Below are 70,644 nucleotides of genomic sequence, written 5' to 3' on the forward strand. Positions count from 1 at the left end.
ACCACCACCTAGGCTGTCACCTAGACTACTACCTAAGCTGTCACCTAGACCACCACCTAGGCTGTCACCTAGACTACTACCTAAGCTGTCACCTAGACCACCACCTAGGCTGTCACCTAGACTACTACCTAGGCTGTCACCTAGACTACTACCTAAGCTGTCACCTAGACCACCACCTAGGCTGTCACCTAGACTACTACCTAAGCTGTCACCTAGACTACTACCTAGGCTGTCACCTAGGCTGTCACCTAGACTACTACCTAGGCTGTCACCTAGACCACCACCTAGGCCGTCACCTAGGCTGTCACCTAGACCACCACCTAGGCCGTCACCTAGACCGCCGCGTAGGCCGTCATCTAGGCCTAGACCATCACCCAGGCCACCACCTAGGCTGTCATGTAGACTATCACCTAGGCCATCACGAGAACCATCTCTCTTCCCTGTTGTCTCTTCCCGTGGATGCAGTGTGGGGACTACAAACTTCTACCAGGAAGAAGTCGTCATTAAGGTTAAAGAGATATCTCTGGAACTAAATTTCAGAACGAGTCCTGAGAATTGTGCTCCCTAGCCACAAAATTATTGCAATATGTGTGTCATGAAAACACCGTTTTCTGCTTTACATCTGTGTGTGCGTTCTTGGGAATTGAACCCAGGGGCATTCTACATCTGAGGTACACCCCCAATCCTTTTTCTAAATGTATATTTAAAATGGGGGGGGGTCTCACTAAATTGCCAAGCCTCACTACGTCGTCACTAAGGCTGTCCTCAAACCTGCGATGTCTCAGCCTCCCAAGTGCGGGGATTGCAGGCATGCTCCGCCACTCTTGGCTCTGCTCTACATTTAACCCTTAACACTCCCCAGCCTTCCAGTCAACTCCAGTCTAAAAAAAAAAATCTCATTTCAGACAGAAAGAGGCAATAATAATAACAGACAATAACCCCAGACTTTTAGATTTCATCTGCCAGCACAACATTTTTTAAATTGAGGAGATATAAAAGTTGAATTTTTACTTTGTTACTTATGGATTTTAACTTCCATCTACAGTCACTATAATTACAGAAAATTAAGCTACTCAAGTGGTTCAAGCAAAAACATCCGCACAGGTGCAAATCAGAGCCACAGCCATGTGCACACACCGCGGCCCCACCGCTCAGCTCCCGCAGCTGCCTGACCAATCACTACCCACCTCCCCGGCCCCTGGGTACCCTGCATCCGGCCTCAGGCCTTTCATTTCACCCAGGAAGATCCCAGAATACGGGACACTCTGGACAGCAAAGACACGGGCCCCGGGAAACCTCCCTGCAATGTCGCTGGGGGTTTCTGTTTGGTCAGGACTCACCCCTTACCGTGGACAGGTAAAAATTCTGTCCTGGACGAACACACGCCCACCAGCTTCTGTTCAGGAACCACTTTGCCAGAGGATAAATGAAACTCGGGAGATTTAACCCAATTCCACTGAGATAACGTAAACCAAATACAAAACCAGATTTCTTTCTCTCTCTCTCTCTTTCTCTCTCTCTCTCTCTCTCTCTCTCTCTCTCTCTCATCATGCCAGTGCATTATAAGCAAAACATAATTTTTCAGGTCATGGCAGGAAAACCAGTCTTCTCCAATTCCACCTGAAATGTGTGATAACCGAAAAACGCACGCTCCCTGGTGCAGAAACCGAGACGACGCTCTTGGAATCACCAAGAGGCCGCTGATGGACACACTTATCAGCTCGCTCACGGCCTCGGGAAGGGCACTCTCCCCAGGGAGCCGATCGACACGCGCTTCTACCTCGGCGAGGATTTCTGCGCAACTTCCTTGGGATAGACGCCATTTAAAGACATCCCCTCGGCTGCTCCTGCCTCTGAGTCCACTTCTCCAGGAAAAACTGCGCCAGAGACTCACAGGGTCAACCACGTGTGCGGGGTGGGGGTGGGGACTGGACCCTGCGGCCGGGGCTCCCGCCGGGCATCCCCGCCCCGGAGCCCGCTCCTCGGCGTCCCGGCGCCGCGCGCCGCGCATGCGCAGGGCTACCTGCCCTCCCGTCCGCCCTGGACGCTGCGCCCCCGGCCAGGCCCGGGGCAGGGGCTCGGCCGCAGTGACCGCCGGGAAGGCCCCTTCCGCGCGCCTCGGGGCGGGGACCCCTCTGCCGCAGCCCGCTGCAGGGGAGGTCTGCAGCCTCCCGAGCAGGCTCTATGGGCGCAGGCTGCCCGGCGCGGCCAGGCTCCTCCATCCTCGCCGGCGCCGCGCCGCGGGGACCCCGCGACCCCGGGCCCTTCGCGGACCCCCAGGCGCTGCCGGGGTCGCCCCAGACCCTCGCGGGCCCTGCCCGCGGACGTCACGACCCGCTCGCTGCCCGGCCGTCCACGGGGGTGCCCCGGCCCCGCCGCACCTACCCGGCCCCTCGCAGGTCCGCGCGGCGCTGGCGTCTCCTCTACCGGGCCGCACGCGCACCATCCGGGCCTCCGGCGCCTCACACACGTGTCACCGCGGCCCTTAAAGGCGCCGCCTCCCGCGGCCGCGCCGCGCAGGCACCGAGAGGTGCGGGTGGCCTTAAGAGGCGGGGCTACCTGCGGTCCGCTCTCTGGACCCGCCCACCTCCGCTTTCCGCGCCGGCCGCAAACGTCACCTCCCGGTGCCGCGGCCTCGCCAGCCTACGCGATGACGCAAGCGCGCAGCCGGCGACGCCCCGCCCCCTGGGCTGCCCCGCGCGAGTCCCGCAGAGCACGTGAGGCGCCGCCACTTCCGGGTGCGGCCCAGAGGCGCCGCGGAGGGCTCGCCGCACCTCTCCAGTGCCGGCCCAGCCTCCGACCGCGCCGTCCCCGCTCGCGCCCAGGGCGGCCTTTGGCCTACAGTCGCCTGTCCGGCGTGCCCTTCGATCCTTGGCCCAGCGCCACATTCTCCAAGAATTCTTCCTGGATTCTCTCCTTCCCTGCTGTTTTTTGGAAGGTCTTTTGGACTTCCTCTCTCCACATAATTATTTTTCTATATACTGGGGTTAGGACCCAAGGACGTTCTACCTCTGAGCTATTACCCCCCTCCCCGACCTTTTTTTATTTCGTAGTAGGGTTTTGCCAAGTGGCTGAGGCTGGCCCTGCACCTGCTATCCGCCTATCTCAGCCTCCCGCATAACTGAGATTACCAGAGAGAGCCCCCACCCCGCCAGGTGCCCCAGCATTACTCTTAAGAACCAGGACGGTGTCTCACTCTTCGTCCTGGATCTGGCATCCGAACCAGACCTGGTGGTCTCCTTGTACAAGTAAAATGAATTCGCCCCCTCCCCTGCTTTTAAAAGCCCATGGGTAGCAGATGTGTGATTTCTGGGGATACCCATGTCACAATTGTGGTTGTAAATCAGCAATTTCTCTTCTGCCGTCTACACCCGTCGTTGGGAGCTCTGCCCCCTCTGACAGAGTTCAGTTTCTCAGAGCTGTCTTGGGGATCCTCTGTCCTCTATGGGGATTTATTTGGCAGTTTGGCCATAAAGTTGCCAACAGGCCTTAACCCCATGCAAACCAAGATTCTCGCCCACTTTCTCCTTTCCCTTCCACAAAGCTCGCTCCCTCTAAAAAGACTAACCCCTTCCCAGTACTTGAGAGGCTGAGACAGGTGGATCGCAGGTTTGAGACAACCCTTGGCACCTTAATGAGACCCAGTTTAAAAAAAAAAAAAAAGCCAGGCGTTGCTTGTAATCCCAGTACTTGGGAAGCTGAGACGGGAGGATCACAGATTCTTGGTCAGCTTTAGCTACTTAGTGAGGCCTTCAGCAACTTAGCGAGACCCTGTTTCCAAATAAAGAATAAAAAATAGGGCTGGGGATGTAGCTCAAAGATAGAATGCCCCTGGGTTCAATTCCCAGTACTGGGGGAAAAAAAAAAAAAAAAAAAGGACTGGGGATGTAGTTCAGAGGTAGAATGCCCCTGGGCTCAGTCCCAAGTACCAGAAAAAGTAAAAATAAAAAACTATCCCCCTCCCCGTGTATGCTGTTGCATACATACTCCTTGGGCACTTAGGGACACTCTCCATTGCATTAACCCTGCCCGCGTCTCTAGGGGCCAGTCCTCAGCAAGCCTCCCTCATTCGGCCTTGGGTCCCCGGTTATACTTTTTAGCACAGTGTTACTTTGAGTGCAGCTCAGTTACTCTGCCTTTTCAAGCAGCTCTCTAACCTGCATTTGGCACTAGGACTAGATTATATCAACTTTTTGAGAGTCTTCAAGGTCCTGAATTTTAAGCTCCAGTAGAACCTTGGACTCGCCTCCGTCCTCCTCCACCGGGATGGCCCAGGTCGTAGACCAATTAAGCTTTTTCTCCTTGCTCTGCCTGGGGCTCCTGGGAGTCAGTAGAGACAGAGAGGGCTGTGGCCTGAAGCTACCCGTAGAGGCTGGAATGTAGGGAATTTGCCACCTCCAAAATACGTCCAGGTCCTAACGCCAAGTGTCCATCTCTTTTGAGTATGCCTTGTGTGTGCTGGGAGAGGGGAATACTAGATTGCACCCAGGGACATTCAACTTCTGAGTTACACCGAGCCCCCCGCCCTTTTTAAAATTAATTAATTAATTAATTAATTTGTGGTACTGGGGTTCCTGGAAGCCCTTCTACCTCCGGGCTACACTCCCAGACCTATTTTTACATTTTTATTTGGAAACAGGGTCTCCTAAGCCAGCGCGCGCGGCTGGCTTCGAACCTGCGCGATCCTCCTGTCTCTGCCTCCCAAGCGCGGGGATTACAAGCGTGCGCCACCACGCCGGGCCCGCCCTTTTTTTTTTTTTTTTTGGCAGTACTGAGGACTGAACCCAGGGGCATTCTACCTCTGAGCTACTGAACAACACCCCCAGCCCTATTTTTTATTCTTTATTTTGAAACAGGGTCTCACTAAATTGTAGAAGGCCTCACTAAGTAGCTGAGGCTGGCCGTGAACCTGCGACCCTCCTGTCACAGCCTCCCGAATGCTGGGATTCAAGCATGCACCACCACTCCGGCTTTTTTTTTTTTTTTTTTTTTCATTTTAAACAGGATCTCGGCTAGGTTGTTGAGACTCGGCTACTTGCTAAGTCTGACTTGGAGCATAAGATCCTCCTGTCTTGGCCTCCCAAGTACTGGGATTACAGAGTGTACAGACTGATTTAAAATTGTTTGCAAGCTGGTTATGGTGGCATGTGCCTGGACTCCCAGTACTTGGGAGGCTGAGTCAGGAGGATCGCGGGTTTGAGGCCAGCTTCAGGAACTTAGCAAGACCTTCAACAATTGAGAAAGACTCTGTTTCAAAATAAAAAATGAAAAAGGATTGGAGGTGTAGCTTGCAGGTAGAATGCCCCTGGGCTCCATCCCTAGTACCAAAAATAAAGTAAAATAAGCCGGGCGTGGTGGGCACGCTCGTCATCCCAGCATTCGGGAGGCTGAGACCAGAAGATCGTGGTTCGCGGACAGCCTCAGCTACTTAGTGAGGCCCTCTGCAACTCAGTGAGACCCTGTTTCAAAATAAAGAATAAAAAACAGGGCAGGGGGTGTAGCTCGGAGGTCGAATGCCCCTGGGTTCCATCCCCAGACCCACACACACAAAAAAAAGTAAAATAAAATTGTTTGCAAAGGTCAATAAAACTTGGATACTTGAAACCCAGACATGTGGAACTGGTTATACCATCCTCTGCATTTTTATATATGTTTGCAAATTTCCATCATGTGACGTTTTATGTTTTGTTTTTTTTTTTTTAAAAATCACGTTTGACCTAAATACATAAATACATGAAATGGGAAGCGATCATCTGGTGTGTTTTTTGCTAAGACCCCAAATGTGGCTTGCAGGCTGAAACAGGCCCCACAGGCAAAGTGAATCCACTTGGATAACACTGAGGGTTACGCCCCTGAACCAATCCCCCCAAATATTCCACCGCATGGGAAACGCCATCGGAATATTTCAGCACTGGGTGATGATCAGGGCTCACGTTTAGTATTTTGTGGCACCGACAAGGCGCACACTTGGCTCCACGGGCCCCTGACTGTTTCAGAAAGGTTCCAGCAACCTTGTTTTTGCTTTCTAAGCAGGAGACACGATTCTTCTAGGTGCCCCCAGAATAACAAATTCTGCATGTGGCCTGGAGGGTGGGCGATGGTTCCAATTCTGACAGAAAGTCAATTTTTTTCATTGGTGACCTGGAGTAAAATGAGACAGTTGGTTAAAATTAGGATGGGGTCCCGTGTTTTCTAGCATGAGATAGGATGAGTGGAGAGAGGGGGGAATTTGTGGAGTAAAAGGGATTTGAGAGACACGGCAACTGTATTGCCCCTATTTTTATTTCTTTATTTAAAAAAATTTTTTTTGCGGGTCTGAGGATGGAACCCAGGGGCATTTGCCTCCGAACTACACCCCCTGCCCTATTTTTTATCCTTTATTTTGAAACAGGGTCTCACTAAGTTGCAGAGGACCTCACTAAGTAGCTGAGGCTGTCCGCGAACCGCCATCTTCCGGTCTCAGCCTCCCAAACGCTGGGATTATAAGGGTGCACCACCACGGCCACTTCATATTTTTATTACTGTGACACAACACTGGAGGCTGGATCATTTGTGAAGACAAAAGGTTTTTTAAGGTCACAGTTTGGAAGACTGAAGGTCTGAGATCAGGTGACTCCCTTGACTTGGCCTCAGGGAGGGCGCCCTGGGCTGTGAACCTGTCATGCTGGAGGGCATTGCGGAGGGAGGCCCCTGAGAGGAAGAGGTCACACATGTTGACCTTGCTCCATGAGAACCACATCCCCAACACAGTCTGCAGAACAGACCTGAACGGCATCCTTGCCATAGCACCAAGCACTTGCGATGCATGGATCCTGATTCAAGGCCACAAACCTTAGAAAACCCTCTGTGAGCCGGGCGCGGTGGCGCACACTTGTCATCCCTGCGCTTGGGAGGCAGAGACAGGAGGATCACAGGTTGGAAGTCAGCCTCAGCAACTTAGTGAGGCTCTCAGCAATTCAGCAAGACCGTTTCAAAATAAAGAGTTAAGGCCAGGCATGGTGGCGCACACTTGTAATCCCCGCGCTTGGGAGGCGGAGACAGGAGGATCGCGCAGGTTCGAAGCCAGCCGCGCGCAGGCTTAGGAGACCCTGTTTCCAAATAAAAATAAAAAATAGGTCTGGGAGTGTAGCCCGGAGGTAGAAGGGCTTCCAGGAACCCCAGTTACCCCCCCACACACACACACACACAAAACAAAACCTAAAAAGGACTAAGGATGTAGCTCGGTGGTAGAGCACCCCTAGGTTTACTCCCCAGTACCATGCACGCACACACACACACACTCACAAGTTAGAGGCCTGTGCCGCGTGAATGAAGGGGAACCCATCACATCCCGCCTCATCCGCGCCAACTTAACCAAACCATGGTCACTTCTGTCTGGCCCAGCCTTTGCTGCCCCAGCCCACCCGGTCTGTTTCCCTCGGACCCAGAAGCCCCTCCTCCCCAAATGGGAGCAGCCCTCTTGAGGGTGCTCAGCCCCAGTCTTGGAGCAAGACAGTGGCAGTTCTCGACACACAGAGAGCCAGGCTTCTTTTGATAATACTGTTTATTGTCCACTGACAGAGCAATTGCTCAAAAATGGTACAAAGCGTCAGAGACATGCGCAGTCTGCTCGCTGACTCCACTCGCCTGCGTTCCCAGCACAAGGGGGGGGGGGTCCTCAGACTTCATAGTCCAGCATGAACGCGTCGTTCCCCCCAACAATAACACAAAGAATCCAAACAGAAACAAAATCAACAAAGCTTTAAATTATGGCAGCAAGTCCGGTATTCCTTAATACTTATCAAGCAAAGATTTGAAAACAACTACAATGTAAACTTCATTTTAAATATTTTGAGTTGCTTGCATGGTGAAAAGAAGAGGGAAGACAGAGTAGAGGTTCAAATATAACATATAAATTAAACAATGTCGCAGTTATTTACTAGGAAGGTAGTTGAGTCCCTCTGCCCCTTGGCCGCCGCCGAGAGACACTTCATCCCCATCTGCTGGTTTTTTGATTTTTATCCCCTCGGCACGGTCTGAAAAACCAATGTACGTGGATCAAACCTGAAGGTCATCTTTTCGAACCAACCTACTCAACGATCCTGTCCTTTGTAAGATCTGAACCAGAGAACAGAAGACGGAGGCGGGCAAAGCAAAGATACTCAAAGAACCAACGAGAAGGTCCGAAGGGATCCGTCCACCCAGGCAGTCCCGCGCCATGCTCTCCACTCCGGGGCAATGCTTCCTCGATGCAGAAACCTTGTTTGGTTTTTTTTGTTTTGTTTTGTTTGTTTTCAAAAGTACAATTCTAACACCTACCAGGGAGGGTAATAAAAAACACAGCACGGGATTAATTACAGCGGATGTCGAGAACAAACCCAAGCTGAAGTCAGCAGAAACAGCAGGAGCAAATGTTACCTATGATATCACCGCGCAGGGCACGGGCGGGGCGGGGCGTCATATGGTCGGAGGGCTCGTGGCGGTGTATATACTGAGATCACATGGACTGGTCCATCATGACATCTTACCCACTTTACAGCACTATACAGCATGAAAACACCCTTAGGGCAGGGGCTGGTTCCTAGGTATTCTCCCGGTCTGTTCTAGAAGGGGAGGTCATCGAGCTCTGCGCTGACCAGGTCCCGGGTGGGCAGGGGGCTGCGGCCCCTCGGGGGTCAGGCGTCTGCGGTTGTTTTGGGGGCCGCTGCAGGATAGAACAGGCTGCTGAGCGGATGGTGGCCGGGATGCGTGGCGCAGAACCCCTTATGGGCGGCCGCGTGGTTTCACGGCGGGCACGCCCGTGTTACCTGTGTGTTGACGTGACACGCACGCATGTCCTTGCAACAGCTCATCTTTACCGCGCGGGTAGGAGGGAGAAAGAGATTATCTATTATTACCGAGAAAACGCTGCCTACTTCACCTCCATTTTATTGGCCTCAGAAGAGTGTTTTTAGGGGAAAAGGGGTTTCCCAGTGATGTGTCTTAAACGGGTGATCTTTGTGACGTAAGACACGGAAGCAGACCGCGGCATACCTGCAACTCAGGCTCACGTGGTATCTGGGAGTTTAGCTTTAGAAAGATGAGATGTCTCTCAGAATGGGCCACAGGGTCCTGGGGGCCCAGAAAAGTAAGAGTGCCACACAGCTGCCTGCTCCCCGAGCCTTCCCTTTAGCGTGGGCGTCTTACGCTACGCTTAGCTAACGTCACTTAGAGAATTCCATGTGCAGACGGCGCCTGTGTTGGAGGGAGATGTCACTCTACCTGCCAGGGCACCCAAGACCAGCTTTTGATGTCCTTACTGAGCACAAATAGTGGACTTTGTCACCCAGGCTGCTGGCTGACATCACCCCCAGGAAAGCAAAGCTGGGTGGCTCCCTCCTGCCAACTGATGCCAGGCGGGAAGGAGGCAAAGGCACCGTGAGAAAGAGTGTGCACTAGGCAGCCGTGCCCCCAGACCCGGGCGCCCGGCCCAGCACAGGGCCTCGCAGACGTCCCCTCGGGGCGGCAGACTGTGCTGCGGACGAGACCAGAAACACTCGGCCAAAGCTGAAATGCGGCTCAGCGAGGGCATCTCCCTCCCCAGCTCTCTGGGACCGTGAGGGAGGCACCTGCTGGAATTCTGCAGATTCACAGAACCGAGTCAGGGGTCCTCCAAAAACGAGCTGCTGCTTCCAGGGCGGCTCCGGGTCTCGGGGAGTCACAGGTGCTGGGAGTCCATGATGGGGCCAGGGAAGATGAGCGGCCCTTGCAAGGGGCACGGACTGCCTCCCTAGGCCAGGGGGGTGGCCGCTGCAGAGAACGAGGGGCGTGCCCCTCGCAAGATGACAAGGACCTGGTAGGCCTGCTACACGGTCTTGCGACGACCCTCAAAAGTTTCTGCAAAATGCACATTTCCAGGCTCCGCCCTAACCAGGGTGGGGAGACCCCTAAATGCTGCCTGCCTGGCATCTGTGAGGATGACGAGGAAGCCCAGGTAGGACTTCCGTGTCCCGCACCTGCCTGAACCCCAAAATCGGAGACTGAGACACCCTATGCCCAGGCTGGTGGACAGAGGGAGTGTGGGAGAGACGATGGCCCACCTCTCCCTCCAGACCCAAAGCATGTTTAGGAGAAAAATGGGGGGAGGGGTAGAATCACACTGATGTGTACCCACTGGGGTGACTGTTTTATTCATGCTGTTTCCAGGAAGGAATGTCAGAGCTGGACCAGTCTCAACCCTCGGAGGCTTTTCAGTTGGCCACAGGGTGCCGTCCACCTGCTTACGGGTCCTCGATGTCGAGGAACTCCTGCTTGGGCGGTGCCGCCCCGCGGTACCACGCACAGGAGCCGTCGCTCCTCTTGATGCAGGCGAAAAACTTGGCCTGGTGTCCGTTGATGTTCTTCTCCGTGACCCAGTCCATCCAGAGGCACTCATCCGGGGAGGAGATGTAGCACGGGATCATGGGGCAGCGCGTGATCTGTGGGGAGGCACCCACAGGTGGATTCAGCTGGGGACTGAGGAAGGGGAGAGGCCAGGGCGGCTCGGGGGGCATCTCCAGAACCCAGTGGGTGCTGGCCAAAGACACTGGCTGATCCTGAGCTCCCCATGCGGCAGCAGGCAGCCTGCCCAAGGAACCTCAGGGCCTGTGGGGAGCTTGTATGCCCACCCACCCGCACAGCCCTCAATGCTGCGGCTGCGCCTCTGCCTCGGGACAGCTGGTCTACCTTCTCTACCATCCAACGGCTTCAGCTTAGCCCTCCCTCCTGGAGGTGCGAGAACAACAGCGATCACAGTAACCTGTGGTCTTCTATTTCCTGGTAGCAGATTGCAGCCCAGGAAGAAGACCCATACCTTGCTCTCAAGCACATGCTCCGAGGTCACGAACAACTGGCCGTTTTGGTAAAGGAACTTACTGGTACAAGAGGAACACTGTCATCTCTGTGGCCACGCAGAGACAATGAAGCCCTTGCTTTGGGTGTCATGCTGGGCACAGAGGAGCGTGCTTGGTGTGTGTGTGGCTAGACACCATGGGGTGGAGTGTACACCTTACACGAGCTAAGGAATGAGTGAGCACTGGCCAGAAGGGGAGGAGGCCCCTCTACCCCCTGCCAGCAGCTCCTAGGAGCAGCACCGGCTGCCCCAGCGGCCTCAACACAAGGCGGGGTGTGGTGCTGCAACTCCTGGTCCAGGCTCACTGCTGGCCGGATGCAGGTACCCAGCAACCCTCCCTGCACTGGGGCCGGGGGAATCACAGGGTGTTGCAGGCAGTGGAATCCCAGCCTGGGAGCCTCGGGGGAGATCTCCCCGCCCTTGCCTGCATCTGAGTGTCTCTTTGCTCCACACAACTGCTGGCCGACTGTAAGAAGGGAGGCTAGTGTTTTTGATGTTCTCAACACACAGGACCCATATTGTCTACACAGGGGCATATTGAAGGCCCTATATGTGGGACTTTCTTTTTTTTTTTTTTATGGTACCAGGGATGGAACCCAGGGCCATTCTACCTCCAAGCTATACCCCCAGCCTGATTTTATATTCTTTATTTTGAAACAGGGTCTCACTGAGTTGCAGAGGGCCTCACTAAGTAGCTGAGGCTGGCTTTGAACCTGCGCAATCCTCCTGTCTCAGCCTCCCAAGTGCTGGGATTACAAGCATGCGCCACCACGCCCGGCTTATATGTGGGACTTTCTGAAATGCTGGGGTAGCCACCGTGGCTGAGGCACACAAGTATTTGCACTTGTACATCCGTAGAGAAATAACCAGAGAACAGTGTTTTCCCCTGTGGAATTCCTTTTCCTGGAAAGCTTTTCTTCCTACAAGGTACAGGCCACGATGTTAGATTCGTGTCTTAGATTCGTGCCTCTGCCTTCAAATCCCATCCTGTTACTTTCGAAATGTCCCTGGCCAGAGATGCCACTCAGGGCCAAAGGCTCAGTCCCCAGGCTCAGTGTGTGTGTGTGTGTGTGTGTGTGTGTGTGTGTGTGTGATTGGGGATGGAACCCAGGGGCATTCTATCTCCAAGCTACACTCCCAGCCCTATTTATTTATTTATTTATTTATTTATTTATTTATCTATCTATTTGTGGTACTGGGGTTCCTGGAAACCCTTCTACCTCCGGGCTACACTCCCAGACCTATTTTTATACTTTTTAAAAAATTGGAAACAGGGTCTTTTAAGTCAGCACAGCTGGCTTTGAACCTGAGTGATCCTCCTGTCTGCCTTCCAAACGCGGGGATTACAAGTGTGCGCCACCACACTGGGATATTCTTTCTTTCTTTCTTTCTTTCTTTCTTTCTTTCTTTCTTCCTTCCTTCCTTCCTTCCTTCCTTCCTTCTTTCTTTCTTTCTTTCTTTCTTTCTTTCTTTCTTTCTTTCTGCGGGTCTGGGGATGGAACCCAAGGGGATTCGACCTCTAAGCTACACCTCCTGCCCTATTTTTTAATTCTTTATTTTGAAACCGGGTCTCACTGAGTTGCACAGGGCCTCACTAAGTAGCTGAGGCTGTCCGCGAACCGCGATCCTCTGGTCTCAGCCTCCCAAATGCTGGGATTACAAGCGTGTGCCACCACGCCCGGCTTTTCTTTCTTTCTTTATTGGTGGTACTAGGGTTCCTGGAAACCCTTCTGCCTTCAGTCTACACTCCCAGACCTATTTTATACTTTTTATTTGGAAACAGAGTCTCTTAAGCCATCAAGGCTAGCTTCGAACCTACGCAATCCTCCTGTCTTCGCCTTCCAAGTGTGGGGATTATAAGCGTGCGCCACCGCGTCTGGTTTTTATTCTTTATTTGGAAACAGGGTCTCACTAAGTTGCAGAGGGCCTCACTGAGAAGCTGAGGCTGGCCGCGAACCTGCAGCCCTCCCGTATGCTGGGATTACAAGTGTGTGCTACCACGCCTGGCTTAACAGCCTCACTTCTGAGGGGTTGCTCCTTCCCAGGGTGTGCCCCTCAATCAGGACCCAGCAGACCGAGAGGGATGGTAAGCCAGGCGCACATGTCAGCTGTCACCTTGAGACCACGTGAGGATGCCCGGCCAGGACCCGGCCGCTTACCTTGCACTCGCAGCCCATCTGGTACCTGTGGTTCAGGCTCTTCTTCTGGGTGGTACTCAGGGTGTCCCAGGGCACAATGAAGTCGCAGAGGGTGATGTGCATTTTGCCGTCCCCTTCGGCCTTTCCTGGGGAGAGATAAGAATCAGGACAAGTTCCCTGCTTCCCACTCATCTACAGGAGTGTTGAGATTTGGTCTAAGAATACCACAGACTGTTTATTCTACATTTGAAAGTAATGTGTGAAAGCCGGGCGCAGTGGGACGCACCTGTAATCAAATGTTTAGGTGGCTGAGACAGAAGGATCACAGGTTTGAGGCCAGCCTCAGCAAATAAGTGAAACCCTCTGCAATTTTGCAAGACTCTGTTTAAAAAAAAATGTGGTGGCACACACTCGTAATCCCAGTACTTGGGAGGCTGTAATGAGAATATCGCAGGTTCGTGGCCAGCCTCAGCAACTTGGTAATGCCATCAGCAACTTAGTGAGACCCTGTTTCAAAATAAAAAATAAAATAGGAAGCCCAGTACGGTGGCACACGCTTGTAATCCCAGCATTTGGGAGACTGAGGAAGGAGGATCACAGTCCGTGGACAGCCTCAGCTACTTAGTGAGGCCCTTTGCAACTCAGTGAGACCCTGTTTCAAAATATAAAGAATAGCCGGGCGTGGTGGCGCACACTTGTAATCCCTGCGCTTGGGAGGCGGAGACAGAAGGATCATGCAGGTTCGAAGCCAGCCGCGCTGGCTTACGAGACCCTGTTTCCAAATTTAAAAAGTATAAAAATAGGTCTGGTAGTATAGCCTGGAAGTAGAAGGGTTTCCAGGAACCCCAGTACCACCTATATACATATAAAGAATAAAAAATAGGGCTGTGGGTGTAGCTCGGAGGTAGAATACCCCTGGGTTTCGTTGCCAGTACCTCAAAAATAAAATAAAATAAAATAAAATAAAGGCTGGGGGTGTAGCTCAAAGGTAGAATGTCTCTGGGTTCAATGCCCAGTACCACAAGAAAAGTAAAAAATAAAATAAATTAAAAGGATAAAACTGGCTGGGGGTATATCTTGGAGGTAGAATGCACCTGGGTTCAATACCCAGCATCAAAATAGATAAAAATAAAGTATGTCTACTGCAGAATCCATAAAAAACCACAAGAAACAATAATGATTAAAAAAAAAATCTCCCGTATTTCCATGTTCTGCAGCTTTTCAGATGCAGCTCCTTCTGACCTCGACTCTTGCAAACCTACACTCAAAGGCAGCTCGTGTGGTACGTAGGTCTCTTGTTTCCTGTTTTCCTGACCACCAAATAATATTTATTTATGAGCATTTCTCTCATTTGAGGTTGAATTTGTAATCCTGCGTTTTTCCTTACGTTTTAGCAAAGGGATCTTTGCACATTGGAGACCCGATCTCAAGTCCCTTCATCAGACACAAGGAGGCACTGTTCCCCCCCAAACCCCGGGCTCCTTCGGCACTCTCTGCCCTCTGCACAAGACATCACATTGGTGACAGCCTTGGCATTACCCACGGAGGAGAAGAGCAAACGAGGGTATTCCAGAGTACGACAGAACCTGTCAGTGCCCATGGAGGACATTTAAACCCTCATCGTTCCTGCTACCATGGCACTGTGTCAAATACCAATGCCCCGGGGCAAGCACCGGAGCCTGGCAGAGCCCACGGGCAAGTCCCTGAGGGGCACTCAGCCTGCAGCAATGTCTGAGCACCTCGCTTGACACAGTGTCAGCACATCAACTTAATAATCGCAGGCGCAGCCCTGGCTGCACACAGAGAGCCCACTAATAGAATCATAGCTCAGAGGGGTAATAATGCAGCTTGTCGGCTACACCCCTGTCATGAATAGACCAGGCTGCTGTCTACAGCTTGAGAAATACAAATGGGCTTGCTGGGCTCTCTGAGCGGGCACCAGCGACATCCAGCGGGCTGGGCATGCTGCCTGGTGGTGCAAAATCGCTGGGTTGGCAATCTCATGCTCTTACGTTTGAGTTAGCTGTTCCTCATCTTCAGGAGTGCAATTTGTCTGTGTGTGTGCAAACATGTGCAGGGATTGAACTCGGGAGCATTCTACCTCCCAGCTACATCCCTGGCCCTATATTTATTTGTTTGTTTGTTTGTTTGTTTGATACTGGGGACTGAGCCCAAAGTCTTTCTACCTCTGAGCTACACCCCAAGCCCTTTTTATTCTTTTGTTTGGAAACAGGGTCTCACTAGTTGTTTGAAAACAGGAAACTCTTGGTTTCTGAGAGTCTCACTATGTGGCTGAGGCTGTCCTTGAACCTGTGATTCTCTGGTCTCAGCCTCCCAAGTACTGGGATGACAGGCATGCGCCACCATTCAACACCCAGAGAGTTGAATCTTTCTAATGACCTTCGTTCCTGGGCCAAGGTGAACACTGGAATGTCACAAATACCATAGCATCTCGGGGTGTTAAAGAAGACCCCTGTTGGTAGAATAAAGATCTGGTTGGGCTTGCATGATACGAACATCTGTTGCAATGTTCTACTTATGTCTAGCTTGGAAAAGCCAGGCATGAGTCTTGGATACAGAAAAACAGGAATTAATTAAAATGTGTAACTAAGGGTTGTATGTTTACTTTGCCTTTCGGAGAAGAGGACTGCAAAAGAAAATTACAGGGCCACTTCTGTCGGAGTTTCTGAGCGTGGTCTCATGGTGCCCGACTCCACATGTGAGGCTGAGTCACCAGCCGAGAGGAGGTGGGCTGCCTCGGGCCATGCGGTCACACTTGGGGCCACGGCCAGCCCTGGAGGAGTGGCTTTCCGTGTCCCGTGATTTCTGGTTAGCCCCTGGCTCGAGGTCCCAGCCTGACCCAGAACTGCGAGTAGGCTTTGTGTCTCGGATTCCATCTGGAGTCCAGACAGAGCCCGGAAGAAAAAGTAGAACTTGAGAGGTTCCTGGGTGATGGGGAGAGCTGACCTCCTCCTGTTCCCTATCCGAGGACAGGAGGATGAAGCCACGCACCCCTATTGGTGGAACAGCTGGCCTATGGGCAGGTGGCCCATCGCTGAGCTGCTCCAGGGAGTGGACCTCAAGGGAGGAGGAGCGCTGGGGTCACCTGGGGCTGCCCTGGATGCGTCTGTCTAGAAGCTTTCAAGGATGGCTTTCCATTGCGGATCCTTTCACCAATGCCAGGGGGCCGTCCCCCTGGTGATGCTTCAGGCCAAGCCAGCCCTTCTCAGACCCCAGGGCCGGCTCCGCACCCGCTCTTCAGTTCTTCTTGCGGTGCTGTGGCACACACACAGGCCCAGCCACCCCCAACTTCAGAAACAAAAGCATCAGCTGACCCCTGGTGAGCGCTGACCGAGGCGCCTGGCCCCTCCGTGGGCCCCGCTTTCATCTTCAGGACAGCTTCAGGGGCCCAACAGTAATGTCACCCTTCCCGGTCCACAGACAGGCAGGGGAGGCACCGACTGGTCCATCACTGGCCAAGAACATGAGCTGGTCAGGGGCCAGGGAATGGGTTCAACTCACACTGGCATGTCCCAGAGTCTGTGCCTGGGCATCTCATGGGATACCTGCTGGTTTCCATTCGTGTGTGTGTGTGTGTGTGTGTGTGTGTGTGTACGCGTGTGTTACTGGGAATTGAACCCAGGCGTGCTCTACCTCAGAGCTACACCCCCGGCCCTATTTTTTATTTTTTTTTTAATTTGGAAACTGAGTCTCACTAAGTCCCTGAGGCTGTCCTCAAACCTTCAATCCTCCTGTCTCAGCCTTCCAAATGCTAGAATCCCAGGTGTACGCCACCCAGGCCCAGCTAATGCCAGGCTACTTTTTCTTTTCGCACAAGAAATCCTTATCACTTGGCATCTTTTATTGTGTACCATCATGGAAACTTCACAGCGCTTCTTTGAGATACTAGGAAGTGTCGAAATTGGAAAGCTAATGATATAAAATTGCACGCAGAATTAGACGGAGAAGGGCGCCCATTCTGTGGAAAACTTAAAAACATATGCATGGAGACAGGAAGGAAATTCTGACATTTGCTACAGCAGAGATAAAACTTGAGGACATTATGCTCTGCGAAATATGCTAGACACAGCGGATGTTTGAATTACTTGTACGAGGTCCTAGAATAGGCAAATTCGCAGAGACAGGAAGTGGGATGGCCAGTGCCAGGAGCCGGGGAGGGAGAGGCGGGAGCGCGTGGTTCATGGGGATGCTTTCAGCTTGGATGGCGAAGTCCTGGACATGGACACTGATGGTTACACAACACTGGGAATGGACCAAGTACCCCTGAATGTGCACTTAGAAATGATGAAAATGGTAACATTTATGGGATATACTGCACGTGTGTGTGTGTGTGTGTGTGTGCATACACATGCATGTGCACTAGGGATTAAACCCAGGGGGGCATTCTACCTCTCAGCTACACTCCAGCCCCTTTTAGTTTAATTCTTTATTATATTATTGGTTTTTGGCACTGGGGGTATTCTACTTCTGAGCTACATCCGCAGCCCTATTTTACTTTTGTTTACTTAATTTTGGTAGTACTTAGGATCGAACCGAGGGGCATTCTCCTGCCAAAATATACCCTCAGCACTGTATTCTTTTTTATTTGGAAACAGGTCTCAATAGATTGCTGAGAGCCTCGCTAAGTTGTTGAGGCTGGCCTTGAACTTTTGATCCTCCTATCTCAGCCTCCCAAGTACTGGGTTTATAGGCATGCACCAGCATGCAGGGCTTTTTTTTTTTTTTTGGCGGGGGCTACTGGGGATGGACCCTAGGAGCATTTTACTACCACCGAGCTACAACCCCAATCATGTGTGTGTGTGTGTGTGTGTGTGTGTGTGTGTGTGTGTGTGTATGTGTGTGTGTGTTACTAGGGATAGAACCCAGGGGCATTCTACCACTGAGCTACACCCTATTTTTTATTCTTTATTTTGGAACAGGGTCTTTATTTTGAGTTGCAAAGGGCCTCACTAAGTAGCTGAGGCTGTCTGTGAACCGCGATCCTCCTGCCTCAGCCTCCCGAATGCTGGGATTCCAAGCAGGATCACGCAGGTTCAAAGCCAGCCTTGCTGGCTTAAGAGACCCCGTTTCCAAATAAAAATATAAAAAAAGTAGGTCTGGGAGTGTAGCCCGGAGGTAGAAGGGTTTCCAGGAACCCCAGCACCACCAATATATAAATAAATATAGGGAAAGAAAAACGTGAACCACCAGGCATGGTGGCGCACGCTTGTAATCCCCGCACTTGGGAGGCAGAGACAGGAGGATGGTGCAGGTTCGAAGCCAGCCTCGATGGCTTAAAAGACCCTGGTTCCAAATAAAAAGAATAAAATAAAAATAGGTCTGGGAGTGTATCCCGGAAGTAGAAGGGTTTCCAGGAGCCCTAGTACCACCAAAAAAAAAAAAAAAAAATTGGGCTGGGGGTGTAGCTCGGAGGTAGAATGGCCCTGGGTTCCATCCCCAGTACTGCAAGAAAAGAGAGAAAGGCTTAGCAAAGAATATTTTGCTACTGGAACCCCAGTACCACCACCAAAATAAATAAATAAATAAATAAATAAATAAATAGAATAAAAAATAGGGCTGGAGGTATAGCTTGGAGGTAGGATGCCTCTGGGTTCCATCCCCAGTACTGCAAAAAAGAAAGAAAGAAAGAAAGGAAGGAAGGAAGGAAGGAAGGAAGACTAGCCATCACTCTACTGGGAGGAAAGTCCCAGTTCTCAGTATCGGCCGAATGCAGGCGTGGAAATGCTCCCACCCTGTCCAGTGTCGAGCTGCTACGTGACGCTGACCAGCTTGCCCAAGGAAAAATCAACCCTCTCTCTCCAGTCGGGCCAGCGGGCCCAGCACTGGCCACTGCGCCTGGGCAAACTGCTCCATCTCGGTTTTCCATTTCTGAGCACCCCAGCAGCTGCAGGGAGGCTGTGAGGATTAAATGCAACCCTCGGGGAAAGCGTTTGGAAGACACCTGCCACGTAGGACCCAGGAAAGGGAGCCCCTGCTTGCGTCAACGGGAAGGTCTAAGGTCTGGAGGGAGGCTTGGGGACAGAAAGCCTCAGCAGAGGCTGGATCGTTTGGAGGCAGGCACCAGGCTGGACCCCCCTTCAGACCGGGAAGCCCTGCAGTTTGGCCAGAGCACCCCTAGGGGGCTGTGTGACTCAGTTCCTCTTTGGGGCCTAGGACCCAGACAGGAGGAAAAGCTTGGCACTTTGTCTCCACCCCCTGGAAGGTTCCCCAGGCCACAGGCTCCACCCTGCACACCTGCAATGAGATACTCCTTCTTTCCTCCAACGTCCAGTGAGACCCCACACACTGCCGAGGAGGGGGCCGTGTAGATGAACTCGATGTCCTTGTCGGGCCCCTTGAACATCTGGGAAGGTAAGGACAGGTAAGCATCAGCAGAGATGGATCGCACAGCCGTCAAATTCCCAACCTGAGCCACCGGGTGCGGGGCACGGGCAGTTATACTGCCGCACAGGTGCGGGCAGAAACGCATGTGGATACGTAGCCTAGAAGGCCGCCGTGCTTTGGCAGAGGGGTTCCTGGCCTGGCTTATCCCTTCCCGTGGCCATCTCAGCGGGGGCACAGCTATCCCCTGGCAGGGACTTTCTCAGACGTGCTTCTGCACAGCCCCTTTGCGGTCCTTTCAGAGTCTCAAGAGGGGCGTGCGTCAATCCTGGACAGTCTGGCCCACCCTGGAGGACCGCGAGCTTCCTATATTCCCAGGATTGGTGGGAGGGGATTTTGTTTGTTTGATTGTTTGGGATGCTGGGGAATTGAACCCAGGGCCTCGGGCCCCTGAGCTCACTCTTAATTCTATTTGATGAAGCCACTCCAAGGGTCATGGAGGGAGTTTGGTTTCTCAACCTCTGACTTACTCTCAGCCCTTCAGGGATGTGCTTGCCGCCCAAGGAAGGGTATCTTCCTAGCCTTGAAGAAGAGTTTTTTTGTTTTTAGAAGTGTTTATTTTGTGTGTGTGTGGGGTTCTGGGGATGGAGCCCAGGGGCATTCTCCCTCCGAGCTATACCCCCAGCCCTATTTTTCTTTCTTTCTTTCTTTCTTTCTTTCTTTCTTTCTTTCTTTCTTTCTTTCTTTCTTCTTTTTTTTTTTTTGTGGTACTGGGGTTCCTGGAAGTCCTTCTACCTCCGGGGTATACTCCCAGACCTACTTTTACATTTGGAAAATGTAAAATTTTTATTTTACATTTTTATTTTATGTACATTTTTATTTGGAAACAGGGTCTCCTAAGCCAGCGTGCGCAGCTGGCTTCGAACCTGCGCGATCCTCCTGTCTCTGCCTCCCAAGTGCAGGGATTACAAGCGTGCGCCATCACGCCCGGCTATTCTTTTTTTTTAAACAGGGTCTCACTAAGTTGTGGAGGGCCTCACTAAATAGCTAAAGCTGCCTGTGAACCTGTAATCCTCCTGTCTCAGCTGTCCAAGTACTGAGATTACAAGTGTGCACCACCAAGCCCGGCCAAAAAGAATTTTTAAAAAAATAAACAGCTGGAAACAGTGGTGCGTGCCTATAATCCCAGCTACTCATGAGGCTGAGGAAGGAAGACTGGAACTTGGAGGCCAGCCTAGGCAACTTAGAAAGACCCTATTTATCTACACCTTGGGGGTGTGGCTCAGTAGTAGAGCCCCCTGGGTTCAGTCCCCAGTACCAGCTCGTGCCAAGGCAGGTCACACGGATGGCAGACTCAGCGTGCAGCAGTAAGTACCATTATCCAACAAAGGGCTAAAGGCACTTTCCTGCCGTCAAAGCCCCATGATAAGTATAAGAGCTTATTCTTTTTGCTGCTCCACAACAGATTTAGGCACTGAGAGACTAGGTCACCTCTTTAAACAGCCATATGTAATGGTTAAGTATTCCATTGGCCGTCGTCGTCGTCTTTTTCTCTTCTTCTTCTTCTTCCTTCTCCTCCTCCTCTTCTTTTTTTGTACTAGGATGGGACCCAGGGGTGTTCTACCTCTGAGCTATACCCCCAGCCCTATTTTATTTCTTATTTTGAAAGAGGGTCTCATTAAATTGTGGAGGGCCTCACTACGTTTCTGCGGCTAACCACAAACCTGCGATCCTCCTGTGTCAGCCTCCCAAGTGCTGGGATCACAAGTGTGGCCACCATGTACTCTGCACTGGTCTGCTGATAACATGGAATTTTTTTAAATCTTTGTAACAAAGTTATATATGGATGGCTAGTGAGGCCTTTGCAACTTACTGAGACCCTGTTTCAAAATAAAAATAAGAAAATAAGACTGCTGGTGTAGCTCAGAGGTAGAATGCCCCTGAGTTCCATCCCCAGTACAGAAAAAAACAACAACAACAACAACAAAAAAAAAAAAAACCCAGCTGCAGCTGTTACCTTGTTGCAAAACAGGCCTCTAACCTGGGACCAGGAAATGTTCTTTTCTCTTGAAGACAGAGACACACCTCTTTCTCTCTCTCTCTCTCTCTCTCTCTCTCTCTCTCTCTCTCTCTCTCTCTCTCTTCATATGCTGCTGGACACCAACAATGTGCTAAAAAAACAAAACGGAGCCAGGCTTGGCGGCACACACTTGTAATCCCAGTACTTGGGAGGCTGAGAATAGAGGATTGCAGTTGGAGGACAGCCTCAGCTACAAGTCAGTAGGACTCTGTTTCAAAATAAAGTATAATCCTGGCGTGGTGGGCACACGTGTAATCCCCGCGCTTGGGAGGCGGAGACAGGAGGATCGCGCAGGTTCGAAGCCAGCCTCAGCTACTTAGTGAGGCTCTCAGCAACTTAGCGAGACCCTGTTTCCAAATAAAGTATAAAATAGGTCTGGGAGTATAGCCCGGAGGTAGAAAGCCTCTGGGTTCCACCCCCAGTACCACCAAAAAAAAAAAAAAGAAAAAGAAAAAAGCATAAGCCGGGCGTGGTGGCGCACGCTTGTAATCCCCGTGCTTGGGAGGCGGAGACAGGAGGATGGCGCAGGTTCGAAGCCAGGTGCGCTGGTTTAAGAGACCCTGTTTCAAAAATATAAAAAATAGGTCTGGGAGTGTAGCCTGGAGGTAGAAGGGTTTCCAGGAACCCCAGTACTACACCCCCCAAAAAAAAAGCATACAAAACAGGGCTGGGGGTGTAGCTCAGAGATAGAATCCCCCTGGGTTTCATCCTCAGTATCACAAAAAAGAAAGAGGGCCGGGGTGTAATTCAGAGGTAAAGCGCCTCTGGGTTCAATCTCCAGTACCACCACCACTAATAATAATAACAATAACAATAATAATAATAATAAATAAAACAAAGGCCGCGGAAGTGGCTAAGAACGTACCATCTCAGCCTCAGTCCTCAGGCATTTGTGAACTAGGAGAATCTATCTGCGGCTGATGGGCAGCCGCTCTCGGCGCCCCAGGCTCCTGCACCGAGCCCCACGCTGCCGCCTTGATCTTCCTACCTTGATCTGTTTCACCTCGTACCGGATCCTCTTGATGGGGTTGCCGTAGATGTCGTTTCCGGAGTCCACCTCCTTCTCACTGACCGCCTTGGCCCTAATCACTGCAAAACACAAAGACGCTATGATGAGGAGTAACCCAGCCGGGCTCTGATCGGGGCCAGGTGTCCTGGGGCGGGGCGAGGCAGGTGAGCCGGTCAGGCGCTTGACTTCCCCAGTTGATCTGACGATGCCCACGCGGTGTTTGAGTGCTGGGGCTCTCTTTCCGCCCTCTGGGGCTCGTGTCCCGGGCACTGGGAAGCAGGTAAACCCAGCGAGCCTGCAGCCCTGCTCATCTGCGTAGGGATGGCGCCTTCCCGCCACCAGCCACCCATCTGTCATTGGTGAACAAGCCTTTTTGGGGCTCAGAGCAGAGGCACAGTTACTTGTTTTAAAGGGACCCCAGAACATCTACGTATGGGGGTGTGAAACGTCTTATATCTACACGGTCTAATTTGGTAATTCAGCCACCCTCCCGTTCTAAAAGTTTCCCTGGGTCGGGGGAGACTGAAGAGGTAGCTCAGTGATACAGGGGTTGCCTAGCATGTGTAAGGCCCTGGGTTCCATCCTCAGCACCGAGGGGGGACCCTGAAAAATATCCTATGGGGGGTGTTTTTAAAGGAAGTGCTGAAGGGTGAACCCAGAGTATCTACTTCTAAGCTACGCCTTCCAGCCCTTTTTATTTTATTTTATTTTTTTACTTTGAAACAGGGTCTCACTACATTCCCCCACATTGACCTTGATCCTGTGGTCCTCCTATCTCAGCCTCCCAAGTTCTGGGATTTACGAGTGTGCGCCACCACGCCCATGGAAGGGGACTCTTCACAGAAACACACGCTCTATGCCAGCAGTGAGAAAAAAGGTGTCAGATTGCCATGCCCACAGGGCATGCCCATCATGACCTAGGGCCAGATGCCAGTTGGAGGACCTGGAGAAAGGCTGGCTGGGAAAGTTCTAGAGCTTTCTGTCCCTGGGTACAGCTCCTCATTCAAGGTCATCTGCTGGTGGGAGAGTCTTTTTAAATGGCTTTAAAAGCTGCGCCATGGCCAAGTGTGGTGGCACATGCCTGTAATCCAATACTACAGGGGCTGAGACAGGAGGATTGCAGGTTCAAGACTATCCTCAGCAGTCTAGTGAGACGCTAGGCGACGTAGCAAGACCCTGTTTCAAAACAAAACCAAAAAACAAAGCTGGGGGCTACATGCCTGTAATCCAATACTTGGGAGGCTGAGACAAGAGGATCACAGGTTCAAGGACAGCCTCAGCAAGTAGTAACACTCTCATCAACCTAAAGAGACCCTGTTCCAAAATAAAAATAAAATAGGGCTGGGGGTATAAGAGCTCTGAGGTCGAATGCTCCAGGACTCAATCCCTAGCTACACACACACACACACACACACACACACACACACACACGGGGCTAAGGGGTGTAGCTCAGAGGCAGAACGTGCCCGAGTTCAATCTCCAGTATAACGAAATAAATAAAAGCTTTTTCCTCGGATATGCGGCAGTGCAGAGTCACTCCAGTAAGTGTGTTCTTGTTGTGTGTTTGAGTAAGCCAAACAGAGAAGAGGCCCCAGGCCTGCAGACGCCGCTCCCCTGCACGGGCCAGCTCAAGTCTCTTGGAAGCTCCTGGCGGCTGTCCCTTCCCACAGAGGCAGGGAGGTCCAGGCACTGGGAGCTCCATCTGTGTCCATCCCTCAGACCCCAGAAATCCACTGTGGCACGGCCCCAGACTCCCATGCCGCAGCCACGCCCGCCCGAGCCCAGGTCTTTTCGCAAGGCTTCTTGGGTCGGAGCTGAGTCATGGCTGGCCCAGGCCACAGGTTCCTGTTTCCCAGGCTAAGCCCGGCCTCACCCTGAAAAGCCACATCTGGGAGAAGCCACCTGGCAGGCCACCCCAGGACGGAGTGCTGTGCCCTTGTCCCCGCGCCTCCCCCGCCCGTCCTCGGCACCACTACCAGCTGTCGTTTTATATTACTCCCCGGCCAGATGTCTCCTTTGGCCCCGCATTGTCTTCGCCTAACCTATGAGATCTTTGGTGCCTGCAGGCCAGCGGAGGCTCCGGGCTGCCACTGCCCAACAGACCCCATCCCGGATCTGTGGCTCCCCCAACCAGTAGTCCTCCCTGGGCCCCCACCGTGCCCAGCTAGGTCCACACCTCGGAACAGGCAAGTTTCTTCTGCCCCAAATGCCATCTCCCTCTCTCCATGTGGGGAACTTCCATTCATCCGTCAAGACCCAGCTAAAACAGCCCTTTGGAAAGCCCACCCTCCCACAGCACTCGGTACACTCCCCATCTCTCCTCATCTGTGCACCTGTCTTCTCGGGCCCCTGGGAGGTCCTCCTGGGTAGAGATTGCATTTGTCTTGTCTTTTTACTACCCGATTCATCTATGCACGTCACTACCGCGCTGCAAGCGTGCGTGTGCGCGCGCATTTGTGCGGATCATAAGCACGCCAGATTATCTTTGTCATAAGCCTGTTCTCCATGGAGCACGGTAATCTACTCAGGAGCGAACCAAAGCGTTTTCAGGGCGCCGTGGCTCCAGGGGAGCAGATGCCTCCCTCTGCCTGTTTGGGGACTGTGGGGAGCTCCTTCTCAGTGGTCCACTACACGACACGACGCAACAGCCAAAGGTCACGTTCTCTTCCTGGAGGCTCCCGTGCGGCTCCGAGTCCTCATTTGAAAGAGGCCGTTTCAGGGATCATGTCCCGATTAGCCACATTCCAGCTGCGTGATCTCAGGAAGGTTCCTTGGCCTCACAACTAAAACAGAGATGACGATGGGCCCTACGCGCCACAAGGCTGCGGTGCGAAGGCTTGTGCACGTGGCTCGCAGGCCAGGGCCCACGGCCCACGGCGACCTCGGAGCAGACACAGAGTCCCAAGGCAAGTTCTCCCGCTTTTCACGTCTTCGGGTGAGGGGTTTGGGAAGCATCCTGTTGGGGGGGATGGGGAGCCCCGGGGTCTGAACGGACGCAGCTTCCTGGTGTGCCTGCTCTGCTTTGGGGCTGATCAAGTAAGTCGTCAGAAGAGGGCCAGGCGTGGTGGCACACACCTGTGATCCCAGTACTTGGGAGGCTGAGTCAGGAGGATCATAGGTTTGAGGCCAGCGTATGATAACTTACAAAATTCTGTTTCAAAATAAAAAGGACTGAGGACGTAGCTTGCAGGCAGAGCACCCCTCGGTCCAATCCCCAGTGCCAATAAATACATAAAAAGCCAGAAGAGGCCGGGCGTGGCGGCGCACGCTTGTAATCCCCGCGCTTGGGAGGCTGAGACAGGAGGATCGCACGGGTTCGAAGCCAGCCTCAGCTACTGAGTGAGACCCTGTTTCCAAATAAAATATAAAAAAGTTCTGGGAGTATAGCCCGGAGGTAGAAAGGCCTCTGGGTTCCACCCCCAGTACCACCAAAAAAAAAAAAAAAAAAGCCATAAGAGACTGGTTGAACTGAGGGACCAGGGTAGACCCATGGGAGGAAAACTGGAAAACTGAGGCTGCCAGCTGTTTTCAGGGAAGCGGGGCAGGGAAAGATATGGACAGCAAGCATCTCCAGTCCTAACTGGGCTGCCTCTGCCTGGCCACAGGAAGCCAGGATTCAGTGTTTTCCAGGTCTCTGAATTCTTTGCAAAATGAGGAAGTCTGTGACAGGAAGAAGGCAACGGTCAGGATCAGCAAAGAGGAACCAGTTCTACGGAAACTTTGCCCAAAGCCTTGGCCCCCAGATGTCGGCCGCCTCAGTGCGTCAGTCAGCACGGACGATCCTCAATCGACCTGCTCGGGGCTCCAGGCGCGTGTCTGGGCTGCTGCCCAAAGGGAATGGCAGGTGAAAAGGGGAGTGGGGTGGACCTTGCCTATAAAACATTTTAGGCCGGGCGTGGTGGCGCACGCTTGTAATCTCACTACCTGGGAGGCTGAGGCAGGAGGATTGAAGGTTCACGGCCAGCCTCACCGACTTAGGCCCTTTGCAACTCAGCGAGACTGTTTCAAAATAAAGAATAAGACGGGCGTGGTGGCGCACGCTTGTAATCCCAGCATTTGGGAGGCTGAGACCGGAGGATGGCGGTTCGCAGACAGCCTCAGATACTTAGTGAGGACCTCCGCCACTCAGTGAGATCCTGTTTCAAAATAAAGAATAAAAAATAGGTCTGGGGGTGTAGCTCAGAGGTAGAATGTCTCTGGGTTCTATCCCCAGCACCACACACACACACGAATAAAAAATAGGTCTGGGGGTGTCACTTGGAGGTAGCATGCCCCTGGGCTCCATCCCCAGTATCAAAAAAGAAAAGTTTTACCAACAGACCTGGCCTTGGAGGAGCACCAGATCCAGGCAGAGGACAGACAGACAGACAGACAGGAAATAGGGGAGCACAGTTTCCATTGGAACAGCACATAGGGAAGGAGGCAGGAGCTCTGCAGAAGCCTAAGCCAGCAGTGTGTGGCAGTGGTCATGGCTGTGGACTCTGGGATGGACCACCAGGGCTGTGTGAGAGAGGGGGCCCTCCGAGGCGAAGGCCCTCCGAGTCCCTGGCCAGGGAAGTGCGGGGAGACCCTAATCTAGGCAGAATTGAAATCAAGGCATTAGCTGAGTGTGCTGGCACACGCCTATAATCCCAGTACTCGGGAGGCTGAGGCAGGAGGGTTGCAGGTTCGAGGCCAGCCTCAGCAATTTAGCAAGGCCTTCCACAATTTAGTGAGATCCTGTTTCAAAATAAAAATAAATAAATAAAAAGAGATGAGGGGTGTAGCTTGGAGGTAGAATGCTCCTGGGTCCAATCCCAAGAACCAAAAAAAAAAAAAAAAAGCGAGGGCATGGATACACATTGACTAGGACACCTACTGTGTGCTGGGTATGGTGTCAGGCGTCAGGGTAGGGACAGCCCACATCCTGCTTCAAAATAAAGAATAAAACAATAAAAATAGGGCTGGGGGTGTAGCTCGGAGGTAGAATGCCCCTGGATTCCATCCCCGTTACTGCAAAAATAAATAAATATTCGAATTTTTATTTATTTACTTATTTTGCAGTACTAGGAACTGAACTTAGGGGCAGTCTACCTCCAAGCCACACCCAACAAGCCTATTTTATTTTGAAACAGGGTCTTGCTAGTTTGCTGAGGACCTTGCTTAGTTGCTGAGGCTGGCCTCAAACCTGTGATCCTCCTGTCTCAGCCTCCCGAGTATTGGGATTACAGGCCTGCGCCACCCCGCCCGGCTTCTGCCATGGCTTCCTCGGATTTTGCTTTCTCTTCTCTCCCTTCTGCCGCTGACACGGCATCTGGCTTTGAGATCCAGGGTGAGCCACTGGCTGAGGAACTCACTGCCAGATGCCGGCTACCGGAGCGCACAGCCATGGACTTAATTCAAAGCACACGCAACCGCAGGGCCCCTGCCCCCATCCCTAGCTGAGGACGGCGCATGAGGTCACTCCCTCCTCCAGGAGCCAGCAAAAACAACCCCTAGCGCGCCCCACTGGAGCGCTGGAAAGGAACCGGGTGCTAGCCCGGCGAGGTCGCAGACCAGGGTACAGAGCTCCAGGCTGTGCGCGGACTCAGAACCACAGCCGACCGGAGGCTGGGAGACAACCCAGCCCGTGGAGGCTGTCCCGGACGGACGGACGGACGGACGGACGGGAGCGAGTGGGAGGGGGCTCAGCAGAGGCCCGAATCCCAGGGCTCCACAGCCTGGCTCCTCCGCCTCCGCTGCCACCAGCAAACGGCCTGTGATGGCTCAAGGCATGCTCACATTCCCACCAACACCTTTTTTGGGGGAGGCAGGCAGTACTAAGGTTTGAGACCATGGGTCTACCTCTGAGCTACAGCCCTCATCCCTTTTATTTATTTATTTATTTATTTATTTATTTATTTATTTATTGTTTTGAAACAGGGTCTCACTAAGTTACTGTGCACTGGCCTGGAACCTGCAATCTTCCTGTCTCTGTTTCCCAAAATACAGGGACAACAGTCAAGCCTCAAACCTGGGATCCTCCTGTCTCAGCCTCCCAATTACTTGGGGTTGTGGGTGCGTGCCATGGTGCCAAGCTGGGGCTCGACTTTCTTTTCTTTTTTCTTCTTTTGCGGATCTAGGGGATGGAACCCAGGGGCATGTGACCTCCGAGCTCCACCCCCTGCCCTATTTTTTATTCTTTGTTTTGAAACAGGGTCTAAGTTGCAGAGGGCCTCACTAAGTAGCCGAGGCTGTCCGCGAACCGCGATCCTCCTGTCTCAGCCTCCCGAATGCTGGGATGACAAGCATGCGCCACCACGCCCTGTGGACTCCTCTTTCTTAGATGCAAAAGCAGCAGCATCAGGCCCAGCTCCGACCGTCCTCCCAGGGGCAGCTGGCCAGCTTCCTTGGCCATGGGCAGCATTACATACCAACCATTTCAGAAAACTTAAAAAACAAAACCACGATATTCTGTCTTGAAAGAAACCTAACCTCAGCTCACTCTGGGGAGGTAAGAACTTGAAGGCCTTTGCAGGTGTGTGGGGACCAAGTTTCCACACCTGTTTAAACTCTCCTGAAACAAGCCGGGCGTGGTGGGCACGCTTGTCATCCCCGTGCTTGGGAGGCAGAGAGAGGAGGATCGCGCAGGTTCGAAGCCAGCCGCGCACGCTGGCTTAGGAGACCCTGTTTCCAAATAAAAATGTAAAAATAGGTCTGGGAGTGTAGCCCGGAGGTAGAAGGGCTTCCAGGAACCCCAGTACAACCAAGAAAAAAAAAAAAACTCTCCCGAAACAGGGGTGCCTGTACCTTGCATGTACATCCTCAAACCACAGTCAGCAAAATCCTGTTACGGCTTATAACTTGCCCTGGGGTCGCCACTTGGGATCAGTCGCTGTTCCTTTGGGGTAGACGACATGATGCTACACGATTGGTCAACCTGGCCCAGGCTGCTTGACCTCTGGGTCTAGAGGCTGGACTTGGGCACCTCAGAGTCTGGAAGGGGGCGGTGGCCCTCTTCCCCACTTCCAGTGTCCACCGCGCAGCTGGGGACAGAGGCTCAGTCACTCCGCTTGTGGCTTCTCCTCGGGACAGCTGTAGGAAAATGGCTATATTGTTCAGGGCGCTGCTCCCGGAGGGCTGTGGGGTCTGAATCGTCTCCCTGGGCCGTGGGGGGATTAGTGCCAACCACCAGGACTTCTCCATGGGCCTGGCATCTGCCCCTGCTAGCAGGGTGGGCTCACCTGCCAACCCAAGGGGCAGAGATGGCTGGCTGTGAACACCACCCGGGAACGGGCAGATAGATGGTGATGGGGCAGGGGTTTGGGCTGTGAGGACCAAGACCCATTCTGGCTTCGGGGATGGGGCCACGCCCCTCCTGCGGGACCACCTGGGGACACAGGTGCAGCAGGGAGGTATCACAGGGAGTGGATGGGTGCAGGCCGTCAGCCCAGGTGGGAGTTGGGCTCCACCTGCTTTTCCCTCCTCGGGTGTCCTTGGGGGACAGTCGGGGCCTCCCTGAGCGGCCAGCCCTGCCTGCCGCGGCCCTCACGCGCGGTCCCTTGGGGTTGGTGGGGGAGCAGACCTCCTACAAGTTCATTCCGTTCAGGAAAATGAGAAGAAAATAAATACATAAAGGCAGGGGCGGGGGAGGCTGTCGTCCAGCAATTAAAACCAACCCTGTGGCCATGGGGGTGGGCGGCGTCCTGGGCGGCTCCCCTCTGCAGCGGCAGACCAAGAGGCCAAACCCACTGGACCCCCCAAAGCCAGCAACTGGGCCTTCTGGGGAGTTGGACTGAACAGGTAGGGTTCCCCGGGAAAGCTCTGGGGCAAGGCTGCGCCTGTCCAGGGCGAGGACGAGACTTGGTCATCGGGACCCAGGCCAGGTGGAGAAAGAAACGCCTAGAACAAGAACAAATGCTCAGAGCTAATGGATTTGGGGGCTGGGGTGGGTTAAAGGCGGGGCAAGGAGGGAGATGGGGGTGCAAGGTTCAAATCAAGGCACACAAGTACACCTACCCCCGGGCTACACGGGCCTCGCCCAGCACCCAGCGCCTGGCGCAGGCTCCCCGCCTGGCAGTTCTAGAATTCTAGTGCACAGGAGCCTGGCTGGCCACTGGATGGATGCTGGTCTCCATGGAGACCGGCTCTCCTTTCTCCATTTCCTTTGTCTCCCCTTGGGTAACATAAGGGATGATTCCTACAGGAACACAGAGAAAAGCCCCAGTGCCTGGGCCCAGCTTTGCAGCCTCCCTGAGCCCCAGGCCCGGCCCCTCTCTCTTGTGGCCCCGCTGGGACCCCGCCCCACACCCTTCTCCCCCTCTCCCCACAGCTGCGGGCAGCCTCTGGCCTGCGGGATCTCAAGCCGAGCCGGGGCTGCAGGCCTTCCCCTTCACGTGCTGCCTCTGAATCATTTGCAAAAAAATGCACCCGCTCCTGGGAGGGTTTTCTGAGAACAGTGCGGCTTTGTGGAGGGAACTGCTGCCCTGCAGATCCTCGGCCACGTCCCTGCGCGGGAGCCAAGCTCCGCCATGACAGCCCAGAGCGAGAGCGAACGGCGGGAGGCAGAGGGACCTGGACGGGAGCCCAGGAGCCCCCACGCACCCCCGCCGTCCCTCCCTGGCCATAGGGGAGGTAGGGGCGGGCGACCGCTCAGCAGACAGGTCGTCCCTCACTTGGTGCTGGGGGCCCCTGTGGCCATGGGCGGCCACCATTCCTCATCGGCTGACTCATTTTCGGGAGCAAACCCACTAGGGCTGGACCTTGGACTCTGGTTTCAGCCTGGCCCATGCGTGGGGCCTCAGGCACGGGGCCTGTGGGCGGAACCCGGCTCACGGCATTGCCCTAGGAGACAGGCAGGAGGATGTGAGGGCCCAGGGTCCAGCTCTCAGGCTGCAGAGGGGGCCCCGCCCCTGGTCCCTCCACCCCTGCTAATGCGGCCCTCTCAGCAGGTGCAGCATGGCGGGGTCCAGTCGGCGTGGCCTCTCATCTCCTGCGTAGGCACGCGGCCTGGGCTGCTCCAGGGCCGCACGTCCAGCCTCTGTCAGCTGCACGCCATCTTGTCTTTTCAGAGGTCTTGACCTGATCGCATTTCACGTTTTCTCTCATTAGAGGAAATACTGCCAGTCAGAGGGGACCCCTGCCCTGCTTTCCATCCATGTATGTATTATATATGTATGTATGTATGTATAAATATATGCACATACCTATATACTGTGATACTGGGGACTGGGATTAAACTCAGGGGCATTCTACCTCTGAACTACACCCCTAGCCCTATTTTTTAGTCTGTCTGTCTGTCTGTCTATCTATCTATCTATCTATCTATCTATCTATCTATATTTGTGTGTGTGTGGTACTGGGGTTCCTGAAAACCCTTCTATCTCTGGGCTACACTCCCAGATACCTATTTTATATTTTTATATTTTTATTTGGAAACAGGGTCTCTTAGGCCAGCGAGGCTGTCTTCAAACCTGTTTGATCCTCCTGTCTCCGCCTCCCAAGCGTGGGGATTATAGGCGTGCGCCACCACGCCCGGCTAGTCTTTATATTTTTTGAAAGAGGGTCTCACTGAGTTGCGAAGGGCCTACGTAGCTGAGGCTGTCTGTGAACTGTGATCCTCTGATCTCGGCCTCCCAAAGGCTGGAATTACAAGCGTGCACCACCATGCCTGGCTCCTGCCCTGACTTTCAAATCCCCAATTCCCCATCCTCTTATGTGTGTGAGAGGCTGGGTGCTAACGGTAGGGAAGGAGTGGTGCCAGGAGGCAGCCCACACCAGGCATAAATACATAAATATGCCCTCCATGTCTGGGCTTCTCCGCACCGCCCAGCAGCCCTCCATGCAAAGGTCCTGGCCAGAGGCAGCTGTATGCCACCCCAGGCTGGATCCCAGGCCCGAGGCATGGAGCCGCCTTGGCGGTGGGCAGGGGCAGAGCCTGCGTTCTTACAGAGCCTCCTGGCTCCTGCTGGGTGCACAAAATGGTGGGACAGGCCCCTCTTGAGCTGCCTCAGTGAGATTAAGGGAGAGACCCCCAGGGCTCTGGGGACAGGCTGGAAAGGGACTTGAGGTATCTCTAAGGAACTGCTACAGGGTCATCTTTTGGGGGGAAGAAAGAGCACTCTTGTGCATACCACAGGCCTGGGCAAAGGCTAGCCCGCTCCCCCAGACTCCCTCCAGACACGTGGGAGAGGGCGGGGTGTCTGGTCCTGCTGCCGGGGGACAGTGTAGGTGTGACTGTCCAGGAATGACTCACCCTCGACCATGTCTCCCTGCCCACCCCACACCTACTTTTAGCTCCAGTGTGGCCAAGAAGGGACCAATTCCTCACCTAGAACACGCGGGCCACAAATACTACCTTAGCAAATGGAAACAATAACAACCCAGTCCGAGAAGTCTCGGCCGCTCATTAGGCTGTGGCTTCAAGGCTAAGACAGCAGGACTTCAGCGACCCAAGGCTCTGGCGGCGATGGGTGTCGTCTCTTATCAGCTATCACTATATACTTTGTTTTTTTGGTCCTGGGGATCGAATCCAGTTGGGGGGCCTCCTGCTTCCAAGCTACACCCCCAGCCCTATTTTATTTTTTGCGGGTCTGGGGATGGAACCCAGTGTCATTTGACCTCCGAGCTACACCCCCTGCCCTATTTTTTTATTCTTTATTTTGAAACAGGGTCTCGCTGAGTTGCAGAGGGCCTCACTAAGTAGCTGAGGCTGCCCGCGAACCACGATCCTCCAGTCTCCCGAATGCTGGGATAAGCGTGCGCCACCACTCCCGGCTCCCTATTTTATTTTGAAACAGGATCTCACGAAGTTGATCCGGGCCTACCCAAGTTGCCAATGCTGCCCTTGAACCTGTGACCTTCATGTCACAGCCTCCCAAGTACCGGGATTACAGGCGGGCACCACCACGCCCGGCTCATCTGTATTTTACCTGTTACCGGTAAGCTCCGCTGATCACGCCCCCGCTCACCTCCTGGGACAGCGTGTGGCAGTCAGCGGTTGCCCGGGAAGACTAGTAGAAGAGCACATGGACCTCTTCCGAGGGAAAATGGGGAGAACAAGGCTGAAGAGCAGGAGCTTTCCCACCCACCCTGTGCTCCAGCCAAAACTGCCCAAAACACTGAAAAGTGGTTCCTACACCTGGGATCCAACCACAGAAGCACTCTTTGGCACCTGATCTTTGGATGCCCGGGGCATTAGGGACACAGCTCACCTAACAGACACAAAAGAGTAAAGGAGGAGGAGGAGGAGGACCCTGAAAAGAAGGCTCAGAGAGCCCCACAATGCCACTGCACTGCGGTGAAAATGTGATATCCCGGGCCACGTGGGTGGATGGCAGGCCCCATGCTAAGGCACAGAATATCTATAGCTACCTATATACACATGTGTGTATATATATATATATATATATATATATATATATATATATATATATATATACATGTGTATGTATATATTCAGTGCTGGGGATCAAATCCAGGGGCATTAGACCTCTGAGCTACATCTCCAGACTCCCCCTCCTCAGCTTTTAAAATTTGGAAATAGGGTCTCACTAAGTTGCTGAGGCTGGCTTCAAACCTGCGATCCTCCTGTCTCAGCCTCCCAAGTATTGGGATTATAGGTTATAGGAATATGCCACCATGCCCAGTTAATATCTTTTTTTTTTTTTTTTGCAATACCAGGGATGGAACCCAGGGGCATTGTACCTCTGAGCTACACCCCCAGCCCTATTTTTAATCTTTTTATTTTTTGTAACAGGGTCTCAGTGAGTTACGAATGGCCTTGCTATGTGTCTGAGACTGTCCGTGAACCGCGATCCTCCAGTCTCCACCTCCCAAATGCTGGGATTACAACCGTGCGCCACCATGCCTGGCTAATATCTTTTTTATAAAGTTCAAAAATAAGTAAAACTGAACACTCTAGTGTCTAGCAGGCATATATATGTGTGGTAAAGATGAAACCCCAAGCTCAGCAGTTATAATGTCTACGGAGCAGTCAAGGGATAAAAATGATAGGTAGCTTCTAGGCAAAAAATGTGGTTTTTCAAAACACATTCCAGATCTTGGGTTTGTGTGGGTCACTCCCAATCGTTCAATACATTGTCTGCAAAATATACATCAAATAAATAGGGCCACGCTTGCAATCCCAGCAACCGGGAGGCTGAGACTGGAGGATCGTGGTTCATGGACATCCTCAGCTACTTAGCGAGACCTGTCACAACTCAGTGAGACCCTGTTTCAAAAATAAAAAGACTGAAAAATAGGACTGGGGGTGTAGCTCAGAGGTGAAATGCCCCTGGGTTCCATCCCTGGTACCACAAAGAAAAAAAAAAAATAGGGCCATTTACGGACCAGTGATACAATGTAGTGTGGCCAAAGGAGGTTGATCCAGGTCCAGGTATCCCAGGACCTTGCCAGGGAGGGAGGGAGGAGAAGGAGGGAAGGATGCTCAGTAACTCTTCTAGTCCAGGAATTAGCCAAGCGTGGCCCAAGGGCGACACCCAGCCACCACCTACTCCTGCAAGTCCAGCCCTGGTACTCGGCCATGGGGCCCGCTCATTTCTGTGCCAGCTTTCAAGTGGCTAGAGCGTAGCTGAATGGCGAGCCAGAGGCTGGCTGGCCAGGCAAAAACATTTACTATGTGGCTCTTTGCAGAAAAAGGTTGTTGACCCCTGTCCCTGTCCAAGTCAGCCATTGGCAAAAAATTAAAAAATAACAAAAAAAAATAACAACCCCACCCAGTGTGGGGTCTCCATGGCTACCAAGGCTACTAATAGAAAGGAAACTGACCAGACACCCCCCCACACACACTGCCACCACCAGGAGTCACTGGGCAGGGCCACGGTGGCCTCTCTTCTCCCTCCCTCTCCCCACATCTCCTCTCCATCAAGGTTATAAAAATGCGCTTGGTGATAATCCATTAAGCACCGACAGGCTGCAGTACGCGTTTTCTGTTTATGTCCCAGCCTCTGGCTAAGCAACAAGTGATTTGTTTTTTGAGACTGTGCCTGCCTGACCTGAGATGGCCCAGGGTTTTTGCAAACAAAACATCTAAAGAGCTGAGTTTACGTGGTGTCTCCCTGTGCACCGGTAGCACACGCGTATAGACTTCCCCTGGGGCGCACCGCGCCTGCCCTCCACGGTCCCGCTCCCTGGCCCTTATTTGGGTTCCTGCTTTTGCCCAAGGGGGCTTGCCTGAGTCTGGCCCCCTGATTTGTGTGTGTGTGTGTGTGTGTGTGTGTGTGTGTGGTACTGGGGATGGAACCCAGGGGCATTCTGCCACCGAGCTACACCCCCAGCCCCATTTTTTATTGTTTATTTGGAAACAGGGTCTCACAGAGTTGCAAAGGGCCTCACTAAGTAGTAGCTGAGGCTGTCCTTGAACCGCCATCCTCCCATCTCAGCCTCCCAAATGCTGGGATCACTAGCGTGGGCCACCACGCCCGGCAGCCTCCCCTCCCCCCGCCATGGTTTCATAGACGCCCACGGGTTTCTAAGGAGACGGCGCGACAGACACTCAGGAGTGCGGGGCAAGTGGTCACCAGCGATCTATTCATTGTGGGTGGGACTCTCGCCTTTAACATATTTTCTGAAACTCTTGCAAGCGTTTCCTGGCTTTTTCCAGAAACTGCTTGTGCAACTTGTTTTGCTCTGTAATCTGCTGCTGGATGTCTCGGATCATCTGACTCTGCCGGTCCTCGTCGATGGCGATGCTGCCGTCCGAGGGGGACGTGGATCTGAACTCGGCCCCGGGCCCCTTGGCGAGGACTCCGGTGGGGTAGGCCTTCAGCAGGGCCAGGCGAGCTCTCCTGCGGGCCTTGCGCTCCTCCTCCAGCTCAGCCTTGTAGTGGATCTCCAGGCTCATGTCCGGGTGCTCCGTCTGCTCCAGTAGGGCCTTTTGCCTTCTCTGCTCTACGTCCACTTTCTGTCTTTGGCCCGATGCCATCCAGCTGTCTGCCTGATCCAGCGCCGGAGGCCGAGGCAAGCCCTCTTCCGCCAGTGTGGCCAGCTTGGGGGGCTCAGATCCTGTTTCGGAGGTTTGCAACGGGAAGTCTTCTTCACCGACGGCTCTTTCTGCTTCCGGAGACAACCATGTCGGGCTTTCATTCCTCATCGTGGGCTTGGCCATCTGATGGTACTTGGGGTCCTCCATGTTGCTTAGCAACTCTTTCAAGTCCATCAGGGATGATATCTGGGGGTCCTGCTCCTCCGCGCGGCTCCCGTTCTCCCCGGCAGGCATCATTCGGGCCCCCTCTGCCTGTCCGTCTGGTCGGGCATCACTGCTGCCTCCGAGTGTGTCGGAGAAGGCCGCCTGCTGGTCAGGGTTCTGGTCCACCCTGGTGCTCGATTCCAGGTGCAAACTCAGGTGCTTCTTCAGCTTCCGGTTGGTATTAAACAACTCCTCGAACGCAAACTCCAGCTCGCGCTGCCATCTGTTCTTGCTGCCGCCCTTGCACAGAGACACGGAGGACGAGGCTTCCTGCTTGTGAGCGGAGCCAGCTGGCCACAGCTGCTCCAGGCCTGAGCCCTGGTCCTGAGGGATGCTCCTGAGGCTTCCGGTGAAGCGAGCCTGCCCCCTGCCCGCCTGCCTCCTCTCCTCTGGGGCCTGTTCTTTCTCTCTTCCCTCCCGACACTGGATCTCCCCAACAGGGGCCAAGAGCGGGTTCAGTTTCTCATCCACCCATTTGCCCACCCGAGGGTCCACGGGCCGGTGGCCGCCACTACTCTTTCTTGAAGGGCCCTGTTTCCCTTTGGTCTTCTCGTTGGGATTCAGAACCCGGGCGTGGGCTCGGACGCGGGCACCCCCTGGCCTCTCTGAGACGGCTGCTTTCTTCCGGGTGTTGGGGCGCTGGGCTTGCTGTCTGGGCAGCTGTTGCCTGCCACTCTTCTCTTCTCGAAGGGCTACTCTGTGCCTCTCCTTGGTCCGCGGGGATCTTGTAGCAGCCTGCTGGACGGGCTCCTCCGGGGCGGCCCTCATTCCTGTCACTAGCCCGGCCACCCCGTCCAACAGATGGGCAGAATAGAGGTGCTCCAGGTTCCGGACCTGCCGTTGTCTCGTCTCCTGCCACTCGGCCCGCAGCTCCTGAGCCAGGCGCTGCAGCTGCTGGACGCGCCACTGCTGCAGGTCAGGTAGTCTCTGCAGCACCAGGACGTCACCTTCATCGGTGGCTGGCGGCGGCGTGCGCTTCTGCCTTAACACCAAGGCTTCTTGTTTGGGCGCGGGGCTCGGGGCGGCCGCTCTCTCGGGGTCTCTCTGCATCTTTGTGGGCTCTGCAGATACTGCTTCTGGGGAAGGTGGCTGCGGCCCAGAGGCTCGGAGGCTGCCCGGGGTCGGGGGCGTCCCAGATGTCACGACTGTTCCACTGCAAACCTACGAGGGCAGGACACAGGCCACCTCCCGGGGCGTTCTGTGGACAGGGAGCAAATATGGGCACACACTCCGAAACGTGCCCTCCGGTCTTCCCCAACCTCTGCCCACCAGTGCCCACTCCCCAAGAGCCTTTACAGCAACTTTTTTTTTTTTTTTTTTACAGTACTGGGGATGGAACCCAGGGACATTGTACCTCTGAGTTACACCCCCAGCCCTATTTTTTATTCTATATTTTGAAACCAGGCCTCACTGAGTTGCAGAGGGCCTCACTAAGTAGCTGGGGCTGGCTGTGAACTGCGATCCCCCTGTCTCAGCCTCCCGAGTGCTGGGATGACAAGCGTGCCCACCACGCCCGGCTCTACAATGGTTTTCTATGGGGTGCGGCTTTGCTCGCCAGGGTACCTTTGGCAATGTCTGGAGATGATTTTCTTAGTCACAGCTGGAGGGAGGAGGTGTTCCTGACCACGTCCGTCTAAGGCACAGAATGGGCTTGTGACATGATCTGGGACCCCTGCCCCAGGTGACCTGTTAGGACCCAGGCAAGGATGGGTGGACACCAGTGGACACACTTATCAACCAGCGTGGGGAAGTGCAGGAGGGTGCGTGGCCTCTGGCGGGAAGGAAGAGGTGGACAAAGGTGTGTGCAGGGGCCCTGAGTGTGTATGTGTGTGCACGTGTGTGTGCACGCATGTGCATCTGTGTGTGCAAGGGCGTGTGTATGTCCATGCACAGTTGCTGCTTGAATCCAATACAAACCAAACAGGAGAAGCAGGTTCTAGATCTCCTCTCGTGACGAGTCCTACTCTTTCTCTGTGAGACTGCCGGAGGTCGCTTGCAGGTCTCTGGCATCAGGAGGGCCAGGCTGGGCCAGGCCTAGTGAGGGGAGGAACTGGGCTTCCCCATATCATGTCTCTTACCACTTGGGGTGATGCCGGAAGCAGCTGAATTTGTGAGCCGAAGCCGCTGCTTCGGGGACGCTGCGGTCACGTCCCTTGACTGCCCTGTCCCTCCTGTCCCTTTCTTTTTAGTCTGTGTGAAACTGGCCTAAGCCATTTGAGCCAAAAGAAATTGGCACGAAATAGCACCGTATCTATGTGTCCAGGCCCCCTGCCCGCCTTGAGCAAGTGACACCAATTAATTCACTTTTTTTTTTAATAAGAGTAACCCTGGGAGGTAAAGGGCTATTGTCACCCCTGGTTCACAGATGGGGAAACTGAGGCAGGGGGGATGAGCCAGTTGACACAGCTTGGGGAGGCCACAGTCCCTCTGACCTTCCTCGGTCGGTCGTCTTGCCCCTAGCCCTGGCCTCAGATTGGAGGCCCTTGTACCTCGCGCTAATCGGACCCGGCAATCAGATTCACACACGACAGTTAAGACTGCATTCTGCCAGTCTGCCAGCCACCAGGATGGGCGAGAGGATGAAGAGAAGCCGGGGCCCTCACCCCAGCGACTGAGATCCCCGCAAAGGCGGCACAATTCAACAGGGGAAAGAATACGTCTTTTGTTTTTTGTCCTTTGTTTTCAACAAATGGTGCATGGCAGTGGAATAACCACAAGCAAAAGAAGAGAGAGAGAGAGGGAGAGAGAGAGAGAGAGAGAGAGAGAGAGAGAGAGAGAAGAGAAGGGGGGGGAGTTTAGGCCTTAACCTCATACCATATATAAAAATGAGCTCACAGTGCATCGTAGACCTTTGTGTAGAGTCTGTAAATGCCTGGAAGGAAGCAAAGGTCCATAATCATAACCTTGGCTCAGGCAAAGATTCCTTAGACACGGAGCCAAACGTTCAAGCAATAAAAGAAGAAATTGATAAACTGGATATCATCAAATCTGAAACCTTTATGCTTCAAAAGACATCGCTAATACAGTAAAAATACAAGGCCCAGACTGTCAGAAGATATTTTCAGGTCATATATCCAACGAAAGGCTCCAATCCGGAACGTCTGAACAACTGTAACAACTCGGTAAGAAGGCCAATGATCGGCCAGGCGTGGTGGTGCACACCTGTAATCCCAGTACCGGGGAGGCTGAGACAGAAGGATCTCGGGTTCAAGGCCAGTCTCAGCAACTTTACTAGACCCTGTGTCAAAATCAAAATAGAACCTAATAAAGGCTGGGGGTGTGGCTCAGAGGCAGAACGTCCCTGGGTTCAACCCCCAGTACCACACACACAAAGCACAAAGATTTAAGTAGACATTTCATCAAAGAAGACAGGTGCATCACAAGTGCGGTACATGAAACGACGACACCCATGAGGGAAAGGCAAGTTGAAGCCTAGGGACCACTTCACACCCACGAGGACGGCTCCGACTAAAACAAGATGACGTGAGGGGCCGGCGAAGGGGTGGAGAAGTTGGAGCTTTGCACGCTGTTGGTGAGAGTGCACGCAGCCGCAGCCAGCGGGGAAGACAGTGGAGCAGTTTCTTTGAAAGGTAAACAGCCTCACCGCGTGGCCCAGCAATTCCACCCCTAGCTCCATACTCGAGAGAAGCAGAAGAACTGTCCGCACCCAGAGACCGAAACGCAGGAGCTGAAAAACTTTCCCAGCTCACGGGAGAATGGGGTTTGGATCTGGGTTTTGCCGCCCAAGATCGAGCTTTCTCACCACTGGGAATAGCTATGGGGATCTTCACGCAGGTGGGGAGGGATCAGGCTGCTGTGAACATCCCTTTGTCTGTCCTGGAAGATACCTACAGGAGACAGGGTTGATCACACCCCAAGGTACGAAGTCTGCTTCTGGGCTGGGGGCCACTGACTTTTATCCTTTATTATGAGACATATGCATGCCTTTCCTGCTCCGCTCCAGAGCACCCCAGTGCAGATGACAACCCACATAAAGACATCTGTAATCCCAGCACTTGGGAGGCTGACACAGGAGGATCACAGGTTCAAGGCCAGTCTCAGCAACTTAATGAGACCCTTAGCAACTTGGGAGACTTTTATGTGTGTGTGTGTGGGGGGGGGTCTTGAGATGGAACCCAGGGGCATTCAATCTCTGAGCTACACCCCCTGCCCTATTTTTTATTCTTTATTTTGAAACAGGGTCTCACTAAGTTATGGAGGGCCTCACTAAGTAGCTGAGAACCATGATCCTTCTGTCTCAGCCTCCCAAATGCTGGGATTACAAGTGTGTACCACCATGCCCGGCTGGCAGACTGTTCTAAAGTAAAAAAATAAAACAAAATGAAAGGGCTGGGGTATGTAGCCCAGAGATAAAAGGGCCGTGGGTTTAATCCTCAGCACCAAAAAAGCAAGAGTGAGTGAGAAGTCTCCTTGGGATAAAGTGTGGAAAATCACAGGTCAGGAGTTGGTACTCCTATGAGAACCGTGAGACAGGTCCCGGCCCACAGCCACACCCTCAGAACCTCCTGGTCCCATCTGCACCCCTCCTCTTGAAAGCGGAGGACAGGGTCTCACTTGGACCTGTGGTGGCGCTGGCAGGCAGGGAAAACATATAGCCTTGCCGGGCCTGAGATGACCAGGGCTGCGAGCCCCGGGAACGCCCCTCTTCTTGGGATGACCCGGTCCTCCAGGCCCCTCTCCCCAGCCCTGCAAGACAGGCTGCCAGTGCCCTGGGCAGGACCCTCGGCAGGGGACAAGGTTACACTTCTGAGTGAGATCTCACTCCGAACACCCTCTCTAGAGACACCCGTATGTGTTTTGCTGAGCAGAACAACCTGGACTGGCCAGCATCCCGGGACCCTGCATCCCGCCCCTCAGAGCATCCTGGCAGAATGTTCTGAGCATCCTCTGTGTTCACGATCCCCAGTGTGGATCCTCGAGGTCTGCCTTCAACAGCCAGGGGAGACCACAGCCCTTTCCCAGCAGAAGCCGTCCTTGGAGTGACAGCTCAGAGGTAGGTCGGATACCTGTCTGGGCTCCAGTGGCACCAGAGCCTCCTGCCAAGCTGAGTGGACACTGGGCCTGTCCCCTCTTGCTTGCTGAGCCTCGTGTATGGAGACAATCCTTCAAGAAGCCACACCCGGGCAGCTGCTGAATAGAAAAGCTCATAGCAGGTACCACTTCCCCAAGAAGGACCTTCACACAGGCAGCAGGGAAGTGCCAGGCCCCACGGGGGCCTCTGAGCAGCCCCCTCTGAAGTCACAAAAAGCTTCAAGATGTCAGTAATCAGCCGGGTGTTGTGGCCCACACTTGTAATCCCAGCATTTGGGAGGCTGAGGAAGAGGATCGCGGTTTGCAGACAGCCTCAGCTATTTAGTGAGGCCGTTTGCAACTCAGTGAGACCCAGCTTCAAAATAAAGAATGAAGAAATAGGGCTGGGGGTGATGCTTGGAGATAGAATGCCCCTGGGTTTCATCGCCGGTACTGGAAAAAATAAAAGATGCCAGCAATTACAGCATTTGGGAGGCTGAGGCAGGAGGATTGCAGGTTCAAGGCTGACCTCAGCAACTTAGCAAGACCGTGTTTCCAAATTAAAAAAAAAAAAATAAGCCAAGCATAGTGGTGCACACTTGTAATTCTAATACTTGGGAGGCTGAGATAGAAAGATGACAGGTTTGAGTAGAATATTCCAGGAGGACAGTCTTAGAAAATAGCGAGGCTTTCATCAACCTACCAAGAAGCTGTTTCAAAATAAAAATTAAAAAAATAGGGCCGGGGGGGGGTGTGTAAATTAAAGGCAGAATGTCCCCAGGTTCAATATCTAGTGCCACACACACACACACACACACACACACACACACACATAATAAAATAAATAGCTGAGCATGGTGGTGCACGCTTGTAATCCCAGGATCTGGGAAGCTAAGACAGGAGGATCCTGGTTCACAGGCAGCCTTAGCTACTTAATGAGGCTCTTTACAACTCAGTGAGACCCTGTTTCAAAATAAAGAATAAGCCGGGCGTGGTGGCGCACGCTTGTAATCCCCGCGCTTGGGAGGCTGAGACAGGAGGATGGCGCAGGTTCGAAGCCAGCCTCAGCTACTGAGTGAGGCTCTCAGCAACTTAGTGAGACCCTGTTTCCAAATAAAATATAAAACAGGTCTGGGAGTGTAGCCCGGAGGTAGAAGGCCTCTGGGTTCCATCCCCAGTACCACCAAAAAAAAAAAAAATAATAATAATATAATAATAAATAAAAATAAAGAGTCTTAATAGTTTACATACCTAGTCAAGTGTAACAGGACACAACATAACAGGAACACCTCTAAAGCTCACCCATGGGTCCCCAAATCCATGTACACAGCACAAGGCGGAAGAACGCAGTGATTCAGGGGACTAGAGGGCTTCCACTGGCAGTGCCATCTTTATCCACGTTAGAAGAAATGCCTAGAAGGAGCGGGCTCTGCCCTGGCCAGACCTCACCTCCAGACCCACGGTCTGGAGGGCAAGAGGCACGCCAAGGTCCTCGGGACCTCCAGGGAGCGCCTGCCTCTCCCAGGACACCAGAGCATCAGTGATGGCCCGCGGGATGCTCTGAGAACGGCAGGTGCCTCACACAGAGACTCGGGGACGCCCAGCACGCCGCAGAGACGCAGAGGCCACAGCGGACCTGCCCACGGAGCCAGCAGGAAGCCGAGGTCCCGGTGACTTCAACAAGGTTACAAGAGCCCATGTCCTAGAAACGGCCGAGGAGACGATGCCACCGGAGAAACATTTTAGAATCACAGTAAAGTGGTTGAAGCAAATTAGAAAGATACTTCTTGGGAAATTGAGAGAGCCTAGCCAAGAGAGACAAGCAGCCAGCAGAATGGGGAATGCTGATGGCGGAGAGACATCTTCCCAGAGTCCTGGGAAGCACGTGAGCTCCCTGGCCTCCAAGCGCAGACCTCCCGAGGAAGCAGGCGGGCGCCAAGGATGGCGCAGAAGGGACAGGGGAGTCCAGAACGGCCGGGTGGTGGTCAGGGGCACTGGCCAGCTGTGCAGCCCAGGAAGGGTGGCTTCACTTGGGGGGCCTCAGTCTCCTCATCTGTGAAGTGGGGTGATGACAGCTGCCCCCATCTCCATGAAAACCCCCCCAAATGCTTGGCCGGCCGTGTGGGGAGACAGAGGTACTCACTGTGTGTGTCTCCAGATGAATGAGCCGGGCCTCTGAGAACACATTACAGGGCGGCAGAGCTGGCCAGGTGGAGCGAAGCGCTTTCTACAGGGCTGTCTTGAAATCATGGGGCAGGTAGCGAGACGCCCATCACTGAGGTATCCAAACCAAGCCCAGATACAACAAACCTCATACAGGTTTTAAACTCCACTTCTCTGAGTTCTAGTCTCTAAAAACTATGCTCTGTGTGCCAACCGGAGCCTGGGCCGAGTTCCAGAGTGGTGAGTCTCACGGTTGCCGGAGCGGGTATTGGACTGGCGCTAGCAAACTCCCTGGAAGGGGAGTCACGGCAAATAGCCCCAGCCTGGCCTCGTGGCCAGTTTTATCCCTGAACCCGGAGGTGGGGATCATAAATGTGGGTTCCACCAGCTCCCCAACGTCCCCCTGCCCAGGACTGGGACAGCTCCAGAGGACGTGGAGGCTGGCCGGCCGGCTTCAGGGGGCACAGGCTCGCGGTCCCTGTCACCTCCTGGACCCGCTTCACAGACACCCGGTCCAGGCACCGGCTAGCTGAGCGGCCGTGTGTGCCGATCCAACTGGCGCCTTCCTAAACAGCAACGACACTGACACCCATTTGCCAAGAACCCAGCCCCGATCAGCATCCCTATTCCAGCTGTGCCCTGACACCCCCACCTCTCTGACCCCCACACTCACCCAAACCCCTCCCACCAGCTCCATCGCCCACCCTCCCAGAGCAAACCGTCCACGGAGGGCCTCGTGGTGTGGGAACTTTCAAATCGCCGTCCTAGACTGGCACACCCTTCCCGAGGCCCTCTTGGGAGCTTCCCCGACAGCCAGGCAGAGGAAGAACCCACCCTCACGACGGTTGGCAGACGCGAGAAGAGTCTCGGCCCTGAGGGGTCTGCGCGGGGTCTCGGGGGCCTGCTGACCCAAGGTGGCTGTAAGAGAAGCTGCCCACCTCCACCAGCAGCCCTGCATCTGCGCCAGCTGGTTGACTGGGTGGGCGGTTGCCATGGGAACAGCAGAGCGGCTGAGCTGTGACATCACGGCCAGGGTGAGGTCAGGGGCAGACCTGCCAGCCGGAGGGCAAGCCTAGGGGGTGTCACAGAGGCTGGGGTGGTGGGGGACGGATGTCACAGGTGCCCCTCAAGGCCGTGTCTGGGAGGGGGCCACGCTTGCCTTACTACTGCTGCCCCGCAGCCTGCCTCGTGACCGTGGGGTGTAGCTCTTTCCTGCAATGTCAGGACATTAAAGAAGCTCGCTTCAAGGTTGGGGGTCCCCAGCAATGCCCTCCTGCTCTTCCTCATGGGCCCGACTCGGCAGAAAGGAGGCTGCCATAGAACAGAAATCTTACTGGAGGCGCAGCTGGGGGGCGAGCGTGGGGATCCCGGCCCCATCCACTTGGCCCCCCACCCAGGGTGAGAAGTCGGACCCGTGCTCAACCCTGCTGCTTCTAGGGCTGGGGTGACCTTCATGCATCTGGCCATAGAGAAATTTTTTTTTTTTCTTTTTGCGGGTCTGGGGACGGAACCCAGGGGCATTTGACCTCCAAGCTACACCCCCTGCCCTATTTTTTTTTTTATTCTTTATTTTGAAACCGGGTCTCACTGAGTTGCAGAGGGCCTCACTAAGTAGCTGAGGCTGTCTGCGAACCCCGATCCTCCAGGTCTCAGCCTCCCGAATGCTGGGATTACAAGCGTGCGCCACCACGCCCGGCTGAGAAATTTGATTTGGAGGACATGGTTTGTTCTCTGAAAGCGAAGCAGCCAGTTCTCCAGGGCTTGGCCTTGCGATGAGCTAGAAGAGCAGGGTCTAGCTGGGGGTGGCCATCTCAGAGGCCCTTCGTCTGGGCTGGGTGGGTCTCGGGAGAGGTCACTGGCCCCCAAACTGGGCAGCGTGGGAGTGGAGAGTATTGAACGTTCTCCAGCAAGCCTACAACCCTTTGGGGGGCCTCTCCTCAGCCTTGTGCTAATGTTCTGGGTGCTAATGTTTCTTTTCTTTTCCTTTCCTTTTCTTTTCTGCAGTACTGGGGGTAGAACCAAGGAGCATTCTGCTTCACAGCTACACGCGCAGCCTTTTTTTTTTTTTTTTTTTGTGGGTCTGGGAATGGAACCCAGGGGCATTCAACCTCTGAGTTACACCCCTGCCCTATTTTGTATTCTTTATTTTGAAACCGGGTCTCACTGAGTTGCAGAGGGCCTCACTAAGTAGCTGAGGCTGCCCGCGAACCGCCATCTTCAGGTTTCAGCCTCGCGAATGCTGGGATGACAAGCGTGCCCACCACGCCCGGCTAGCTTCTGACTCTTTAGCCTTGGCTCCAGGACATATACCAGGGGCTCTCCGATTCTCTGGCCTTTGCACTCAATCTGAAGTCCACCAGCCTCCCCGTTGTCAGCTTGCAGATGGCGGACAGTGGCCTCCTCAGCTCCCGTGATCATGTGATCAAGTCCCATAATGCATTTCAGCTTACATGTCTCTCTCTGTATCTATGGGTCCTGTCTCTCTGGAGAACCCCGAGGACCGGAGCCTTAGAGATGCAAAGTCTTGTGTCCAGTCCTCCTTCCCCGTGTTCGTGACACCCACCCTTCAGAAGGAAATGTTCTAGAAAGGAGGGAGACAGGATGGTCGCCCACAGCCACAGCGCGCAGGGATTTACGGCCCTTTCAGAAAGTCCAGCGCTGCTTCCCCGGCCCTCTCCCCAGGCTCGTTCTGGAGTTAGGACATTCCTACCAAGCCGGGGCCCTCCTGGCTCAGCCTTCGTAGCCCCCAGAACACAGCCCCCCTCTGGATTAAGCTGCTTGACTGATGGTGCCTCCTGCGTGGATCCATTGTCAGCTAAGACCAACCAGGCCGCGGGACCCACACGGTAGCAAATGCTAACTTTAAAACGGACATGTAGCGCCGGGTGTGGTGGCGCACGCTTGTAATCCCCGCGCTTGGGAGGCGGAGACAGGAGGATCGCGCAGGTTCGAAGCCAGCCGTGCTGGCTTAAGAGACCCTGTTTCCAAATTAAAAAAAAAAAAAAAAAATATATATATATATATATATATATATATATATATATATGTATGTATATATATATATATAATTAAATGGACATGTAAAGCTGATCATGGCGGCGCATACACACAAAGGATGTGTGTAATTCAACTTTATTAGAGGGAAATTAGAAACTATACATGTGCAAAAGGAAGTCTGATCACCCTCAACCTCCAAACTTCTTATATTTCAATTTAAAGCCCTACAGCCACCGGCTGAGCGTCCGAGGCTGCAATCCATCTAACTGATCCCTGCTACTGTGCACACGTGTATCTAACGCTGCCCTGAGACCAGCAAGACAGAGAAATAGCCTTGTGACCAAAAGGCTTACTGCGACCTTCACTATTTCCCTCAGAAAAATTCCTAGACACAGGGTTGCCTGACCCAACGGAAGATTTTACAGCCCTTGATTGTTGCTGAACCCCCCCGGCTCACCAAACCACTCCCGTTAAGACAAAATACCCCTATTGTCAAGCCTCTCCAAGGACGAGCAGGCTCCTGGTCCAGAGAACAGAGCCACGGAGGCCGGACCTGTGAACCGCCAGCCTGTTCCAGAGCCTCCGGCCAGGGCCAGCCTCCTGGGACTCCTGGCACTGCCGCTTGACCCTGAGCAAGTCACCGGCCTCCCCCTGCCCAAAGAGGGCAGAAATGCCTCCCGCCCGTGCAGAGTCCTCGAGTACAACGGAAGAGAACTCAAGGTCCTTTTTCACGGAAATGTCCTGGTGATTTCTACCTGTTTGGTATTTCTATTTGACTACCTCACCCCAGCCTTCCAGGACCAATGCATGCGTACACACACACACACACACACACACACACACACCCTGGATAGGTTCCTTGGTTCCTGTCCTGGAGCCTCCTGGCCAAGGGGACCAGGTGCCACAGCTGAACGGTCATCATGGCTCCACACGCAGCCCATCCCCGATGTGCTTGGTTCTGCCCGAGCCTGGCCACCCCAGCTGGTCCTTGGCTGCAGGGATGCCTGAGGTTGAAGGCTAAACACTAGGAGGTACAGAGAAATCCTTCTAGCCCCCACCAGGTGCATCATTCAAACACCTCGATCTCCATGTCCTGGTGGCCGAAGCCTGGCAGTGCTCACCTCTGAGACACCAGGGAACACAGATCACATGGCATTCCTAGTGTTGGAGGGACCCCATGGTGACAGCACTTGCCAGCTCTCGGGTCACCGTGACGCTCATTTTCATGGGTTTGTGCAAACATTCTGGACGTACAGTGTAGCGCCGGGTCACCTCTAGCCCCCAAGCCTCTGGGCGTCCTGGATTTCTTTGGAATCCCATGCTGTCGTCCACCCCCTATGTCACGGGACCCCAGCCCTGGGCCAGGCAGCTCAGCACAGAGTGCACTCCAGGAGCGGAACCCCCAGCTTGTAATCCCAGCATTTGGGAGTCTGAAACAGAAGGATCACGGTTCGTGGCCAGCCTCGGCTACTTAGTGAGGCCCTCTGCAACTCAGTAAGACCCTTTTTCAAAATAAAGAATAAAAAAATAGGGCTGGTGGGGGGGTAGCTTGGAGGTAGAATGCTCCTGGGTTCCATCCCCAGTACCGCAAAAACAACAAAAACACCCTTGGATAACACACCTCCAGTGGGCGTGGCTATGTTCCAATAAAACTTTATCAACAACAACAGGTGATCAGCCCCAGTGGCAGGTACAGTTTGCCAGAACCTAAAGGAAGCCAGCCAAGTCCCAGCAGGCTGGCTGCCCTCCGCGGGAGCCCGCCTCACCACACAGAGGCAGCATCCGTGGGGGTTGGGGGTGGTCTCAGCAGGCCTCTGCAGGACCCCTGCAAAGCCCTCAGCCCCAGTCTTTCTGTGGGAGCATCAGAAGCCCCTGTGTATGCTGGGTGCTGTGAATTCAACAGAGGTGGCGGGTGCACAACCCTAACACACCATAAAACCACTGGATCGCACATTTTACCAGGCTGGCCTGTATGGCGTGTGCGGTACACGTCCCAACAGTCCCGGTAAGAGGCAGCCCGACAGTCGGAGGCAGAGGCAAAGTGATTCCCTCTGTGCCTCGGCGCCAGGGAAAGCCAGGCGGCCCCGCGCTCTTCCTGGGTACGCCTTCCCTCCCAGCCTGTGGCGCTCCCACTCTCCATTCACATCCCAGATGTCTTTTTGGAGGGCTGTGTTGGGGTGAACCCTGGTTTCTCATGTGTTCTTACCATGAGCCCACACTCCCAGCCCCCCAAAATGCCTTTCTGACATTTTTTGTTTTTGTTTTTTGCGGGTCTGGAATCCAGGGGCATTCAACCTTCAAGCTACACCCCCTGCCCTATTTTTATATTCTTTATTTTGAAACCGGTTCTCACTGAGTTGCAGAGGGCCTCACTAAGTAGCTGAGGCTGTCCGCGAACCGCGATCCTCCCAGCATTCCAAATGCTGGGATTACAAGTGTGCGCCACGGCTTGTCTTTCTGACTTTTCTTTGGGCGGGGGCAATACTAAGGATTGAATCTGGGGGTGTTCTACCTCCAAGCTACACTCCCAGCTTTATTTATTTATTTATTTTTTGAAACAGGCTTTAAGTAGCTGAGGCTGGCCCCGAACCTGTGATCCTCCTGTCTCAGCCTCCCAAGTACTGGGTTTACAGGTGTGCATCCCCACGCCCAGCTCACAGCCTCAGCATCCTCGGCCTTGGGTCTCCTTGGGTCTCGGCATCAGCTTGCTTTGGGCTCTCAGGGTCGAATACAGACTCCAGGAGACAAGCCAAGGCCAAATCGGCTTTGCTTGCATCCGTTCGTCCCTGCCAGCACTCCTCTGGCCTCCTCTGCACCCACAGCTCTCCCTCCTGGGCTGGGCCGGCAGTCCCTCCGCCCCGGGCCGCTCTGGCAGGAGCAATGGCGGCTGGGCTGTGCCTCGGGTGTGGTCCCAGCTGGGTTCTTCATACTTCTAACCCTGACTTCTCGGTCCTGGATTTCCTTTCCCGCCAAGGACCATCCTAGCCATGGGGTCTCTTGCCCTTGCTCCCTGGCTTGTGAGTGTGTACACACAGGTGTGTGCGTGTGCACTGGGGACACGGGGAGCATCGGGCAAGCTCCTGAGTCAAGCAAGCTCCAGGGCATGGAGAAGATTTGGTGGCACAACAGAACAATCTGTCTCCCCACGGGAAGCTGTCCACTCTTCTCTTCCTCTCTCTCTCTCTCTCTCTCTCTCTCTCTCTCTCTCTCTCCCTCCCTCCCTCCCTCCCTCCTTCCCTCCCCCCCCTCTCTGTCTCTGTCTCTGTCTCTCTCTCTCCCCCTCGTGCTTTTTCTTTCTCCTGATTTTCCCCCATCCTCCCAACTTCCTGGGATCCTTCAGGCACAACCCCTTGGCTGCTTCTGCGCCTAAGAGGCTCACCTCCACCTGCAGCCTGGGGCGAGGCATCAGCTACTCCTCACGAGGCCCAGCCTGGCTGCACACACCTCTGTGCACCTGGCAGTCATCCTCGCCCCAGTTCTCCTCCCGCTCAGATGGCTCCCAAGGATTCAGACAGCGCAGCCTGCACCACTGACACCCACCAGGCAACCCAGCTGAGATGGCGGGGAGGAGGGAGGCAGGTCACCATGCCGTCCACAGCTCCCGGACACAGGCCGGCACTGCCCCAGAGGGTCCCAGGCTGCCCAGATCTGGGCAGAGAGGCGCCCGTGGTGTGGAGAGAGGTCCCTCCCGTTGCTGCCAAGTCCCCAGCACACCTCTTCCCTCTTCAGCTCCAACCTGGGCAGCTGCCAGCAACTCCGGTCCCGCTCACTCCCCACGCAGAAGACAGCCTTCCAGGGACAGTGTCCAAAATGGAGTTAAGGGGCCCCGGTTTCCCCGCCACCCCTGTCCTCAGCTCACCCCCAGAACCCTGATCTTCACAGCCCACGGCGCATTTCAAGTTCTTATGTTACACACTTGCTTCTAAATTTGGTTATTTGGAAAGTTTATCCGATTCAACATGCAAACCATATTGAGTGAATTCTTTTACACCACGCGCTGGTGGCTGGTGAATGCCTATGCACGCCCGCTCCCTCAGTCCACATAGTATGTGCGTGTGTGCATGCATGTGCGCGCGCGCGCGTGTGTGTGTGTGTGTGTGTGTGTGTGTGCATGTGGTATTAGGGATGGAACCCAGGGGCATTCTACCTCTGAGCTACACTCCCAGCCCTATTTTATTTTTGTATTTTGAAACAGGGTCTCACTAAGTTTTGAGGGCCCCGCTTAGTGGCTGAAACTGGCTGCAAATCTACGATCCTCCTGTCTCAACCTCCCCAGTATTAGGATTACAGGTGTGCGCCACCATGCCTGGCATGACCCCCACACTTTTAAACCCCCTCCACAGCACCCTCTACTGGGATTTGGTTTTCTCCTCAAGGGATAATGGCTGGTTTCTCCCCTACATCCCCTGGGGCAGAGCTGGCCAGGCCCTAAGTGCTAATAATATGGTCCATATGAAAACCCTGACGCTGAGGGCCGCACGGAGCGCACACCTGCAGGAGTCCTGGCTGGTGGCTCCATCCTCAAGGACCAGGCTCCCCTGCAGGGCATCAGGGCGTCTTGCTCTGTCCCCTGCTGGTGAAGCCAGGAATCATCACTAAGCTGCTTCCTCTCGGGTGGCCACACCCACCTGTCTAGTCCCCTTGAGTGCGCACACAGGGCCTACCAGGCCCCATAGAAAGACTGCAGCCTGGGGCGCAGCACGTGTCTGTCCTTGACTGTGGCCCTCTCTGGCTGGGCTGGAGACCGTCCAAGGGTGGTGGGATGTAGTTCCTGGCAGCAGCCAGTGGAAGATGGCACTGTTCGATTTTTGAAGTGTGGCTTTGGGGATTGCTAACCAGGCCAGATGGGAGGTTTTATTATCCTCTGGGTCCAAAAAGCACCTGGATTTACCCTTGATTGTGAAAAGCAGCCGAAGCAGCTGGGGTCGGCCAAGCGGCTCAGCTTGGCTCTGTCACTGCAGGCTCACATGCGTGCGGAACCTCCTGCCCAGCCACCTCCAGCTGGTTTCTAGCCAGATGACTGTCGCTACACAGACCTGGGGGAGGTGGCAGAGGGTTCCCTTAGGTGAGGGGGAATCAGACCAGCGCTGTCGCCCAGACACAAAACACTTCCCGTCTGCCTTGACCTTCCTTGAAAGGACAGGCACCCGGGGCCCTCCAGGAGCTCACCCACTCATCTCTCAATTCTCAGGGTCAAAATATGAATGATTCTCTTGGCCGACCACAGTTCCAATCCTGTCAGTGAGGAGGAGACACCTCCCAGAAACCCTTCCACGGGCAGAGAGAAATCTGCTTCTTAAACCCACTGCCTCATGGAGACGCCAGGCCAGCCAAGAGGGCAGGGAACCAGCGTGCCACGCGAAGCCAGCCCTCACCAGCCCCTGACACCCCGGGGCACAGTCCCCTCTGCTCAAGCAAGAACTCCCAAGGGCCTTTAAAACTACAAAAGCCAGGGTGGGGGCCAGACCCTGGGCAGCAGCAAGCAGATCCGGATCCGGAGCTGAGTAAACTCTAGACGCTCCCCAGGCAACCCTACTTTCAGCCAGAATGGGGAACTGCTGCTAAACCTTTTACAAACCCACACCACTTCAAGAAAATAGGACAGAAAAGGCAGGCAGTCTCTGCTGACACAGTGGGGCTTATTCCAGGATCCCAGGCTGGCATTTCCTCCACTTTTATCCTGTGTTGGCCGTGCAGAGGAGGGATGGGGGGACGGATTGGGCAGCCTGGGGCACGGGACTTGGTAGTGCCCCTCCTCCAGAACGCACGTCCAGCCAGAACTGGTAAGGTGACCTTATTTGAAAAAACCTGGAGTCAGGCCCAGAGATATACACACCTGTAATCCCAGGCATACCTGGGAGGCTAAGACAGAAGGATCACAGGTTAGAGGCCAGCTTTGGCAATTTACTGAGACCCTTAGCAACTTAGCAAGACCCTATTTTAAATTGAAAAGGGCTTGGAGTATAGCTCAGAGGTAGGATGACCATGCATTCTATTTCTAGGAGTGGGGGGAAGAGGAGGAGGAGGGAAGGAGGAGGAGGAGGAGGGTAGTAGTAGTGGTGGCTGGGTGTGGTGATACCTATTATCCCATTACTTTGGAGCTGAAAGAGAAGAATCTCAAGTTGAAGGCTAGCCTCTGTAACTTTGGGAAACTCTAGGCAACTTAGCAAGACCCTGTTTCAAAATAAAAAAATAAGCCGGGCGTGGTGGCGCACGCTTGTAATCCCCGCGCTTGGGAGGCTGAGACAGGAGGATCGCACGGGTTCGAAGCCAGCCTCAGCTACTTAGTGAGGCTCTCAGCAACTTAGTGAGACCCTGTTTCCAAATAAAATATAAAACAGGTCTGGGAGTGTACCCCGGAGGTAGTAAAGCCCCTGGGTTCCACCCCCAGTACCACACACACAAAATATTTTTAATCAAAATAAAATATAAAAAGGGGCGGAGCTGTAGCTGAGAGGTAGAATGTTCCCTGGGTTCAATCTCAGAACCAAAAAAAAAAGAAAGAAAGAAAAAGAAAAGGAAGAAGAAGAAGAAAGAAAGAAAGAGACAAGAAAACAGGATCTTTGCTAATGTAATTAAGTCAAGATGAGATCATGCTGAATTTAGGGCGGGCCCTAAAGCCAATGGCTGGTGTCCCTATAGAAGTAATGAGATTTGGAGGCACACACACACACACACACACACACACACACACACAGGAGAGGGCTGTCTAAACAAAAGAGGTAGAGGTGGGAGGGATGTGTCTACAACCCAAAAGAACACCACGGACTGCCACGAGCCACTGGAAGCTCAGAGGAGGCCTGGACCATGCTCTGCCTCCACACTGCCAGGGCAGCCAGCCCTGCCAACATCTGGATTTCAGACTCTGGCCTCCTGAACCATCAGAGAATACCGTCCCCTGTTTTAAGCCACCCGGCTGTGGTCACCTGTTAGTTACCACGGCCGCCAGAGACAGAGGTGTGGGGCTTTGAAGTGTGGTTCTGCTATGTGAAAACGGGGCCTGGGCACTGGGACGGGGCTAATAGGGTTAAAAGCTTTGGCTTTAGGATGATTTTTTTTTTTTTTTTTTTTTTTTTGCGGTTCTGGGGGTGGAACCCAGGGGCCTTCGACCTCCGAGCTACACCCCCTGACCTATTTTTGTTATTCTTTATTTTGAAACCGGGTCTCATTGAGTTGCAGAGGGCCTCACTGAGTAGCTGAGGCTGTCCGCGAACCGCGATCCTCAGGTCTCAGCCTCCCGAATGCTGGGATTACAGGCGTGCGCCACCACGCCCGGCTTTTAGGATGATTTTTGAAGCCGTTATTTAGACACAAACACCAGGAAATCTAGGCAGAGGCGAGCCAGGCACAAGGCCAGGAGGACCCGGGCCATGCACAGAGCTGGCTTTACCACTCTACAAACCCAAAGCAGAAGTAGGGCTCAGCTCAGTGGCGCCTCGGCGTACAGCCGGACAGGGACTGGTGGCTGCCTGGGACTTCTCCCCACATGGCTGGAAAGCATGGGGTGGGCCCAGGCCCAGATCCTTCCCGCTCAGCATCTCTGAGCCAAATCCCAAGTCCTACCAACCGGTCTCCTTCCGAGGCCCTGAGATCTGCCGGTCAGAGGTGCAGTCTCTAAGCAAAAGGGCCTCGGCAGGCCTGTCTTCCCAGAGAACACCCCCAGAAAGGCCACTCACGGCTCGCTTGTGGACAGGAGCCTCTCCTTCACCCCTAGATTTTGCTGAAGACCAGAGTCAATTTGGAGAAAACACCCCAAATACTCCCTGGCTCCTTTTTCTGGGGCTGGAGCTGCTGTAGAATTTCAGTAGAATTTTGAGGTTGCCTTTTGCCCCCAAATTGGGTTTCGTGGAAACTACCCTGTCAAGACTTGCCACGCCCTAAGCCCAGGTGATCTGAGCCGAGCCAGCCACACGGTCCCATAGATAAGGAGCCGCTGAAGGCTCCCGAGCTGGGCAGGTGGCACCCAGAGCTAACAGGTGGGGCAAGGAGTGGGGGGACTCCCGATCGCTAACTACAGGGGCAACAGAGGAACCCTGGCCTCCGTCTGGGCAGGTAAGAGATGCCCACCTCCATCACCCGGGCACAGGAGACTGGGCTGGCTAGGGATTCAGGGCCAGATCTCAAGGAAGGCAGAGAGGCCCGAGACCCACCTGCTGTGCACCTGAACTTGTGGGAGAGGGGGCTGGAGGGTCAGCAAGTGTCGGCCTCGGTGGCACCGCCGCGCCCCTCCTGCCTGGCCAGCCCCGCCTCTAGGGACAAGGAGAACCCAAGGAAATGGCCATTTGCCTGGCGACCTGGGCAGCTGCCCAATCCCTCTGCCCCTCCAGAGACCAGAACCCACCTTCTGGAAAAAGTCTCCCCCAGCAAAAGACGCAGGGTCCTGGTCCCTGCTGGGCCCTGTCTGTGAGGTCTCCTGGGCAGGGCACCCAGCAAGGAGCCAGGCTCGGGGGGGGGCCTTTTTCACCTCTCTGAGTCTGCGGAACCTTCCCCGGGGAGGGGGGCTTTCATCCTGCCCCCTGCTCAGTGTCCAAGCCCCCCAGATGGGCTGGCGGGAGGAGTCCCCGCAGGGAAGCCCTCCCCCACCTCACCTGCGTGTAAGTTTCTTCCAGGGGTCCCCAAGTCCTCCAGCCCAGCCGCCCCCAGCCCAGCCGACACCCCCCACTCACTCCCCCGCCCCGGCGCTGGCATCCCAGGGCGGCCTGCCAAAACCCAAGCCTCTCCCTGGCCCCTTTTTTTGAGGCTGGAGCTGTTGCGGAATGTCCGTGGAATTTCGAGGTCGCCGAGCAGTTCAGCAAAGGGAGGGAGGGCAAGGGCGAGGAAGAGGCGCGGGGCGTCCACTTGCGGGACGGAGGGCCGGGGGTCGCGGGGCTTACCCACGTCCGCGTTGCAGAACGCCTGTTGCGGGTGCACCGGGGAGCAGCTGCAGGCGTCGGCCGGGCGCAGCGGCAGCGTGGCCAGCAGCAGGAGGCCGAGCGCGAGCCGCAGGCTGCGGGCCGCGGCGCCCATGGCGGGCCGGGGTCTGCGGCTGGCGGCCGCCCGCGGGGGCTGCTCTGGGCGGCGGGCTGGGGGCCCGGGCCGGCACTGCCCTCACCTGCCCCGCGCACCCGTGCAAACTTTCCGGGCTCTTTGTCTCGGACCCGCGCGGGGCAGCGGATGCGCGCAGAAGAAAGCGGGGTGGGGGCGGCGGGCGGCCCGGCTGGCTCTACACCCCGACTGCCTTCTATGGATGTGTTTGCTGCGGGCTCCGGCCGAGCCCGGCGTTTTATTGCGCTCCGAGGAGCCTCTGCTCCGCCTCCCGGTGGCTGGCGGCCAGTGCAGGCCGGGCGCTGCACAGCACCCCTCCTCCCGCCGCCCGCCCGCCCTCCCCAGCCGCTGGCCTGGCACGCCCTGGGGTCCGCACCGCCCCCTGCAGCCCGGGCCCTGTGGCCCTCTGGGCGGTGGCTGCCTCCGTGGGCCCTGAATCCTGGGCTTGGGACTCAGACCTGGCCACCCCGCCCCTCCAGCCTGGCCCTCGACCAGGTCTCCCTCCAGCGACCGGGCAAAGGGATGTGTCCTTGGGAGTGGAGCCATTCCCTGGTGGCGCCCTGCTCCGGGGGCTGTGGCCCTTTTCCTAATAGAGGCCTTCCCAGGCTAAGTGTATCTGGCCAGCTGTCGGAGGGAGTAAGGGGGTGGGGTTACTGTGGACCGGACAGGATTTGACATAAACTGCGTATTTTAGAGCAGCCAGCTAGAGGGAAGGGTAGGCCTGGAGCCCGCAGCAGGATGAGTGTGCCGCCCTTGGCTCAGAGATGTGGGCGCCGGGGGACTTGCCCAGGGTGGTTCAGTGTTTCTGGAACCAGAGGTGTGGTGAAGACGGGAAGCCTGGCCGCTGCGGCTGGTCTCTGTCTACCTGTCAGAGGGCCTGTCCGGCTCAGGGACCTACTTGGCTCTGTGGGTGTTATGCAATCTGGCCAGGAAGATAGAGACTGAGGGTGCAGGTGATGCCATTAAAAAATGATAGCCTTAGCTATGCGTGGTGGCGCAGGCTTGTAATCCCAGCATTTGGGAGGCTGAGACAGGACGGTCGCAGGTTCAAGGCCAGCCTCGGCTACTTAGTGAGGCCCTCTGCAACTTAGTATTTCAAAATAAAGAATTAAAAAATAGAGCTGGGGCCGGGCGTGGGGGCACACACTCGTAACCCCCAAGCTTGGGAGGCGGAGACAGGAGGATGGCGCAGGTTCGAAGCCGGCCTCACTGGCTTAAGAGATCCTGTTTCCAAATAAAAATGTAAAAATAGGTCTGGGAGTGTAGCCCGGAGGTAGAAGGGTTTCCAGGAACCCCAGCACCACCAAAAAAAAAAAAAAATAATAATAATAATAATAATAGAGCTGGGGATGTTGCTCAGAAGTGGAATGCCCTGGGTTGTATCTCTAGCACCACAAAACAGAACAGAACAGAACAGAATGCTGGCCAGTCAGACTTCAAGGTGCTAACCTGAGGAAGGATAGGCCGGGAAATACTGGAAGAATGGAAACACAGCCTCTTCCCGTTTCTGTGTGCTTTGAGACAGACAACTTGGGGGACCGTGAAAGAGACGACGTAGTTGATTTTAGCACCTCGACAACCCCAAAGTCGCTTTCGGCCTTTGTTAACCTAAACTAGATCGGCGGCCTTTGTGAAGTGGTGTTTGGCGCTAACTTTCTAAAAAGGACGGTCATTCAGAAAGTTCTGACCGGTCAGCTGCCCGTGGACTCTTCGCTCTTGTTTACATGTGGGGAAGAGGAGAGCCTAGAACCCGTTTAGCTGCTGAAGACAGGACCAGGGAACGCAAGGACGCTCGCTGGGTGTGTCACGCAAGATATATGTCACGGCCATGAACACCTCAGAGGGCGGGTTGGCAGCGTCAGCCAAAAGTGACGGTGGGCCACGCTGGGTCACAGGGAGAGAGGGCCTGGGCTGCGGCTGGGGACGGTCCCTCCCCAGCGGCCACTCCTCTAGCCACAGCCCCCACCTACCTGACAGCTCCCCTCACCTGAACCAGTCAATATCTCCTCTCTCTCTCTCTCTCTCTCTCTCTCACACACACACACACACTGGACTTTCCCCCACAAAAATCTATTCTTGACCCCCAATTCTGCTATCAGAGAGGACCCCATTCTTCCAATTCCCTCTACAGTTGTGTTCTGCAAACAGGCATGTACCCCAGAGGCTTCCAGGATTTTTTTCTTTGTTTTTTTTTGTTGTTGTTGTTGTTTTGTTTTCACAGTACTGGGGATGGAACCCAGGGGCATTCTACCTTTGAGCAACTTTTTTATTATATTATATATACATATATATAAAGATTTTGTGTGTGTGTGGTACTGGGGTTCCTGGAAGCCCTTCTACCTCCGGGCTACAGTCCCAGACCTATTTTTACATTTTTATTTTGGAAACAGGGTCTTCTAAGCCAGCGCGCGCAACTGGCTTCGAACCTGCGCGATCCTCCTGTCTCTGCCTTCCAAGCGCGGGGATTACAAGCGTGCGCCATCACGCCCAGCTATTATATATTTTGAAACAGGGTCTCACTGAGTTACAAAGGGCTTCAGTACGTAGTAGCTGAGGCTGTCCATGAACTGCGATCCTTCAGTCTCAGCCTCCCAAATTCTGGGATTACAAGTGTGCGCCACCATGCCCGGCTTAGAGTGATGATTTTTTTTTTTTTTTTTTTTTTTTTTTTTGGTCCCAGGGATGGAACCCAGGGGCCTCTACCTCTGGGCTACACCCCCCACCTATTTTATATTTAAATTGGAAACAGGGTCTCACTAAGTTGCTAAGAGCCTCACTCAGTAGCTGAGACTGGCTTCAAACCTGTGCGATCCTCCTGTCTCAGCCTCCCAAGTGCTGGAATTACAAGCGTGCGCCACCACTCCCGGTTTAGAGTGCTGGTTTTAAAAAACCCTCTTTCTGGAAGATTGTTGCGAAGGGCTGAGCCCAGCCGGTAGTCGGGGGCCGTGGCAGCGTCCAGAGGCAGCCAGGCCAGGCCTGCCCTCCGGCTCAGCGCCAGCTTTCGTACTGCCACCCCACAGCCATGGGGTCTTGCTCTGGGCCAGCCTCAGCCCTGGCCACCTCTGCCCTCTCTTGCAGTTAGAATCCTCCCAGCTGGCCAGGCGTGGTCGCGCACACTTGTAATCCCAGTGCTTGGGAGGCTGAGACAGGAGAACAGCGCAGGTTCGAAGCCAGCCTCGGCTATTTAGTGAGGCTCTCAGCAACTTAGTGAGACCCTGTTTCCAAATAAAGTATAAAATAGGTCTGGGAGTGTAGCCCGGAGGTAGAAGGTCCCCTGGGTTCCATCCCCAGCACCACACACACACACACACACACACACACACACACACAAAGAATCCTCCCAGCTCCCACTCAGAGAGCCAGCCGAGGCTCCACACCAGGACAGCAAGTGGCTCAGGGGACCACGCACTCTGCGCTGTGGCCAGGAGGGCTCAGGGTGGCGTGGACACGGGAAAGAGCCACGGTCCACAGAGGGAGGACAGGCCAGGAGACCCGGTGCCCTGGCAAGAGAGGGTGAGGCCTGCTGTCCTCCCCAGCCTCCTCCACCTCTGGCCTCAATCAGTACTGGTGGGCAGGCTACCAGGGAGTCCTAGTAGAAGCCCCCCGCCCTGCTTCAGCCTGCTAGACCCACACCAGCTGCTCTCTGCGACTCACAGGACAGACAGGAGGGGGCAGCACCTGACTGGCCAGCGTGCAGATTCCCAGAGGGGACACTCGGACCGCACCTTTGGGTCACACCCTGTGCTCTCCCCGAGGAGCCAGGAGCCGAGCACACCCAGCAAACACAGCCCGGGGGACCCGCAGACACTGACCAGGGCCAGGAGGGAGTGCCGAGGCCGCCTTCCTCCCAGGGAGACAGGATGCTCCCTGGGCGGGTGGGGCAGGAGCCCTGAGGAGCCAAGCTGTGTCCACCCTGTGAACCAGACCGGTGTCCCTGACCATATTCCCTCCCTAGAGACAGCTTGAGCGGAGGCGAAGCCCCCCACTCACCCCGAAAGGATCCCAGAGACACAGGTGCTCCTGTCAATGGCGGGCAGCCAAACTACCTGCCCGTCCAGGGAGTGGACGCCACCCAAGGGGGTGGCGGGGCAGGGCTGGGCAGCAGGAGCAGGTGGCTGGCGGGGAAGTCGGGGCCGTGGCTGCCGTGGCTCTGGTTCCCTGGAACTTTTCTTCAGCCAGGCGACACATGGCTGCCGTGGGCACCATAAAGAGCCTCCCCATGTACCTGGGCAAGGGCCACTTGACCATAGAGGTAGGTAGTGTCTGTCCCCAGCGTGCCTTGGTGGGGCTGTTGACCCAGGACATTCTGAGGATGACAAAAATGTGTGTCACCACTGATGGGCGCCGGCGGGCGCGTCCTCCACGTGAACACCCTCATGGTGGACACGCTCCTGGGCGCTTAACAGAAATGTCATTGTTAAAGCTCTTTGGTTGGGTCCAGGAGGTAGCAGAAGCTGGTTCTCCTTCTTCACTAAGGATTGAAAACGTTTCACCTCTGAGCTACACCACCGGCCCATTATTATTATTATTATTATCATTATCATTATTATCATGATGATGATGATGGTACTGGAAACTGGGCCCAGGATTATTCCACTTCAGAGCTACACTCCAGCCCTTTTTTATTTTGAAATAGGGTCTCGCTAAGTTGCTGAGGCTGGCCTCAAACCTGCGTCCTCCTGTCTCTGCCTCCTGAGTGCTGGGTTACAGCCATGAGCATGCCTGGCTTCTTGACCTTGGGACGTTGATATTTGGGCCAGGTCCATCTTTGTGGTGTGGCCATCCTGAGTGTTGTAGCATGTTAATCAGCACCCTAGACCCAATCCACTGGATGCAGGTAGCACCACACCCCAAGTTACGGCACCCCAAAATGTCTCTGGCAAAAATCAACCTGGTCGATAATCACTAAAGAGCGAATAAAAATCTCCAGTGCTGAGTAAAATACAAGCAGAGAGCCATGGCGGACAGGGCTCTGCTCTGTAGAGCAGACAGTAGTGTGTACAGGAGGTGCATGAGTGTGGCAGGAACTACACCAAGATTCTGTTTTAAGCCGGACGTGGCGGCACGGGCTTGTGATCCCAGCCTTCGGGAGGCTGAGACAGGAGGATGGCGGTTCACGGACAGCCTCAGCTACTTAGTGAAGTCCTTTGCAACTCAGTGAGACCCTGTGTCAAAATTTAAAAAAGAAAGAAAGAATAAAAAATAGGGCTGGGGGTGTTGCTCGGAGGTAGAATATCTCTAGGTTTCATCCCCAGTAACACACACACACACACACACACACACACACACACACACAAAGATTCTGTTTTAAAAATGTCTATGAAGCCGGGCGTGGTGGTGCACGCTTGTAATCCCCGCACTTGGGAGGCTGAGACAGGAGGATCGCACGGGTTTGAAGCCAGCCTCAGCTACTTAGTGAGGCTCTCAGCAACTTAGTGAGACCCTGTTTCCAAATAAAATATAAAAAAGGTCTGGGAGTATAGCCCGGAGGTAGAAAGCCTCTGGGTTCCACCCCTAGTACCACCAAAAAAAAAAAAAAAAAAGGGCTGGTGGTATAGCGTGGAGGTAGAATGCCTCTGGGTTCAAGTTCAATCTCTAGTACCACAACAAAACACAAAAAGTATCCATGAGAAGGCAGCTTGTCTAATACTTTGTGTGGAATTACATATCTGTGTGGATCTAGACAGATGCCTGAGTTGGGGGAGCTGGTGAGGATGGGGAGATCTTCTGTCCCACTCCGGGTGCAGGGAAAGCACACCCAGGCGGGATTCAGCTTGCAGGGGATGGCCCTGGGCAGGGCTGTTTTCCACCTGACACTGAGAGAGCCTTCCCCACACGCTGTCTGGGGTTCCTGGAAGCCCTTCTACCTCCGGGCTACACTCCCAGACCTATTTTTACATTTTTATTTGGAAACAGGGTCTCCTAAGCCAGCGCGCGGGGCTAGCTTCGAACCTGCGCGATCCTCCTGTCTCTGCCTCCCAAGCGCGGGGATTACAAGCGTGCGCCACCAAGGCTCTTTTTTTTTTTTTTTTTAAACTGGGGATTGAAACAAGAGGCATTCCACCTCTGAGCTACACCCTCAGCCCTATCTTATTTTTATTTTATTTATTTATTTTTGCAGTACTGGAGATAGAACCCCAGGACATTCTACCTCTGAGCTACACCCCAGCCCTATTTATTTTTATTTATTTATTTATTTATTTATTTATTTATTTATTTATTTATTTATTTATTTTTGCAGCACTGGAGATAGAACCCAGGGGCATTCTACCTTTGACCTATACCCCCAGCCCTATTTTTTTTAATTCTTTTTTTTTTTTAATTTTTTGGTGGTACTGGGGGTGGAACCCAGAGGCTTTCTACCTCCGGGCTATACTCCCAGACCTTTTTTATATTTTATTTGGAAACAGGGTCTCACTAAGTTGCTGAGAGCCTCACTAAGTAGCTGAGGCTGGCTTTGAACCTGTGCGATCCTCCTGTCTCAGCCTCCCAAGTGCGGGGATTACAAGCGTGCGCCACCACGCCTGGCCTTTCATTCTTTATTTTGTTTTTTTTTTTGTTTTTGTTTTGTTGTTGTTGTTGTTGGTACTGGGGTTCCTGGAAGCCCTTCTACCTCCGGGCTACACTCCCAGACCTATTTTTGCATTTTTATTTGGAAACAGGGTCTCCTAAGCCAGTGCGCGCGGCTAGCTTCGAACCTGCGCGATCCTCCTGTCTCTGCCTCCCAAGCGCGGGGATTACAAGCGTGCGCCACCACGCCCGGCTCATTCTTTATTTTGAAACAGGGTCTCATTGAGTTGTGGAGAGCCTCACTAAGTAGCTGAGGCTGTCTTCGAACCCGTGCAGTCCTCCTGTCTCAGCCTCCCAAGTGCTGAGGGTACAGGTGTGCCCACCACGCCTGGCTCTCTTGAATGACTTCACTCTTGGCTCCTGTCTCCCTTGGGGTTTTCTTCTGCAGTTGCCACAACCATGTTCTGTGTGTCCCAGGAGGTGTCTTTACGGGGAGGGTGGGCCTCTCCCATGCCACCCTCCCCAGGCGGCATCCCTTGGGATGCGGGCTGCCATGAGCCAGGGCGCCCGCCTGCGCCACCCTGCCTGGACCCGGGCCCCTGCACTCCCTCCTGTGGGACGGCACTCCTGCCGCCTGACACTACCTGTGTTGCTTGCTCAGCTCCTTAGTAACTCCCGGAACAGGCCAGAAGAAGGAAGCTTGTCCTGGTAGCCAGCAGGAAGCCCTGGATGTCTGGCCCAAAGAGACTGCCACATGGAAACTGTCTGGGGCAGACGTCCAGCATGAAGTACACGTGTCCTCCTGGGCCTGCGGAGACCCTGGGCCTGCAGGGACAGCGCCCCCTCCCTGGGCCTCCTCTGGGGACTCAGAGACGCTCCCATCTTGTTATGGGTGGCTGGAGCCAGGCACCTGGATCATCTTCCAGGAGTAAAGGATGGATTCCCAAGAACCTACACCCAGCCTGGCTCTGCCCACTGGCTCTGGCCCCTGTTTCTCACCTGTTGCCCCCCACACCCCACCTGCCCACGCTGGGCTCCTGGGACCCTTCAGACCAGCCTGTGAATCCACAGGAATGCAGGAGGTGCGGGGCGTGGACGCCCAGGCCCCCGTTCTGCGTTTCCTCATGCCCGGGCTATTTCCTTTTGGCCCTGGGCATGTGGTCATGTGCTTCTGCTCATGGGCGGGTTGGGGACCAGGGCCAGCGAGCAGCCTCTCCATCCTCCAGGAAGAGGCCTCGGCTGGCCAGGAGGGGCTGGACTTCAAGGAGCTGGCCGCCCAGCCCAGCGGGGGCTGCCGGGGGCTGAGAGCGAGGCAGTTTCTGGTTCCCCTGGCCTGCAGGCCTGGTGGGGAGGCTCAGGTTTCCCGCACCAGCCTCCGTTTCCTTTGGTGTTGGCGAGCGATGGCCCCCGGCCATGATGTCATCCTGGTTTCTGGAGCGGGGCTGCCGGCCAGTGCTGAGTGCAGCAGTAAATCTCATTTCAAGGCTGTGATTAGGTCTGTGCCCAAGAATTCCCCCTCCGCTCTCCCCAGTCCTATTTTTCTTTCTCTGTTCCTGCCTGGCCTGACGTCCTCCCTCTCCTTCTCTCTCCTCCCGTTCCCTCTCCTTTGGGGATATTTCAGCCACTTGGTGATGTCAGCCCTGCCCACAGCCAGCAGCGCCATCGGTCCCAGCGTGCTGGGCTTTCCACACCACCAGGTCTGCCCTGGCTCTCCAGGAAGTGTGGCGTGGGGGGAGTGCACAGAGCCCCTGCCTGCCCCAGGTCAGCCAAAAGGGCAGGTTTGGGTGGCTCTGGTCCCAACAAAGAGACCAGAATAGCAAGGCCAGGAGAGACCCGGCCAGGCGGGCTTCCTTGCATTCCCGGGGTGTCTGGGGCCTGGGGCCTGGCCCGCTCAGCCCTCCCACAGCTGAGAGCCCTCCCAGCTTCACGCCACCAGGGGTTACTGTGCAGCCCAGGGCAGTGGCTGGCTGGCTGGCTGGCGAGTGCCGGAGCTCTGGGGCCTGGTGTCCCAAGCTCACCATGTTTGTCTTCAGGTCTAGGATCGAGGATGATGCTGCCTGGTGCCCACTCTGTGTCTCCTGTACCCCCAGCTGCCACTCAGACTTCCCTGACTGCAGAGCCCCGGGACCCTGGATGCTCACTGGAAAGGCCGGCGATGTGTCCCAGCGCCGGAGCCAGGCTGGGTGTCCTACGGAGCTGGCAGGGTGCCGGGTGTCCACTAGCACCCTGTCTTATCGGGGCTGGATGTTTCGGGAGGTAGGAGATGCCCTAGTGAGGCCCGGCTGTGGACCAGGAGCCCCGGCTCTCCTCGCCCTCACCCCACCGCCCCACAGACACTCCCTTCCACTGAGCCTGGGGTTGCATGGCTGCGATTTCCCGCCTTCTCCCCAAATCCCACAGCCGTGTGGAGACCGAGTCACCCTGGGGGGTAGAGGCACACCCCGCGTTGCTGAGCTCCTCTCCACAATTTCAGCTCCTTAGAGTTATCGAATAGCAAGCTTGCTTCCAGCACCTGTTCCCCTCTGGCTGAACGTTGCTGATGGCAATAATGTATTTCTTCTTTGTTCACTCGTTCATTTATTTGTTCAACAAGTGTTCTTGGCATGTGCCAGAGCTTTACAGGAGCCAGGGATGAAACCAGAGGGACCATCCCTTGCAGGGCACAGCTGTCCCTGCCTGTAATCCCAGTATTTGGGAGGCTGAGGCAGGTGGGTCATAGATTTGAGGCCAGTAATTTAGCAAGACCCTTTGCAACTTAATGAAACCTTGTTTCAAAATTTAAAAAATAAATAAATAAATAAAAAGAAACGGGGATGTAGCTCAGAGGCAGACCACCTCCTTTTTCTATCCCCAATACCAAAAAGCAAAGACAAAAAAAGAGACCTAGCCAGGCATGGTGGCCCAGGCTTTTAATCCCAGGGAGGCTGAGACAGGAGGATTATAGTTCATGGCCAGCCTCAGCTACTTAGGCCCTTTGCAACTCAGAGATACCATTTCCAAATAAAGAATAAAAAATAGGGCTGGGGGTGTAGCTCGGAGGTAGAATGCCCTGGGTTCCATCCCCAGTACTATTTTAAAAAAAAAAAGGAAATCGGGCTGGGAAAATAGGTTGGAGGTGGAATGCCTCTGGGTTCAATCCCCAGTACCCCCACCACTCCCCCCCCAAAAAAAGCGAGGGGTGAAGGGGTGATGGTGGAGGGACTTCTCTCCTAGAAACACAAACTACCCTTGAGCCGGAAAAAGAGATCATTACAGACAGTGTGGGGAGCAACGACAGGGGAGGTGCCCAAGCCACACCGGGCCAGGGTGGGGGCGCTGCCTGGGGTAAATGACAGCTCAGAGGAGACCTGGAGATACAGCCACAGTATCCAGATAACCAGGCGAGCTGTTCCGGGCCCCGGGCGGGCTGTTCCAGAGCAGGCTAGGGGCGCGGTGGGGGCTGGGCGAGCAGTGGCGGGGTGGCCAGCGGTCAGCGAGGGGCTGGGGTGCACGGCGGGCGGAGCTGGCCAGCAGTTATTGGTGGTGACTCACTGTGGAGCAGATTGGAAACACATGTTCCCGCCAAGAGACACGATCATTACTCAGAGCCGAGGGTTCCGGGGCGACCTGGGAGTCAACAGGGAGAGGGTGGGGACGGAGTGGCCATGGTCAGCAGCAGGGTGACAGCGAGGCCCTGCTCCTCTTCCCCACCTGCGCGTCTGTACCAGCAGGGACCCCACTCTGGCTGCGTTCCTACCTGCCTCTAATGAAAACACTTTTTTTTTTTTTTTTTAAAAGCAGGGCATGGTAGCGCACACTTAATAATCCCAGCATTTGAGAGTCTGAGACAGGAGGATTGTAGTTTGTGGACAGCCTCAGCTACTCAGTGGGGCCCTTTGCAACTCAGTGAGACCCTGTTTCAAAATAAAGAATATAAAACAAGGCTGGAGGTATAGCTCGGAGGTAGGATGCCCCTGGGTTCCATCCCCACTACAGCCAAACAAAAAAAAAAATTTTTTTTTTTTTTTAAAAACAGAGTCTCCCTAGGTTGATGAGAGTCTCATTACTTTCTGAGGCTGGCCTCGAACCTGCAATCTGCCTGTCAAGTACTGGGATTACAGGCCTGTGCCATCATACCTGGTTTAAAACTTTTTTTTTTTTTTGGTGGTACTGGGGTTCCTGGAAGCCCTTTTACCTCCGGGCAACACTCCAAGAGCTATTTATTTTTGGAAACAGGGTCTCTTAAGACAGCGCGGCTGGCTGCGGACCAGCGCGATCCTCCTGTCTCCGCCTCCCGAGCGTGGGGATTATAAGCGTGTGCCACCACGCCCGGCTTAAAACACTTTTTGTTATGAGAAATTTCATACAAGGGAAATTTCAAATGGCATAATGCTCTCCTGCCCTCTGACGCCCTCCCCTCAAAAGCAGCCAGTGCAGCTGGCTGAGGTGGTGCGCCCCTGTAATCCCAGTACCTGGGAGGCTGAGACGGAGGATTGCAGGTTCAAGGCCAGCCTCAGCCATTGAATGAGGCTCTCCGCAATTTAGCGAGACCCTGTTTCAAAATAAAAAGGGCTGGGGGTGTAGCTTAGAAATAAAATGCCCCTGGGTTCAATCTCTAGTACACACACACACACACACACACACACACACACACACACACACACAAGACTATTCAGTTTATTAATACCCACCCAATGGGTTTATTTTCATATTTGCAGCAAGTCACAGACATCATAGCTCAGGAGCAAATGTCAGAATGATGTAGGATAGAAGGAATAAGTAGGTAGAAGGAGACAGACAGGAAGGAAAAGTAAAAATATAACTTTGATATAAGAACTGGAGCCTCTAGTCCACAAACCCGCTCTCCTTCCCAGGCCTGACTCTCCCATAAATTCCTGGGAAACCTGTAGATCCTAGAGTTAACAATATCTCTGAGAAAACCTATAATTTAGGATATCCCAGCTTATCCGTCAATCAACTAATGAGGACCCCAATCAACCCAAGATCATCCGCCCTAAGGCCGACCAGACCACAGACCATCAGGAAGCGCCTGGGGCTACTGGCCTGAGCTCACCCCCCCTCAGGCTGCCAGACACCTGCCACCATAAACCGCCTCGGGACTCCCGGACCGAGCTCATCCTCACACACCGTCTCCAGCCCACCCCGCAGTAAGTCCCCTAGAAGAAGAGAACCCTGAGCTCCCCAAACGCCTTCCTCATCTTGAGGGGCCCGCATTCTCTCTTGAATGTGTATTTCCTCCCCTTTTCCCCAATAAACCTCTCTGTCTCTAACTGGCGCGTGCTCAAATTCTTTTCCGTCACGTTAGCCCAGGACCCTGCAGACCCCGAGTTCCTGAGCCGAGAGCTCACCCCAACAAGAAGAACTGTTTCTTCTTCTCTCCCCCCCCCTTTTATACTGGGGATTGAATCTAGAGGCGTTCTGCCTCTGAGCTACACTCCCAGCCCCTGCTCCCTTTTTTAATTTGTGTGTGTGTGTGTGTGTGTGTGTGTGTGTGTGTGTGTGTGTGATACTTGGAGTGGAGCCCAGGGGCATTCTACCTCTGAGCTATATCCCCAGCCCTATATTTTATTCTGTTTGTTTGTTTGTTTTTGCGATACTGGGGATGAAACTCAGGGGCATTGGACCTCCGAGCTACACCCCCAACCCTGTTTTTTAATCTTTTTATTTTTGAAACAAGGCCTCACTAAGTAGCTGGGGTTGTCCACAAACTGCGATCCTCCTGTCTCAGCCTCCTGAATGCTGGGATTATGAGCCGTGCACCACCACGCCCAGCTCCCACCTCCCTTTCTGAAATAGGTTCTTGCTAAATTGCTGAGGCTGGCCTTGAACCTGCAATCCTCCTGTCTCGGCCTCCCAAATACTGGGATTACAGGTGTGCACCACCACACCTGGCTGTTTTTCTTTTCGATGAAGATTTGCCTTTTCCTCAGGGTAGAGAGTGCTAACTTGATTCTATGAGGCTTTATCTGAGCACAAGCTCACGGCATGGGAAGCTTCTCACCCATCAAAGCAGCCCTGTAGCCGGCCTCAGGCCTGAGACAAGTACTGTGGCCACATGGCCAAGCAGGAACGCTCCATCCCCTGCCCGGTTCCTTTGATGGACCCTTGTGGCCTCTGCCCGAGAAGGCTTTCTCAGGAAGTGTCCTGGGAGGCGAGGGCCATCTGGAACGTTATCGCTGCTGTCTCTAGTCTTTCTATCCTTATCCGGGTGCGATCTCGCTGTGTCCGTGAAGAGGAGGACCAGATGAACCGTGGGGTGACTATGTGTTCCCCTGTGGCCTCCAATCTCTGCCTTCTCCTTTGGGAACTGGGGTCCTGCCAGCTCCCGGGCCAGCTGTGGAGAGCCATTAAGGCTTTCCCCTAGATTAGTGTCTCTGACTCAGCTGATGGTCCTTCACCCAGAGTCAACAAGGTTTAGGGAGAAGATCAGATGGTGATGGCACGAGGTACTGATTAACCTATCTGTAATGTGCGTGTTTTGTATTGGTCCTTATTGTATTCTGGTGGTGGTAGCCGGAGGATAGTGATCGACCTATGACTGCATAAATACCTCTGGAAAAACAAACCCAGCTTCGGGTGCAATAAAGATGAGATTGACCCAGAAGTAGGCGACGCTCCTGGCCGACGCCTACTTCTGGGTCAATCTCATCGGCGTCGGCCAGGAGTGTCGGCGCAATAGAGGATACTGACCCAGGCGTAGTCATCGACCAGTAGGAAATATTGACCCAAGAACAGGGGTCGGCCGGTAGAGGTAGTAGGCTGGCGCCCCCCCCCCACGTTAAAATAAATTAAATATTCTGAGAAGCAAATTCTTAGAGATAAATTCTTCATCCTCACGCCTCTCTTCGGAACCTGTACTTTTGCCTGCTGGCTCCGGCAGACAGTGTCCAGCACAGGTGAGCCCCTGTCCCTGCTGGTGATGGCTACAAAGAGGTCGGGAAACAAAAGCCGGTCAGGCCCCTCGGAACCTGCCGCATGCAGGGTTCAAACCCCGGAGCGTGTGGGACTCTGAGCTGGCTCCTCTTCCCACCTGCTGCTGGCTAAAGCGCACCCTTTGGAGAGAGCTTCTAAGGAGGAGGGCCTGCGACCTCCCCTCCCCCTGGGCCCCTGGGTGGGGATGCAATCACCCCAGGGACTCGCCTTCCCCAAGAACCCTCTGGAATTGGAAGCAGCCAGGTCCTGTAGCCAATAGGAAGGGGGGCGGGGAGGAGCAACCTGCCTGGGAGCCGGTGCCTGAGTGTGAGGACTCCCTGCCTTTGGACTCCTAGGAACCAGTGCCCAAAGGAGAGGACTTAACCCCAGGGGTCTTTATTCAAGGAATTCAGGGAATGTCATGGAACACAGGGCACAGCTGGATGCCAGGGGCCTTGGGGACCAGGGATGCTCTCTCTCTCTGGCTCCTCCCAAGGCCTCCTGCTCTCCTGTGGTCCTATGGGGTGGGTCCCTCTCCAGTCCTATCAGCCCTCTTAATTCAGAAACTCCCATCTCCTTTTTTTTTTTTTTTTTTTTTTCTGTATCGGGGATAGAACCCAGGGGCATTCTACCTCCAAGTAACAACCCCAGCCCAATTTTTAATTCTTTCTTTTTTTGGGGTACTGGGGTTCCTGGAAACCCGTTGAAAGGTTAGAGCTACGCCAAGTATCTTTCACCCGTCTACCTCCGGGCTACACTCCCAGACCTATTTTATATAATATATAATATATAATATATAATATATTATATATATATATTTTTTTTTTTAAAATTTGGAAACAGGGTCTCTTAAGCCAGCAAGGCTGGCTTCGAACCTGCGCGATCCTCCTGTCTCCACCTCCCAAGCATGGGGATTACAAGCGTGCGCCACCACGCCCGGCTTATATATATATTTTTAAATTTGGAAACAGAGTCTCTTAAGCCAGCGCGGCTGGCTTCGAACCTGCGTGATCCTCCTGTCTCCGCCTCCCAAGCGCGGGAATTACAAGCATGCGCCACCACTCCTGGCTTATTCTTTATTTTGAAGCAGGGTCTCGCTGAGTTGCAAAGGGCCTTAGTAGCTGAGGCTGTCCATGAGCCACCATCCTCCTGTCTCAGCCTCCCAGATGCTGGGATTTCAGGCGTGCGCCACCATGCCCGGATGCCTTGTTTTTTCTCCCGGTCACACTCTGGTGATCTGGTCAGGCCAGCTGGGTCAGATGAGAACCTGCACCGCACCGTGGCTCCCTGGCTGTGGCCAGCAGTACCAAATGGGCTGGTCAGGGTCTGAGGGACAGGCCTGCTCACGCTGGGAGTCAGAGCCAGGTGTGGCGGTGCACCTCTGCACTCCCAGTGCTTGGGAGGCCGAGCTGGAAGGATGGC

At 54.2% G+C, this 70,644-nt stretch overlaps 2 protein-coding genes across 2 annotated transcripts; both read right to left on the minus strand.

Annotated features, from left to right (window-relative positions):
• Positions 1–10,238: 10,238 nt before the first annotated feature.
• On the minus strand, positions 10,239–55,782 carry TIMP2 (TIMP metallopeptidase inhibitor 2; the record flags this gene model as incomplete). The annotated part of the gene is made up of 5 exons (XM_080712856.1): positions 10,239–10,436; positions 13,009–13,133; positions 19,243–19,351; positions 22,398–22,498; positions 55,650–55,782. 5 exons carry the CDS (start codon positions 55,780–55,782, stop codon positions 10,239–10,241), a joined length of 666 nt encoding a protein of 221 aa, XP_080568982.1.
• On the minus strand, positions 35,953–37,635 carry CEP295NL (CEP295 N-terminal like; the record flags this gene model as incomplete). The annotated part of the gene is made up of 1 exon (XM_080713018.1): positions 35,953–37,635. One exon carries the CDS (start codon positions 37,633–37,635, stop codon positions 35,953–35,955), a length of 1,683 nt encoding a protein of 560 aa, XP_080569144.1.
• Positions 55,783–70,644: the final 14,862 nt, after the last annotated feature.

Source organism: Muscardinus avellanarius (genome assembly GCF_963383645.1).
Source record: "Muscardinus avellanarius genome assembly, chromosome: 16".
NCBI classification, from domain to species: Eukaryota; Metazoa; Chordata; class Mammalia; order Rodentia; family Gliridae; genus Muscardinus; species Muscardinus avellanarius.